Below are 72089 nucleotides of genomic sequence, written 5' to 3'. Positions count from 1 at the left end.
AATTATGGGAAAATTACTGTATGTCAATATTTTTTTTTTTCACTTCTGACATAAGAAGAGGGGCTTGTAGATCTAGGGGAGATTGACCCTGAAGAGATACAGTGCCTTGAAAAAGTATTCATAGCCCTTTAAATTTTCCACATTTTGTCATGTTACAACCAAAAACGTAAATGTATTTTATTGGGATTTTATGTGATAGACCAACAAAAGTGGCACATAATTGTGAAGTGGAAGGAAAATGATAAATGGTTTTCACTTTTTTTTACAAATAAATATGTGAAAAGTGTGGCGTGCATTTGTATTCAGCCCCTTTACTCTGATACCCCTAACTAAAATCTAGTGAAAACAATTGCTTTCAGAAGTCACCTAGTTAGTAGATAGAGTCCACCTGTGTGTAATTTAATCTCAGCTTAAACACAGCTGTTCTGTGAAGCCCTCAGAGGTTTGTTAGAGAACCTCAGTGAACAAACAACATCATGAAGGCCAAATAACACACCAGACAGGTCAGGGATAAAGCTGTGGAGAAGTTTAAAGCAAGGTTAGGTTATAAATAAATATCTCAAGTTTTGAGCATCTAACAGCGCACTGTTCTATCCATCAACAGAAAATGGAAAGCGTATGGCACAACTGCAAACCTACCAAGACATGGCTGTCCACCTAAACTGACAGGCCGCGCAAGGAGAGCATTAATCAGAGAAGCAGCCAAGAGGCCCATGGTAACTCTGGAGAAGCTGTAGAGATCCACAGCTCAGGTGGGAGAATCTGTCCACAGGACAACTATTAGTTGTGCACTACACAAATCTGGCCTTTATGGAAGAGTGGCAAGAAGAGCCATTGTGGAAAGAAAGCCATAAGAACAAAGCAAACATGTGAAAGAATGGGCTCTGGTTAGATGAGACCAAAATTAAACTTTTTGGCCTAAACGCAAAATGCTGTGTGTGACAGAAAACTAACACTGCATATCACCCTGAACACACCATCCCCACTGTGAAACATGGGGATGGTGGATGCATTGGGATGCTTTTCTTCAGCAGGGACAGGGAAGCTGGTCAGAGATGATGGGAAGATGAATGGAGCCAAATACAGGGCAATCTTAGAAGAAAACATGTTAGAGTCTGCAAAAGACTTGAGACAGGTGGTGGTTTATTTAAAGCATATTTATGTGTTAGAATGGCTCAGTCAAAGTTTAGACCTAAATCCATTTGAGAATCTGTGGCAAGACTTGAAAATTGCTGACACTTTCCGTCCAATCCTAGACACTTTCCATCCAATCTGACAGAGCTTGAGCTATTTTGCAAAGAAGGATGGGCAAAAATGTCACTCTCTAGATGTGCAAAGCTGGTAGACACATACCCAAAAAGATTTGCAGCTGTAATTGCGGTGAAAGGTGGTTCTACAAAGTATTGACTCAGGGGGGCTGAATACAAATGCACGCCACACCTTTCACATATTTATTTGTAAAAAAAAATTGAAAACCATTTATCATATTCCTTCCACTTCACAATTCTGTGCCACTTTGTGTTGGTCTATCACATAAAATCCAAATAAAATACATTTACGTTTTTGGTTGTAACATGACAAAATGTGGAAAATGTCAAAGGGTATGAATACTTTTTTAAGGCACTTGCCCATGATATTTCCCTATACGCTACGTGTATTTCATGTCTCCTGCGCTAATAAGCGCCCTTTCAGCCTTTTGGTATAATGCATCTTGTATAAACAAAAGTGTAACTTTGCTAACCCAAAGAAAACAGAGCTGCTACACAAAAATATGACAAATATTCAAAAATCAGATAGTATAAAAATGTAGCGCTAAAACAAAACAAAAACATATGTTAAAATGAATGTGATTCAATAACCTATGGGTAATGACACATCATAATGTGAGTATAAATGACATAAATAATAAAGTCCCACAGTGCAAATAAAAAGTGAAATCCAGTATAAGTGAAGAAATCTTCTGGTATGTGATTCATCTACATGGAAATCTTGAGGTAGAAAGAGGTTAAACACTCTTACCAGAATGGGTGGATTCGGATGCCAGTGACACCGAATCAAACAGGCTTAGAGATCAGGATGGATGGCTGTCCTGGAAAGAGGTGGAGGTGCTGGATCTCAAAGGACATCTCCCCTTGTCTGGAACAGCTGCAACGGTATCCACCGCTCGAGGGGAATCCTACATTTAGCAGGAGGATCCAGGTCTCACATCACATGAAAAATGTGGAAAGAAAGGAATGTAAATGCTCCAATTGTGTGGATCAAAAGGGTAGGTTTATTGAAACAAACCGATCACATAAGATATTAAATTTTTCTTAAAACAAAGTGTAGGGAATGTTGTGCCTCAAGGCACAACATTCCCTACACTTTGTTTTAAGAAAAATTTTATATCTTATGTGATCAAGTTTTTATACTTGTATATCGGTTTGTGACGTGATCACATAAGATGTAAATCACATAAGATATGAAATTTTTCTTAAAGCAAAGTGTAGGGAATGTTGTGCCTCAAGGCACAACATTCCCTACACTTTGTTTTAAGAAAAATTTTACATCTTATGTGATCAAGTTTTTATACTTGTATATCGGTTTGTTTCAATAAACCTACCCTTTTGATCCGCACGATTGGAGCATTTACATTCCTTTCTTTCCACATTTTTCATGTGATGTGAGACCTGGATCCCCCTGCTAAACGTAGGTTTTCTCTCAAGTGGCGGATACCGTTGCGGCTGTTCCAGACAAGGGGAGATGTCCTTCGAGATCCGGCACCTCCACCTCTTTCCAGGACAGCCATCCATCCTGATCTCTAAGCCTGTTTGATTCTGTGTCACTGGCATCCGAATCCACCCATTCTGGTAAGAGTGTTTAACCTCTTTCTACCTCAAGATTTCCATGTAGATGAATCACATACCAGAAGATTTCTTCACTCATACTGGATTTCACTTTTTATTTGCACTGTGGGACTTTATTATTTATGTCATTTATACTCACATTATGGTGTCATTACCCATAGGTTATTGAATAACATTCATTTTAACATATGTTTTTGTTTTGTCTTAGCGCTACATTTTTATACTATATAATGCATCTTAGTACGACCCTGTTTCCTGTATAGTCAACGTTAGGGATGAGCCGAACACCCCCCAGTTCAGTTCATGGCAGAACGTGCTAACAGACCGAAAGCTCGTGCAAACATTCGAACACCGTTAAAGTCTATGGGAAAATCAAAAGTGCAAATTTTAAAGGCTAATATGCAAGTTATTGTCCTAAAAAGTGTTTGGGGACCCGGGTCCTGCCCCAGGGGACATGTATCAATGCAAAAAAAAGTTTTAAAAAAGGACGTTTTTTCGGGAGCAGTGATTTTAATAATGCTTAAAGTGAAAAAATAAAAGTGAAATATTCCTTTGAATATCGTACCTAGGGGGTGACTATAGTATGTCTGTAAAGTGGCGTGTGTTTCCCGTGTTTAGAACAGTCCCTGCACAAAATGACATTTCTAAAGGAATAAAAGTCACTTAAAACTGCTCGCGGCTGTAATGTAATGTCGGGTCATGGCAAAATGGATGAAAATTACTGAGAAAACGGCATGGGTACCCCCCCTCCAGCCCATTACCAGGCCCTTTGGGTCTGTATGGATATTAAGGGGAACCGCGCACCCAAATTAAAAAAAGAAAAGGCGTGGGGCCCCCAGGCCCTATACTCTGAACAGCAGTATACAGGTGGTCCAAACAAGACAGGGACTGTAGGTTTGTTCTTAAGCTGAATCTGTTTGTAATTTGGAACAGGTACATTTTGTAAGTGTAGCTCCAGCCAAAAAATCAATTTTTAAGCTTTTTGGATAACATAGGGAAGGGTTATCACCCCTGTAACATTTGTTTTGCTGTCTGTGCCCCTGTTCAGAAGATTTCACCTCAGTTTCTGTCCCAATGACAATTGGATTTTGAAAATTTGGGGTTATTAGGGAAACAAGGATTGGTGATAAAGCATCAGCGGAAAAACCTTTTTCCCATATTAACTCTTACAGGAGAGAATTTCCCTTCCTAGGGGTAGATTTCCTCTCACTTCCTGTTGTCTTCCTCCGTTTGTAAGTAGTAGTCGTTTGTAAGTCAGATGTTTGAAAGTAGGGGACCGCCTGAATATACTATATGGCCTGCCCTATATACTCTGCAGAAAATTGGGCCTTAGGTGTTAGTGGTACCAGAAAACTGTAAGCCCTCACAGTTACTCTTGGTGGGCGCTGGAATGGGCCCTGCTGTGAAATATTATAGCAAGAATTGTAATTACGAGCCCCTGTTAAATAGGGGCAGAAAAATTGGGCCATTGGTGGTGGTGCCACAACACTGTAAGACCTTACAGTTACTCTTGGTGGGCACAGGAACGGGCCCTGCTGTGAAATATTATATCAACAATTGTAATTACATGTCGCTGTTAAACATGGGCAGAAAAATTGGGCCTTTAGTGGTGGTGGACTGGTGGTGGTGCCACAACACTGCAAGCCCTCACAGTTACTCTCGGTGGGCACAGGAATGGGACCTGCTGTGAAATATTATATCAAGAATTGTAATTACATGCCACTGTTAAACAGGGGCAGAAAAAATGTGGCCTTTAGTGGTGGTGGTGCCACAACACTGTAAGCCCTCACAGTTACTCTTGGTGGGTGCAGGAACGGGCCCTGCTGTGAAATATTAGATCAAAAATTGTAATTACACACCCCTGTTAAACAGGGGCAGAATAATTGGGTCTTAGGCAGTGGTGGTGGTGCCACAACACTGTAACCCCTAACATACAGTATTCTGTTGTTGAGCGCAGGAATGAGCCCTGCTGTGAAATATTAGAGCAAACATTGTAATTACATGCCCCAGGTAAACAGGGGCAGGAAATGGGCCTGTGGTGGTGGCACAACACTGTAAAGCTTCACAGATACTCTTGTTGAGCACAGGAACAGGCCCTGCTGTGAAATATTAGAGCAAATATTGTAATTAAATGCCCCTCTTAAACAGGGGCAAAAAAATTGGGCCTTAGGCACTGGTGGTGGTGCCACAACACTGCAACCCCTCACAGATACTCTAGTTGAGTGCAGGAAGGAGCCTTGCTGTGAAATATTACAGCAAAAATTGTAATTACATGCCCCTGTTAAACAGGGGCAGAAAAATTGGGCCTTAGGCACTGGTGGTGGTGCCACAACACTGCAACCCCTCACAGATACTCACAGATAGTTGAGCGCAAGAACAAGCTCTGCTGCTGTGTTCGGTTACAAAGCCTCCAGCAGCACTGAATATGCTTTCAGAAAGAACGCTGGATGTAGGACAGGCCAGTAGCTCAATTGCATATTGTGCAAGCTCTGGCCAGTGATCAATCCTCAAGACCCAGTAACCCAGTGGATTTTCGGTTGGAAAGGTCTCCAAGTCTGATCTTGCCCCTAGGTATTCCTGCACCGTGTACATCAGATGCTGGCGATGGTTGCTGGAACTGATCAGACCTTGGGGTTGCGGACTAAAGAACTGTCTGAACGCATCGGTCAGACAGCCACCTTCTCCACCGCTCCTTCTGTGACTGACCGAAGCCTCAGCAACACGTTGTCCAGGAGGACCAGGAAATTGTAACCTCCCAGGCTCTGGAAACGCATTGCATAAACCTTTCTGCAAGGCCTCCCAAAACGTTTCATCCTTTGCTCCCTCTGCGAAGGCTGGATAAGTTCCGCAACCTTACCCTTGTAACGTGGATCAAGAAGGCTTGCCAGCCAGTAATGATCCCTCTCCTTGATACCACAAATCCAAGGGTCATTTCGCAGGCTTTGCAGGATCAAGGAGGCCATGCAGCAAAGGTTTGCTGAGACATTCGATCCGGAGTCCTCTGGGTCAATAAGGATGACATGATCCACAGCCACCTCCTCCCAGCCAAGTCCATGAGTTTCTGGGGACTGAGAACGATCCCTTGAAGACAGCTGCTGATGCTGAGTGCTAGGCTCCACCTCCATGCTGACACAATCCTCCTCCTCCTCATCTTCCTGTGTGATCAGCAGGCTCGCAGGAATACTGTCTGGATAAAGGGTGCCTTGAGAGGTAAGGAAGTCCTCCTTTTCCTCCCTCTGTCTTGCCTCAAGTGCCCTGTCCATTATTCCACGAAGCGTGTGCTCCAACAAGACAAGAGGGACAGTATCACTGATGCATGCACTTTCACTGCTCACCATCCTCGTGGCCTCCTCAAATGGTGACAGGACAGTGCATGCATCCTTGATCATGAGCCACTGGCATGGTGAAAAAAAGCCAAGCTCCCCTGACCCTGTCCTGGTGCCATACTCACACAGGTACTCATTGATGGCCCTCTGCTGCATGTGCAGCCGCTGCAGAATTGCCAACATTGAGTTCCACCTGGTGGGCATGTCACAAATGAGGCGGTTCTTGGGCAGGTTGCATTCCTTTTGAAGGTCAGCCAACCAAGCACTGGCATTATATGACCGGCAGAAATGCCCACAGACTTTCCTGGCCTGCCTCAGGAGATCCTGTAATCCTGTGATCCTGTGAGGTACCTGCACAAGAACCGCTGCAACACCAAATTAAGGATGTGAGCTAAAGAGGAAACATGGGTCAAGTTTCCCTGTTGGAGGGCGGAGAGGAGGTTTGTGCCATTGTCGCAAACCACCATTCCTGGCTAAATCTGGTGTGGTGTCAACCACCTCTGAGTCTGCCCCTGCAGAGCTGACAGAATCTCTGCCCCAGTGTGGCTCATGTCCCCTAAGCAGACCAACTCAAGCACCGCATGGCATCTTTTTGCCTAAGTGCTTGCGTAGCCCCTTGAACGCCTATGGATAACCGCTGATTCCGAGGAGAAATCTGCAGAGGAAGAGGTGTGGCTGAATCACCACTACTAGCATTTTGGAGGCATGGTGGCGGAACAAGCTCCAACAATACTGCACCCTGTCCTGCATCCTTCCCAGCTGCCAGCAGAGTTACCCAGTGAGCCGTGAAAGAAAGGTAACGTCCCTGTCCATGCCTGCTGTACCATGAGTCAGTGATAATATGCACCTTACCGCTGATTGCCCTGTCCAACGAGGCCAAGACATTGCCTTCCACATGCCGGTAGAAAGCCGGAATGGCCTTCCGTGAAAAGAAATTGTGTTTCGGAACCTGCCACTGAGGTACCGCACATTCCACAAATTCACGAAAGGGGGCAGAGTCTACCAGCTGAAAAGGCAGCAGTTGGAGTGCTAGCAATTTAGCCAAGCTAGCATTCAGCTGCTGAGCATGTGGATGGCTGGGACTGAATTTCTTTCTATGGTTTAGCAACTGTGGTAGGGAGATTTGCCTTCTACAATCAGATGTTGGTGTAGTGATAGCAGATTGCCCGCAAGTACTTGGCACACCTAATTCTACACCTTCACTCCTCTCAGTGCAGGTTTCTGAGAAGACTGAAGGTATAGTGGGGTTGGAGATCCCAGCTGATGAGGAGCAAGGAGAGGTGCTTTGGTGTGTTTTAAGTACTGTTGCCAATGAACTGCATGGGAGGTCGACATATGTCTGGTCAAGCATGTGGTGCTCAAGCTGCTGCTGTTTGGCCACGCTTGAAACGCTTCAGACATATGTTGCAAACAGCAACGGTGCGATCTGCTGCACATGTATCAAAAAAGGCCCACACCAAAGAACTTTAAAAAATTTACGGTGAGTCAGCACCCTGCACATGCGGAGCTCTGCGGTGTGATGCAGTCGGGTGGCTGCCCTTAAGCTGGGCCCTGGAGGGCATCCAGCCTTGTTGGAGATGTGCCTCCTCCTCCTCCCCTCTTCTATCAGGCACCCATGTAGAGTCAGTGACCTCGTCATCCCCTCCCCCCTCATCACTGGAGCAAACCTGGGAGTATGCTGCAGCTGGGGGAACATGACTGTCAGTTTCTTGTCTTTCTTGGCACCCCCTCTCTCTGGGCTCACGTTACTGCCTTCCTCAACCCAGGTACCGTCATTGGAGCCTTCAAAATGCTGTGCATCCTCCTGCAGCATGTACCCGACACTGTAGTCGGACAGTTCGGGGACTCATCCGTGCATAATGGTGGGGCTAGGGAAGGAGTGACTGATGACATTAAGCTGATGGAATAGGCCGCTTTGGCAGCTGCATTGGCAGGCAAAGTACTCTGAGCTTGGGTGACAGAGGATGAAGAGGATGAGGACAGCTTAGTTATCCACTCTACCAACTCTTCTGCGTGTTGTGGATCAACACGGCCAGCTGCCGAAAAAAAGGACAAGCGTGCCCCACGACCACGTGCTGAAGATGCACCGTGTCCAAGACCAGCACTGTTGGCTGTAGACACAGAGCATGCTTGCCCTTTTTTAGTGGCCCGTGAGCATCTGCCTCTCCTTGGTGGCCTTCCAGACATGCTGTAAAATTTTTATTAGCAAAACACCGCCTGAAGTTTACTAGAAAAAGTACACCGGGAATGGCCTGCAGTCAGATATAGGCTTGGCTAGACTAGAATGCAGTGGATATATATATGTAGGAGACTGTATATATATATATATATATATATTTTATGCACTGCAGATCACTGAATCACCTGCCTGCCTGAAAGTGTATTACAAAATGTACACCAGGAATGGCCTGCAGTCAGATATAGGCTTGGCTAGACTAGAATGCAGTGGATATATATGTAGGAGACTGTGTGTGTGTGTGTGTATGTATGTATGTGTATATATATATATATATATATATATATATATATATATATATATATATATATATATATATATATATATATATATATATATTTAATGCGCTGCAGATCACTGAATCACCTGCCTGTCTGCCTGAAAGTGTATTTGAAAACGTACACCAGCAATGGCCTGCAGTCAGATATAGGCTTGGCTAGACTAGAATGCAGTGGATGTATATGTAGGAGACTGTATAAATATTTAATGCACTTCAGATCACTGAATCACCTGCCTGCCTGCAAGTGTATTTGAAAATGCACACTAGGAATGGCCTGCAGTCAGATACACTGGAATGCAGAATAGACTGGAATGTAGTGGATATACTGTATATATGTAGGAGACTGTATATATAAATATTGTATGCACTGCAGATCACTGAATCACTTGCCTGCCTGCCTGAAAGTGTATTTGAAAATGAACACCAGGAATGCAGGAATGGCCTGCAGTCAGATATAGGCTTGGCTAGACTAGAATGCAGTGGATATATATGTAGGAGACTGTATATATATTTAATGCACTGCAGATCACTGAATCACCTGCCTGCCTGAAAGTGTATTTGAAAATGTACACCAGCAATGGCCTGCAGTCATATATAGGCTTGGCTAGACTAGAATGCAGTGGATATATATGTAGGAGACTGTATATATATTTTATGCACTGCAGATCACTGAATCACCTGCCTGCCTGAAAGTATATTTGAAAACGTACACCAGCAATGGCCTGCAATCAGATATAGGCTTGGCTAGACTAGAATGCAGTGGATATATATGTAGGAGACTGTATATATATTTTAGGCACTGCAGATCCTGGGAGCAATCTTTATTCAAATAACAGTAGAGCCTGGTGGCTTCACAAATCAGCCAATCAAGCGCAGGCAAGCAGGAGGAGGTTATTATCAGGAACCATGAATCAGACTGAGACAGAAGTATAGTTAAATCACACTTGTTTAATAATAATAACGTAAACAGAGTAAGTGTAGTCAAAACAAGCCAGAGTTCAGTAACCAGATCGAGTAGTTAGCCAAGCAAATGTCAGAGCCAGGGTAAACGTAGTAGTACAGCAAGCAGGATCAGGAGCCAGAAGGAACGTCAGCCAAGCAAGTCTTCAACAGGAATGCAGGAGAAAAGTCTCTGTGATGTTGACAAAGGTGAAGGCAGAGATCAAGTGAGCTGCACGATTTTAAGTAGGCAGGACTGATGAGCAGTTAACAACAGCTGGGTAAGTGTGGAGAGAAATGGGAGCTGGCAATTAGCCGACAGCTGAGCGACCAGCTCAGAGAAGGAAGGGCCGAGCCCAGCCCTGACAGTTATACAACAACCAATGAACAATGACTAGGGGAGTGTTATGGGCGTGTCTGGGCAGGGACAGTGTGTATGATTTCCCGCCACCTGTCTCTGTAAGCCATCATCGTGGCTGACCTTGGAATCATGGACACTGTCTCCGGTCAACGCACCCAAGAGTCCCGTTTTTACCATTGGTGTGAATCCCTATTCTGCATTGTTCAGAGAACAATGCATACCCAGATTATTCTATCATTCCTGTGGATGGGAGATTATCTGCAGGGGCACGCCCGGGTCCCCACAAATGTGTTGATCAGGCACACAGGGGTGACACTAGCGTACAGCCGCTCATAACAGATAATGTCTTTGCAGAGTGAACACATTCCCCCCAGACGATCGTCTGTGCATCGCACAGGGGCCCTTCGCCGGCGGACATATCCCCACTCTGCAAACACTTCTCGAATCCTCAAAAAGCTTTTCACAATTCTGGGCGCGATTCCAAATTGTGGAAAAACACGGGACACATTTGCAGCTCCAAAGTGGTGCGATTTTGCTGAGGTTGTCGAGTGACAAACTGCTAAAATCGTGGCAAAAATCGCAACACGAAACGTGTCTGGCTTTGTTCCAAAATTTGGTACATAAGCTTCTTTGCTGTGTTTTTGGAGCAGAGGGAGGCCCATTCAAATGAATTGTGCCGCTCCAAAAACGCACCACAAAAAAACACCACAAAACACCACAAAACCACAACCACCACAAAACACCACAAAAAAACACAAAAAAGCTTGAAAAAACATGGTGCAGCAGGTGTCGCTGCAGTATGTTTAGGTGTGAATGGAGCCTAACCAGGACAAACAGAGAGGGTAAATCTCCTTAACAGGTGCACAGACAGCAATAAAACCCAAATAGGGGGTCTAACTACTCTGCACTCTATCCAAAACTAAAAAAAAAAAAAGTTTTGCCTTTAGTTATAATTAAAGGTGAACTAATTAAACCAGACCCACACGACATTTCAAAAACTGCATAAATATGTATCACCCTTCATGCCTTAGCACTTTCTCCATAGAATAATTTTGTAGCAACAACAATATCCTATTTACTTTTCTAATGAAAAAATAATACCCACAGCAAGATTTTCCTTCCCTGGAGAGTTTTTGGGGATTTCCATGAAAGTAGTAATGAAATTATACCAAACCATGATAGTGCCATAGATATCCATAAACAATAGTCTAGGTAGGATGACTGCTCATATACAGGCTGCTGGTTGGAGTTGCTATTCTGAGGTTGAAAGAAGAATAATGCAACACTCTTAGGACCCCAGGATGTAGCATGATGGCAAAGGACATGTGACCTATGCCATGGTGCAGGTCACATGATGTAAGCAAGTAACAAGATGATAGAGAAAATATTCATTTTGACAAAATATAATGGATCAGTTTTCTTTTCCCCGGTAAAAGTGCATAATGTAAAGCTATGTGTAGGCTGCATTATCTTTTCTCATTGTGAATTGTATCTGCACTGGAGGTTACAGCCAGTTCTTGAACACATGTGACATTTGTAATTAGAGCACTGTGTGGGCTAAGAGAAGGGGCCTCTTTGGATAAAATTTTAGTGTGCATAATGGCTACTTTGTGTATTGAAAAGACAGAAACAGCAAGCTATTGGAGAGCGGTATAATTTCCTGGTAAGCACTCAAAATTTTATAGGGCATTGTTTTTAAGCAAGCAAAAAAAAAAAAAAAACCCCAAACATTTCAATAGCTTTTCACTTTAGATAATCAAACAAAATGTTGTATTTGTTAGTTTGCTGTAGTTAAAAAAGGGGATTATTCTTCCTAAATTATATTAATTGATCTTCGATAAAAAAAAAAAAAAAAAATTTTTTGTATAGTACAACTTGACAGTATTAAAATAACAACAATGAACCTTTTATGTTTTGTCTCATTTGGAAAAAAAATGCAAGGCAAAACAGTGTGTGTGTATATACACGGTATATTATATATATATATATATATATATACATACAGTGGGGAAATTTTTCACTCTTTGTTATATTGCAGCCATTTGCTAAAATCATTTAAGTTCATTTTTTTTCCTCATTAATGTACATACAGCACCCCCCCCCCATATTGACAGAAAAACACAGAATTGTTGAAATTTTTGCAGATTTATTAACCACTTACCAACCGGCCCATAGCCGAATGACGGCTGCAGGGCAGTTGGATAACTCTGGGAGGACGTCATATGACGTCCTCCCGGAATTCCCCTCTCCCGCGCCCCCTGGGGCACGCACCCGAACACATCCGTGACCGCCGCATCATGGATCCCGGTAAATGGCCGCTGATCGCGGCCGTTTACCATGTGATCGCGCCGTCAAATGACGGCGCGATCACATGTAAACAGACCGGCGTCATCTGATGACGCCGGTTCCTCTCCTCCCCTCCTGTGTACCGATCGGTACACAGTGAGCGGGGAGGGGGATGGATGGATGTCTGCAGCGCTGTGGGCTGGATGTGTAGTGCCCACAGCGCTGCACAGAGACATCCAGCCATCCATCCATCCATGCTCAGCCATCCCTCACTACTCTGCAATGCTGTGCAATACTCTGCAATACCCCCACAATACTCTGCAATGCTGTGCAATACTCTGCAATACCCCCACAATACTCTGCAATGCTGTGCAATACTCTGCAATACCCCCACAATACTCTGCAATGCTGTACAATACTCTGCAATACCCCCACAATACTCTGCAATGCTGTGCAATACTCTGCAATACCCCCACAATACTCTGCAATGCTGTGCAATACTCTGCAATGCCCCCACAATACTCTGCAATGCTGTGCAATACTCTGCAATGCTGTGCAATACTCTGCAATGCCCCCACAATACTCTCCAATGCTGTGCAATACTCTGCAATGCCCCCACAATACTCTGCAATGCCCCCGCCATACTCTGCCATGCCCCCGCCATACTCTGCCATGCCCCCGCCATACTCTGCCATGCCCCCGCCATACTCTGCCATGCCCCCGCCATACTCTGCCATGCCCCCGCCATACTCCGCAATACCCCGCCATACTCCGCCATACTCCGCCATACTCCGCCATACCCCACAATACCCCGCTATACTCCGCCATACCCCGCCATACCCTGCCATACCCCGCCATACTCCGCAATACCCCACCATACTCCGCAATACCCCGCCATACCCTGCCATGCTGAGCCATGCTCAGCTGTACTCGCCCTCTGTATGTGGCCAGGCTGTGGAAGTCTCACACATGTGGTATCGCCGTACTCAGGAGGAGCAGGAGAATCTATTTTGGGGTGTCATTTTTGGTATGTACATGTTATGTGGTAGAAATATTGTATAAATGGACAACTTTGTGTTAAAAAAAAAAAAAGCGTTTTAACCACTTCCCGCCCGCCGGCCGTCATACAATGTCCTTGACTTTGTGCGGGGATATCTGAATGATGGGTGCAGCTACAGGCATCATTCAGATATCAGCTTTTTCAGCCTGGCGATTCCCTACACCATAGGAATGATCATAGCGGCTGTTCCACTGCTTGATCGTTCTTATGGGAGGCGAGAGGGGATGTCCCCCCCTCCCACGCTTCTACCGACTCACCGCTACGATCGAAGCCAGGATCATTTTTTTTTTTTTTTATTTCAGGCTTCCCAGCCTAGAGGTGAGATGTGGGGTCTTATTGACCCCATATCTCACTGTAAAGAGGACCTGTCATGCCATATTCCTATTACAAGGATGTTTATATTCCTTGTAATAGGAATAAAAGTGGTCAAAAAATTTTTTTTTGGGAAAAAAGCATCAAACTAAAATAAATAAAGTAAAATGAACAAGCGCCCCTGTCCCTGTGTGCTCGCATGCAGAAGCGAACGCATACGTAAGTCCCGCCCACATATGAAAACGGTATTCAAACCACACATGTGAGGTATCGCTGCGATCGGTAGAGCGAGAGCAATAATTTTGGCCCTAGACCTCCTCTGTAACTCAAAACATGTAACCAGTAAAAAATTTTAAATCGTCGCCTATGGGGATTTTTGAGTAGCAAAGTTTGGCGCCATTCCACAAGCGCGTGCAATTTTGAAAGGTGACATGTTGGGTATCTATTTACTCGGCGTAACTTCATCTTTCACATTATGCGAAAACATTAGGCTAACTTTACTGTTTTGGTTTTTGTAAAGCACAAAACAGTTTTTTTTCCAAAAAAAACGCGTTTAAAAAATTGCTGCGCAAATACCATGCAAGATAAAAAGTTGCAACGACCGCCATTGTATTCTCTAGGGTCTTTGCTAAAAAAACATATATAATGTTTTGGGGTTCTGTGTAATTTTCTAGCTAATAAATGATGATTTTTACATGTAGGAGAGAAATGTCAGAATTGGCCTGGGTGCTCCAGAACGCCTGAAGGTGCTCCCCTGCATGTTGGGCCTCTGTATGTGGCCACGCTGTGTAAAAGTCTCACACATGTGGTATCGCCGTACTCGGGAGTAATAGCAAAATGTGTTTTGGGGTGTAATTTGTGCTATGCATATGCGGTGTGTGAGAAATAACCTGCTAATATGACAATTTTGTGGGAAAAAAAAAAAACCTTGATTTTGCAAAGAATTGTGGGAAAAAATGACAACTTCAAAAAACTCACCATGCATCTTTCTAAATACCTTGGAATGTCTTCTTTCCAAAAAGGGGTCATTTGGGGGGTATTTGTACTTTTCTGGAATGTTAGGGTCTCAAGAAATTAGATAGGCCGTCAGTACTTCAGGTGTGATCAATTTTCAGATATTCGCACCATAGCTTTTGGACTCTATAACTTTCACAAAGACCAAATAATATCCACCGATTTGGGTTAATTTTACCAAAGATATGTAGCGGTATAAATTTTGGCCAAAATATATGAAGAAAAATTACTAATTTGCAAAATATTATAACAGAAATAAAGAAAAATGTATTTTTTTACAGATTTTTCGGTCTTTTTTCTTTTACGGCGCAAAAAATAAAGAACCCAGCGGTGATTAAATACCACCAAAAGAAAGCTCCATTTGTGTGAAAAAAAGGACAAAAATTTCATATAGATACAGTGTTGCATGACTGAGTAATTGTCATTCAAAATGTGAGAGCACCAAAAGCTGAAAATTGGTCTGGTTAGGAAGGGGGTTTAAGTGCCCAGTGGTCAAGTGGTTAAAAAAGAAAAACTGAAATATCACATGGTCCTAAGTATTCAGATCCCTTTGCTGTGACACTCATATATTTAACTCAGGTGCTGTCCATTTCCTCTGATCATTCTTGAGATGGTTCTACACCTTCATTTGAGTCCAGCTGTGTTTGATTATACTGATTGGACTTGATTAGGAAAGCCACACACCTGTCTATATAAGACCTTACAGCTAACAGTGCATGTCAGAGCAAATGAGAATCATGAGGTTAATGGAACTGCCTGAAGAGCTCAAAGACAGAATTGTGGCAAGGCACAGATCTGGCCAAGGTTACAAAAAATTTCTGCTGCACTCAAGGTTCCTAAGAGCACAGTGGCCTCCATAATCCTTAAATAGAAGACGTTTGGAACGACCAGAACCCTTCCTAGAGCTGGCCTTCTGGCCAAACTGAGCTATCGGGGGAGAAGAGCCTTGGTGAGAGAGGTAAAGAAGAACCCAAAGATCACTGTGGCTGAGCTCCAGAGATGCAGTCGGGAGATTGGAGAAAGTTGTAGAAAGTCAACCATCACTGCAGCCCTCCACCAGTCGGGGCTTTATGGCAGAGTGGCCCGACGGAAGCCTCTCCTCAGTGCAAGACACATGAAAGCCTGCATGGAGTTTGCTAAAAAAACATCTGAAGGACTCCAAGATGGTGAGAAATAAGATTCTCTGGTCTGATGAGACCAAGATAGATCTTTTTGGCCTTAATTCTAAGCGTTATGTGTGGAGAAAACCAGGCACTGCTCATCACCTGTCCAATACAGTCCCAACAGTGAAGCATGGTGGTGGCAGCATCATGCTGAGGGGGTTTTTTTCAGCTGCAGGGACAGGACGACTGGTTGCAATTGAGGGAAAGATGAATGCAGCCAAGTACAGGGATATCCTGGATGAAAACCTTCTCCAGAGTGCTCAGGACCTCAGACTGGGCTGAAGGTTTACCTTCCAGCAAGACAATGACCCTAAGCACACAGCTAAAGAAGTGGCTTCACAACAACTCCGTGACTGTTCTTGAATGGCCCAGCCAGAGCCCTGACTTAAACCCAATTGAGCATCTCTGGAGAGACCAAAAAATGGCTGTCCACCAACGTTTACCATCCAACCTGACAGAACTGGAGAGGATCTGCAAGGAGGAATGGCAGAGGATCTCCAAATCCAGGTGTGAAAAACTTGTTGCATCTTTCCCAAAAAGACTCATGGCTGTATTAGATCAAAAGGGTGCTTCTACTAAATACCGAGCAAAGGGCCTGAATACTTAGGACCATGTGATATTTCAGTTTTTCTTTTTTAATAAATCTGCAAAAATGTCAACAATTCTGTGTTTTTCTGTCAATATGGGGTGCTGTGTGTACATTAATGAGGAAAAAAAATGAACTTAAATGATTTTAGCAAATGGCTGCAATATAACAAAGAGTGAAAAATTTAGGGAGGTCTGAATACTTTCCGTCCCCACTGTATATATATATATATATATATATATATATATATATATATATATATATATATATATATATATATATACACACATTTTGTCATATATACATTTTGTCATGTTACAACCACAAACATAAATGTATTTTATTGATATTTTATGTAGATCAACACAAAGTGGCATATAACTGAAGTGGAAGGAAAATGATAAATGGTTTTCAAAAACTCTGACCCGCTTCCCTGTCCCTGCTGAAGAAAAACATCCTCACACCATGATGCTGTCACCACCATGTTTCACGGTGGAGATGGTATGTTCAGGGTATTATGCAGTGTTAGTTTTCCACCACACATAGCATTTTGCTTTTAGGCCAAAAAGTTCTGACAAGAACACCTTCTTCCACATGTTTGCTGTGTCCCCCACATGGCTTCTCGCAAAATGCAAATGGGAATTCTTATGGCTTTCTTTCAACAATGTCTTTATTCTTGCCACTCTTCCATAAAGGCCAGATTTGTGGAGTGCACGACTAATAGTTGTCTTGTGGACAGATTCTCCCACCTGAGCTGTGGATCTCTGCAGCTCCTCCAGAGTTATCATGGATCTCTTGGCTGCTTCTCTGACTAATGCTCTGTCCTAGGTGGATAGTCATGTCTTGGTAGGTTTGCAGTTGTTTCATACTCTTTCCATTTTCAGATGATGGATTGAACAGTGCTCTGTGAGATGTTCAAATCTTGGGAGATGTTTTTTTTATAACCTAACTCTGCTTTAAACTTCTCCACAACTTTATCCCAAACTGTCGGGTGTGTTCCTTGGCCTTCATGATTCTGTTTGTTCACTAAGGCTCTCTAACAAACTTCTGAGGGCTTCACAGAACAGCTGTATTTATACTGAGATTAAATTACACAGGTGTAATTAGGTGACTTATGAGGCACTTGGTTCCACTACATTTTAGTTAGGGGTATCAGAGTATAGGGGGCTGAATACAAATGCACGCCACACTTTCCAGATATTTATTTGTAAACACAATTTAACAAACCATTTAACTTTTTCCTTCCACTTCACAAGTATGTGCCACTTTGCATTGATCTATCACATAAAATCCCAATAGAATACAGTTACATTTTGGTTGTAACATGACAAAATGTGGAACATTTCAAGGAGAATGGATACTTTTTCAAGGCACTAATAAAATAACTCAACTCAGAGCCATTATTGTCTAAACCACTTGCAACAAAAGTGAGTACACCTCTAAGTGAAAATGTCTAAATTGGGCCTAAAGTGTCAATATTTGTGTGACACCATTATTTTCCAGCACTGCCTTAACCTTCTTTGGCATGGAGTTCATCAGAGCTTCACAGGTTGCCACTGGAGTCCTCTTCCACTCCTCCATGATGACATCAGAGAGCTGGTGGATGCTGGAGACCTTGCGCTCCTCCACCTTGCGTTTGAGGATGTCCCACAGATGCTCAGTGGGGTTTAGATCTGAAGACATGCTTGGCCAGTCCATCACCTTTACCCTCAGCTTCTTTAGCAAGGCAGTGGTCGTCTTGGAAGTGTGTTTGTGGTCGTTATGTTGGAATACTGCCCTGCGGCCCAGTCTCCGAAGGGAGGGGTGCATGCTCTGCTTCATGATATCGCAGTACATGTTGGCATTCATGGTTCCCTCAATAAACTGTAGCTACCCAGTGCCGGCAGCACTCATGCAGCCCCAGACCATAATTTGATTTGATGCAGTGTGCGGCGTATGGTTTGAGCACTGACAGGCTGACCCCCCACCCCTTCAACCTCTGCAGCAATGCTGGCAGCACTCATATGTCTATTTCCCAAAGACAACCTCTGGATATGATGCTGAACACGTGCACTCCACTTCTTTGGTCCACCATGGCGAGGCCTGTTCTGAGTGGAACCTGTCCTGTTAAACCGCTGTATGGTCTTGGCAACCATGCTGCAGCTCAGTTTCAGGGTCTTGGCAATCTTCTTAAAGCCTAGACCATCTTTATGTAGAGCAACAATTATTTTTTTCAGATCCTCAGAGAGTTCTTTGCCATGAGGTGCCACATTGAACTTCCAGTGACCAGTATGAGAGAGTGAGAGCAATAAAACCAAATTTAACACACCTGCTCCCCATTCACACCTGAGACCTTGTAACACTAATGAGTCACATGACACTGGGGAGGGAAAATGGCTAATTGGGCCCAATCTGTACATTTTCACTTAGGGGTGTACTCACTTTTTTTGCCAGCGGTTTAGATATTAATGGCTGTGTGTTGATTTATTTTGAGGAGACAGCAAATTGACACTGTTATACAAGCTGTACACTCATTACATTGCAGCAAAGTGCCATTGCTTCAGTTGTTGTCACATGAAAAGATATAATAAAATATTTACAAAAATGTGAGGGGTGTACTCACTTTTGTGAGATACTGTACATATACCTTTTCTCTTTTTTTTTTAAGTGAAAACTGACCACGCTTGGATGGATGTGCTTCCATGCCTGGTATGGTCAGTTTCAAACATGAAAGCAGGAGAACTTCACACAAAGAAAGCAATGCAAATTGAACAGGGTACTTTTTAATACAAGTACACGATACAACAGGCAGGATTTAGAAATATGAAATGTTAGGGTAACATACACTTTAAATTTACAATTAAATGCTTTTGTTATATCTGATCAATAAGTGCCAAAAGATGCCTGTTGATTTTGTCAGGAATCTTGTCAGCTGATAATTTCCTGTGCTCTTTGCCTATGCTGGTGTAGTATGGGTCTATATTCATATATAACTTTAGTTATTGAATTACAAGAAACTTAGTAATAGTTTTAAGGTGATTACACACACATATATCTCACAGATGGTAACTCACAGATGGTCACATTGTCTTGGGCTAGTCTTTTGTTAGTACCAGGCAAAACCAGCTTTTTCGCGCCTTCCATCTAGCCTTTAAAACAGTGGTTCTCAACTCCGGTCCTCAGGACCCACCAACAGGCCAGGTTTGCAAGATAGTTGAAATACATCACAGGTGATATCACTTGCTGCTCAGTGATTGCAGTATTCTAGTCTGCATCTCCCCAAGGTAATACTTAAAATCTGGCCTGTTGGTGGGTCCCGAGGACTGGAGTTGAGAACCACTGCTTTAAAAGGTCAGACAATAGAGAAGGCCAGTGGATTTCTTCTAAGGACATGATGAATGTGCCTAGGCCATCGCCTTCCAGAACTTTCAGTAGTTATGGGGTCCCCTGGAATCGAATATGCTCTATTTATCCTGTATCGTATCATCTGTAATACATCTTTAATCGAAGCTAAGTAAAACTTTTTATTACATTCTTTGTGTTTTAATCCTTGCATTTACTGACCACATATCTGAAAGGGTAAATATATGAATGAACCTATGAATAAATGTAACACAGAATTTAACCGCTTGTTACATAATGGCGCTGCGAGCAGGATATTTAATGCTTTCAGTGCTGGTTTGAAGTGCAGTGATTAATCCTAGTACTGCTGTTGTGAATTGTAATGTTTTTTGACAATTGGGAAACTGTATTGTTAGTGTGCACTGTGATGGGAGGTTTGTTGCTAGCTTTGCTTTGGTGGCAGTTAGTGGCAGATATGTTTGATTTACATTGGATAAATTTAGCAAAGGGGGTAGATGGTTGAATGTTTCCACTCATTGTGTGCTTAGCGAACCCCCGGAAAGCTTTAGATTTTTTGAGATATAGAACAGATGAGCTGATGACCGCGTTAGGTGGACGAGTGGCCCTTTCACTGGTGCTCAAATGATTGTTCTTTGAGGTTTGAAAACGATGAGCAGAAAACAGGTAGGAAAAGGAAAAATATGACCTGTGTTGATGCTTAGATTGTGATTACTGCAGTAATATATGTGTTGAGTTTAAATGTTGAGCTTTTTTGTTGGTTGTTTAGCTAGCTATTGGTGAGGAAAAGTTGCTTGTATGGATGATATGTAAAAATGCATTTGGCTACTGATGTTTAAGTGAGTTTTTGTACGTTTAACTGAAAAAATCAGTAGTTAGCAGGAATGGCTGCAGCTTGCAGCATCCCCCCCCCCCCCGGACAATGGACAATAGTCCTGCATGTTGTGAAAGGAAGAGCTGCAGCTGTAGACTGTATTTGTAAGAGCCTGCTTGGATGGAGACGATCCCTTAAGAGAGGGAGATTTCCCCTTAACCCATTTCCCCTTAACCCCCCCCCCCCCTTAAAAAAGCTTGTGCCTGTAAAGCAGGACAGTGCTGAACATCTAAGAAGTGCTTAATTATGTTGAAAAAATAACATCCTAGTTGAAATTGTTAGTTTTTGTTAAAATCTAGGATTAGTTGAAACAAAGAAAGTAAATGGCTGATTGATGTTAACACCCTTTAAAATCCTGAATAGCAGTCATGATTATCATAATTTTATTGGTGAATGTAATAGTGTCATGTTCTAGGATACAACACTAATGTTTTTTTTCGTTAATACAGAAGGAACCAGATCTATTCCTAGAAGTTTCGTAGATCTGTATGGTATTGAACAAGAGGTTGCAATAGAAACATCAATATGAGTTTGGTGATGTATAATGTTTGTGCACAAATGTAATAAACACCATATAATGTTCTTGTGAATTATTTCAACCATGGTTAATGACAACTTTGAATGGACGTCCTTTAATGAAAATCCACGTGGTGATAATTAATTAAGTAAAATGAGCTCAATTATTAAGGGTAATAAAAAGTGCACTTATGAATAACAGAAATAATGGCCATATATTTTGTAGTTTGTGGAAAGTGTTGGTTAAATGTGTTTGTTGCTAACTATTTGTTACTTTCTAGGAAGGAACTGTAAAAATATCACACTAAATACCTTTTATTTTGTTTAGTTCCTAGACAATATTAAACAGCATTAATCTACCTGTCTGATATGGTTTGATGTCCAAGAACTAAAGAGGAAGATTACAGTCAAACTGAATAATTTATGTTCTTTTTGTTGTTATTTTTATGCAATATGCAAATGTACTGAAAGTTTTCATTGGAACTGATTGTAAACCAGAGCAGCTAATACTCTCAATGCTGCATGATAGATTTATAAGGGTTTTCTCTGATTGAGTTGCATATAAAATGATATAGAACAAATAATGTTTGAGTACTGACAGCAAGATTGTTTTGATATCTGGAATTATATAATACTTGAAATGGTTTGAAGGGTGTAAGAATACCCAAACATTTACATATTGTTCTTTTCTGTGTATATGTAAGCTAAATTATGGCAGCATCTACTTCTGTATATTCTGCCATAATTATCTTGGTGGAACTGTAAGGCATTACCACTGTGGGAGTGTGCCTGGGGTTTTACATATAAAGTACATTTTCCAGCATGATTGACAGTTTAAATTTAAAGTAATCATTTTGTTTATCAAGGAAAAAAAGTACTTATGTCTACTTATAATTGTGCATTTAGGTTATTATTGCAATGAACACAATTTTTAAGTCTTTCAACATGAGGTGTTCTAGTGGTATATATATGGTCAGTTATATCTGACACTCAGTGATTCTTTGACCACCCCGTTCTATACACCTGATTGAGTTTTCATAAAATTTTCTTGGTAAAGAAAAAGAGTTATAAAATAGGTTCTCAGGTTTTGTTTTCCTCAATTCTCCTTGATTGCTTGGGGTGGGACTGGCATGTAGAGTACAGTGATACATATGCATGGACATATTATATGCACATATTGGGATCAGTGTAGACAAGAGCCGGTTAGCCTGCCAGAATGTCTTTAGAGTGTGGAAGGAGATCAAAGTGCATAGAGGAAACACACATGAAGTAGTTTAATGTTGGACCTATAAATTGCGACAGAGTAGTGTATAGTTCAGGTGGGGGATAAGTAATATACCTGTAATAATATTTCACCTTTAATGTAGAAAGCTGAGTTTTTCAGTGTTAAGACAGGTCACTAATGATTATCGATTTGCCTGTTCAGAGATCTATAATGGGCTATATGGGCATTGTTGTTAATTAAGGAATGTTGGACAGATATATTTGGTAACGCACCTGCCATGATGTCAACTAGAAGCATATTGGAGAAAGGAGACAAACACTTTTGACAGCAGCAATGGTCTATAAAGTCTTTACCAATGATCAGCAGCTGAACTGTTGGTGCAAGTTCCACCTGTTCTGAGGGCCGAGTACCTGAACTGTTCCATCCGCTATCATGGTTAAGTACCTGAATCTGATGGTGAAGTACTTGAACTGTTTTATCTGCTCTGATGGTCATGTGCCTGAACTGTCTGTAAAAGTTCCAGCTACTATGTGGTTATGTGCCTGCACGTCTATGACTTGTGAGCTGCAATAGTCCGAAGGATATGGACTTTGTATTCTACAGTTCTTTCAGTTCTACAGTGTTGCAAGTGTTATGCTGCAGCTGCAATCTGATAACCGGATGTCTAAGACTCTGCTGTCCATCACCAGATATGGAGGACTTTGACAAGTATCTATGCGTTTAAACTCTTGGAAAGGAAAGTTTGATGCTCATGCCTGTACTTTCAAAAGGAAGTTTGGTGTTATTCTGTTAGTCCAACATATAGTTGTTTTTATAAGCCTGGACATTTTTTTTATTTTTTGCCCTAACATAGCAGAATTAGATTTCCTGGACAGGTAAATCAGACAAACAAAGTGGGTCAAGAGAACTTTAGATAAATAAGACGAGGTGGAAGGATGTAAAACTGTTATACGTTGATTTACATGTGGAAAATACCCAAGGGGTGGGATATATGGGAGATGGACCATATTTAATAATGAGGAGTGTTTCGCATACATATTCATAATACTGGAAATGTGAAGGATGAAATTAATGAAGTCAGAAATGTTTATATTGGAGTACAAGCGAAAAGACTACCTTGAGTAAAACATCTTGATATATCTATAAGTAATCTTGAGTATTATAAACTAAACTAAGAATCTTGTAAGTGGGGTGGAATGTAGTATGGGTCTATATTCATATATAACTTTAGTTATTGAATTACAAGAAAATTAGTAATAGTTTTAAGGTGATTATATATATATATATATCTCACAGATGGTAACTCACAGATGGTCACATTGTCTCGGGCTAGTCTTTTGTTAGTACCAGATAAAACCAGCTTTTTCGCGCCTTCCATCTAACCTTTAAAAGGTCAGACAATAGAGAAGGCCAGTGGATTTCTTCTAAGGACATGATGAATGTGCCTAGACATTGAACAGACCATCGCCTTCCAGAACTTTCAGTAGTTATGGCGTCCCCTGGAATTGAATATGCTATATTTATCCTGTATCGTATCATCTGTAATACATCTTTAATCGAAGCTAAGTAAAACTTTTTATTACATTCTTTGTGTTGTGAGTTTTAATCCTTGCATTTACTGACCACATATCTGAAAGGGTAAATATATGAATAAATGTAACACAGAATTTAACCCCTTGTTACAGCTGGTTACCAACTACACTCTTCCCAGCTATCTCCAAGGACTACTGAATCATGTCCCTTTATGTTAAGAGAGGAAAGGTGTTTGTAGTCCTGTCCTAAGGGGACAACATTGCATCACCTCAGCACAGTATAGTGACTGAGCATTATCACCCTAGGACAGGAAGTGTATTACCAGTAAAAATGAAGAGCAAAAAGAAAAAAGAAAAGAAAACAGTACAGTCACCACATCTAAGGACAGGTAAGCTGCAATACATTGCATTATATGTTTGGATTCAGATACACTTTAACCGCTTGTCGACCAGCTGCCGCACTTGTATGGCGGCAACATTGCTCGGCTGTGCGAATCGCCGTCATGTTACGTCGGTAACATAGACGGCCACTAGGGGGCGCGTGCGCGCCCACTGCTCACCCATGGAGCCGATGCGAGTGTCCGGCAGTCGCAATTACCACCGGGCTCCCGCGATCGCTCGGGGCACACCGAGAACCGGGATCTGTGTGTGTGTAAACACACACTTTCCGGTTCTCTGAGGGGAGAACAGACAGATCGTTTGAACAGCGATCTGTCATCTGCCCTGCACAGTCCCCTCCCCCTTCTGTTAGAACACACACTAGGACATACTTAACCCCTTCACTGCCCTCTAGTGGTTAACCCCTTCACTGCCAGTGACATTTTTACAGTAATCAATGTAATTTTATAGCATTGATCGCTGTAAAAATGCCAGTGGTCCCAAAAATTTGTCAAAATTGTCTGCCATAATGTAGCAGTCCCGATAAAAATCGCAGATTGCCACCATTACTAGTAAAAAAAAAATTAATAATAAAAAAGCCATAAAACTATCCCCTATTTTGTAGACGCTATAACTTTTGCACAAATCAATCAATATATGCTTATTGCGATTTTTTTACCAAAAAATATGTAGAAGAATACATATTGGCCTAAACTGAGGAAAAAAAATGTTTTTTTATATATTTTTGGAGGATATTTATTATAGCAAAAAGTAAAAAATATTGCGTTTTTTTCAAAATCGTTGCTCTTTTTTTGTTCATAGCGCAAAAAATAAAAAACGCAGAGGCGATCAAATACCACCAAAAGAAAGCTCTATTTGTGGGATAAAAAGGACGTCAATTTTGTTTGGGTGCAACGTTGCACGGCCTCGCAATTGTCAGTTAAAGCAATGCAATGCTGAATTGCAAAAAGTGTTCTGGTCAGGAAGGGGGTAAAATCTTCCGGGGCTGAAGTGGTTAAGAGGTAAATCAGGAACATGAGACAATTATATTTTATGTACTACAGTAAAGATATTTTTTTCTAAAACAAGTCAAAGCATAATAAAAGACTCAAGATTTACACATTATAAGCAAAGGTTAGTTCATTTAATTGTTCAATATGTGTTTGGCTAGATACACCAGTTGATAAGTTAAAAGACCTTTCATCTACAACTCCCTTATCTGTCTTCATTAATGTTTTAAACTGTTATCTAACTGAATGGCATCATTAGCAAATGCAATTAAGTAAGGACAATCCATCAATGTTTCCTCAACACACATTTGGAATCCATACAAGACCAAAAAAATTTCAGAAATCTTCAAGGCCATTGCATTCAGCATCACAGGCAACCATCAGGAAGGGAAGGTATGATAAGAAATGAGAAGGCTTAGAGACAGTTTAAAATATTATTTAAAATGCCCTGGCCTGGAAATAATAAGAGTGTGCAAGAAAAACTGGAAAAGAGGCTACATTAAGTAGTATATACACTTGCTCCAAAGGTTTTACTGGTACCGCATCTTTGATTGCAAGACATCAAATCCCTAAAGGAAAAAACAAATAGGTCTTTCAAGGTACCATACCAAAAAAAAATTATATTAAAACATTTTTTTTTATTTTATGAAGATTAAAAAGGTTTAAAATGCAAACCCTAACACATAGGTATACATTGTATACAATAGTAAACATTGCAGTTACATATTTGCCAGTGATTGATAATCATGCCCCTGATGGTCATAGGGGGCTTCTCACAGGACAATGCCCCTTCTTTAGGGAGAACTGACATAGGTTTCTAATATTACAGAGTAATGAGCATCATGCAGGATCATACATATTTAATAGATAGCATAATCGTATACATGTACAGACTCTACTTGCTGTGAATGCTCAGATTGCATGTATCTTGACCCCAAATTGCAGGGAGGGAGCCGGAGCAGTCGGCCCCTCTCTCCGGCGACAAGCTGATGTAGTATAGCTGCTACTCCCAGCTGAATCACTGGCAACAGGACAGAGCGCTGCTGGCCTCTGCCTAGCACCTACAGTTTCTTCTCAGCTTCAGGGAACTGGGGCAGTGGGCCCCTCTGCCCAGCAACAGGCCAAGCCATGGAATGGTAAACACCACCCAGCTGAAGCGCTGACAGCCAGACAGAGAGGCAATGACCTCTGCCCCACACCTATTGAGGTCAACTATTCCTTGCAGCCAAGAAAGGAGATCATGCGGACAGACTTTGTGAGCTCACACCAGGTGGAGGTCTGGGACCTTGTTAGTCAACTTCTGATTGGGGAGAAATGTGACAGACTCACCCGGGACAGAGGCTTTTGGAGGGGACTGAATGCCAGCCTCTTGCCTACAGATTATGGGCCCTGGCATTTGGGGGACCCTTGAGGTGTTGTTACTTTGGATTCAGGTCCTTGTCCCCCAGGACACACAGACTCTGGGGACCCTGTATTTGCCATATTAGAAATAGTGACCGATTCATACTGTTGGGACACATACTGTGAGGAGATGCTAATATCATTAACTCCAACTACCTGTCTTGTCTGCTATAATGTGTTTATTGTAAATAAGTCTAGTCTGGCTTACCACAGCTTCTAAGAGTATTCAACTCGTTGTTTGTATTGTTAATTGTAATTAGCTCCTGCTATTGTGTTTATACTACTGGGTGAAGCTCGGTGACCACAAGTCTGTGTCCTAAAGGTCATATCTCTGAGTCATCTAGTCTGGGTAAGTGATTTAGTAAACTAGCTCATGTTAATTAGGTTAATTAGATTACAGGTGTATTGTTAGAGTAATATGAGCAGGAGGGGGGACCTCCTCTTCTACTGTATAAAAAGACTTGTATTCTGGTTCTAATAAATGAGTCCATGTTAGCAGCTAAGCAAGTCTCCTCTTATTTTGTGCTTGGGAGCGGTTGGAATATCTGATATCTGTATCCAGACTGGGAGGAAGTGGTATACTGATGGAAGCACTCAAGCGGAGTGTGGGATGTTCCGTTATGCTGTGTATGAGAGGGTCCCTGCCGTGCAGGAAATTGTGGACACTGGTGTATTGTACAGGAAGCATATATAGATCCTATAGAGATTCAATGAAATGGGGGCCCTAAGGTCAAAAACTTCCAACACTCTTAACATAGGCTAATAAATATTGGCCAAATATTATAGGCAAGCATCTCTATATATCTAGTAATAGCCATGGTGGCCCAAAGTTACATATGATGGCTAGTGTATGGTTGACATGATGTGTCTCAGCCCCTGTAAATATAAAAATATGTATACAACATTGTCCAAGAGACTTTGAGAGACATTCAAAATAGGTAAAAAAAATTATACAATTTTATTCAATAGCATATTTTTCAAAGGGCTCTGAACTACACCCCTACTCCCCATACCACCATGATTATGATTAGATATGTCCAGCATGGTTATGATTAGATATGTAGAGATGATGATACCTTGAAAGTTCTATTAGTTTTTTCCTTTTAGAGATTTGCTATATTTTTCAAATGCTAAGGGGTCATACACATTTAAGCAGAACTAGTCAATAAAAATGATGACGTCACTGGTTTTCCATCGTCCCTATTAAAAAGCTAATTTCATTTCATACTCAAGTTGTATTGTTTTTAATATGCACCATCAGGGTTTTTTTAATGTCAGAGACTAGGTGCAGTTACTTATCCCGCACCCTCTCTTCTGGGTCCTGGAGGAGAGTAATGCCGCGTACACACGAACAGACTTGTGAACAGGCTAAACTCCATCGGCATTTCTGACAGAAAGATTTAGAACATGTTCTATATCTGAGTCCATCAGAAATGCCGACAGAAAAAGTCCAATGGGGCATACACACGGTCGGAATGTCCGACCAAAAGCTCCCATCAGACTTTTCTGTCGGAAAGTCCAGCCACGTGTACGCGGCATAATAGAATGTTGGATGTGACCATATTGCACAGTGGCATAGTTAAGTCTATTTGCTGTATACATGGTACACATATGCCACAGTCCTTGTACTCCCATAAGGGTGTAGATAAGGGTGGATATCAGGGGGTCCAAACACCCTTAAAGAAAACCCCCATAAAGAGTTGAATCCTGGGAATGGTTTTTTAATTGGTGCCTACACCCAGGGCCACTGATAGGGCAGTAGAACTGGTCCTTCTGTACTCAGCCCAGCCCCATCAGCTCCACGGGGGGGGCAGCATTACAGTTCATTACCACATTAAAACAATAGAGCTTGCTAAAGCTTCTCCCCCACTTCTACTTGTTTATGGGGGGGTGTAATTACAGCGCGGTGGAGAGACTATTTCTTCATTTTTGGGAAGCATGTACAGTACATCATGCCACTCCACTACTCAATTAGTCCTGGCCAGCGGGGTGATACTATGATTCTTAGCCCGGCTCCTGCCTCCCTCCTCAGGTGCTGAGATGTGAGGTGGCTGAGCGGCTCACAGGGAACAGCAGGAGGAGAGCGTGGCTGCAATGGACACAGTGAGTGGAGGATAGGGAATAGAATCCTCACTGTGTTCTGTTATATATTACACAGCACAGTAGGTTAGTTATCATCGGCAATATGATAATCACACAGGCAGCACATTAATCAGGTGTTCTATCAGGACTCTGTGTCACATGGCTGTTGGGTGTTGACTTTGTTATGGTTGTACTGTGCTACAGTCTATAACACTCAGTACAGCCATAAGTTAACAAAGTTCACACCCAACAGCCATGTGACACAGAGCAATGATAGAGCACCTGCTTACTGTGCTGCCTGTGTGATTATCATCCACACTGATGATCATAAGACACGGTGAGATGCTACTTTACTTGCAGCAGAGCATTTGCATTTTTTACCGCTCCCCAAACCAAGCTCCTTTAACCGCTTCCTGTCCAGCGACATACCAGTACGTCACTGGATTGGAAGGGTGATATCTCGGTCATCCCTGCAGCAATGATCGAGATATCATTTTTTAGCCCCAGTGTCAGGGCTGGCTCAGCCCTTCCTTCTCTGAGCTGGCCGCTCAGCTGTCGGCTAATTGTCAGCTCTCATCTCTCTCCACAGTTAACCAGCTGTTGTGGATCTGCTCATCAGTCCCGCCTACTTAGAGATCTCCAGCTCACTTCATTCCTGCCTTCGCCTTGGTCACATCACAAGAAACCATCTCCTGCGTTCCTGTTTAAAGACTGGCTTTGCTGACATCCTATTTGGCTCCTTATCCTGCTTGCTGTTCCTCTACTTGAATCCCTGACTTCTGGCCTGGCTGATTACTCTATCTGGTTACTGGACTCTGGCTATGCTTTGACTACGCTTACTCTATTTACCTTTTTACTTTTATTAATAAACAAGTGTGATTTTACTGTACTTCTGTCTCGGTCTGGTTCATGGTTTCTGACACCCAGTGATTCTGCACAAAGTAAAAGTAATCATACTGGACTACTTGTACAGGAAGTGTAAGGGGGTCCCACCCTCACCTCCCACCACCGCCTTTAAGATGCAACCAATAACATCTGGTTCCTGAAACACAGTAGGAGGGATAGATGTTGTTCCTCCCACTATGTGAAGTCAGAAACCTCAAGTGACAAGGGTTTAATCACTTCTGGTTTGGGTCTCATGCAAACAAGCCATTACAGGCTTGAACAAGCATCTGGTTAAACTAGTCTTGGTTTAATCAGATGCTTGGGAGGTCATAGGAGACAGATATGGTGGTTAAAAGATCCCAGATCTCTCCATAAAGAAGACCTGTTATGGCCCATACTATCACAAGGGATGTTGTTCATCCCATGTGATAGCAAAAAAGAAAAAAAATTAAAGCTACAGTTTATGAAATGTTTTTAAATAAAATAAATGATAAAATAACATTTTAAAGAAGTTTAAACTGCCCCCGCTCCTTCATGCTTATGCACAATTGCGAATCCACACGGTGGTCCTGCACGCATATGTAAACGGCAACAAACCTGCATTTTGTTTCAAGGCGGGGTGGGGCCTGGGATGGGGTCAAGGGCATGGTTGAAGGGGGCATTGAATTTTTTGGACATTCACATTATAAGAAGAATGTAGCATAGTCAAAACACCCCACTATTTGGGGTGCTACCCAACTGTCCAAATCGCCCCAGTATATAAAGATACAAACCTTTATATTTGTGCTCCATTAGTTTGCCCATAGTCCCAAGTATTGTCTACTTATTATATAAAAAGCATTTTTATTTATTTTTTTATTAAAACACCCGTGCCTAGGTATACAACTATTGTGTTAATTGTATTATGGGATGCAACGGAAACTTCCTGGGGACAGAGCACAAAGCACTTTATTGCACAGAAAGACTTTTTTTGCACTATGTTTCTATACTTGTCACTATATAGCATTTTGGAACATTGGCTACACTTTTATAGTGTTATTTCACGGTATTCACTATAGCAGTTGTGGTGCAATCCATCAGTTTATGGTTGAGCAAGCGCTGTCTGAATATTCATTCATATTGTCTACTAACTAACTGTTGATCCTGCCAGCAAAATCAGTACTCTCCCACTTCCTTCAGTAGAATGACAACACTGTACAAATTCTTTTAAAATCAGGGTGGTGTTGTTGCTTTTGTGTATGCTGCACCCATTTGGACAACAGTGGGTTATTATGACATTACATATTAGGGGGGTGACTACGAGTGTTGTCTCTTCTGATTCAGGGGTCTCTAGCTTGTCAATCAGTGGTTGGCACTATCTAGCTTCGCCTGAGCTTCTATGATTGACAGCACTTGGTTTGCACATAAGCTAGAGAAGGAATGTCATGGGAGTTTTCATCTCTGCAGACGCTTGCATGTCACAGGAAAATGAAGTAAAAGTATTGCTGAAACCCTCTCACCATGACGTGCTTTCTCTTGGAGCTGGAATCAGTTTCAGTGAATCATCTGAAAGGTAAAAGGCAGTGGCAATGGCAGTGGCAGCACAGCTAGCTACGTTTACTAAATGTCATGCTACAGTGGAAAACACCCTCTGGGAATGATCTGCATTGGTTGCTTCCCAAGGCTAGGTGGACATTGTAAATCCCAGTCAAGTGTCACTCCATCATAGTATGGGGTATGTCAAAATACTAGAGAGGTCTTTTTTCCTGCATTTATCATTACTCTCCTTCCTTAACCACTTGACGTCCGCGCTATAGCCGAATGATGGCCACAGCGCGAAGCTGAATTTCCAGGAGGCCGTCATATGACGGCCTCCCCTGTGCACGCTCCCTGCGTGCGCCCTGTGATCACGAGTCACTGAGACTCGGGTGATCACCGATCCAAGTAAGGGGCCGGTCCCGGCCTCTTACCATGTGATCAGCTGTCAGCCAATGACAGCTGATCACATGATGTAAACAAAAGCCTGGTAATTGTTTTTTTCTCCTCACACTGAGAGCGTGAGGAGAAAAAAAAGCCAATCACCGGCTCATCTGCAAGGGACATCAGTCCGCAAGAGGAAGAGGCAATTATGTGGCCACCTGCCATTGCCACCTGACAGTGCCCACAGTGCCCACCAGTGCCACCTATCAATGCCCATGAGTGCCACCTATCAATGCCCACAAGTGCCACCTATCAATGCCCACCAGTGGTGCCAATCAGTGCCACCTAGCAGTGCTGCTTATCAGTGTAACCGATCAGTGCCCATTATTGCCTCCCATCAGTGACCATCAATGCCACCCATCAGTGCCCATCACTGCCACCTATTGGTGCTCATCACTGCTGCCTCATCAGCGTACATCAATGAAGGAGAAAAATGTACCCATTTTAACATTTTTATAACAAAATATATTAAAAAAAAAAAAAAATTAAATTTGGTCTTTTTACATTTTTTTAACAAAAAATAAAAACTGCAGAGGTGATCAAATACCACCAAAAGAAAGCTCTATTTGTGGGAAAAAAATGATAAAAATTTAATTTGGGTACTGTGTTGTATGACCGCGCAATTGTCATTCAAAGTGCATCAGCACTGAAAGCTGAAAATTGGTCTGAACAGTCTGAACAGTAAGCAAGTGGTTAAAAATCTTTTGTTTCCTCCGGGCCTCGATTTTCTCAGTGCTTTCAGCTGTTGGTTGCTGCTAACATTACTTAATTTTGTCATTTACTTACAAGGAGCAAAGTGACATATTTTTCCACTCTGCAGCATCATTTCCAAACTCTGAAATCTTTACACACCTCTACACCAAACACTTTGTTACCTGAATGGTCTAGATACCCACATCGGAATTAACCCTCACCTCTCTCAAGCTGAGGTGTAATGGAGATCCCCATTATAAGGCTGCAATCAATTTGCTTCTGCACAGCTCTTCAGCAACCACCCATAGATATACGTCAAAGTGGGAAACTTAAGACTGGGACATATGAAAATAATTCTGGACTGCACTTCCAATAATCCTTTTTATTGCAGTTTCATATGACAAGATGGAACAGGGGACAAAGAGGTAGAGGCGTTTTGCGTAAAAGTTAGCGCTTAGTCATTATCTCATCCCTGATCTTTTGTTATGAGAAGAGTTGTGCCAACGATAAGCATATCCTTTTATGAAGGCCTTCTTATCCTTGTGCATTTTGGTCTGTTTCGTAAAAATAATACCTTTTTAATGAAAAATTAAAAAAAAAATTTTTTTTTGTTATAATACATATAAACAAAAAATATCAAATTAATCCATGAAGTATTTTTGTTGTGATACATATAAACAAATAATATGTCAAATTAATCCATAAGGTATCATAAAGTAAGAAAGCACACAAAACAAACAAACCTTGCACCTCTCTGACTAAATTAACTTAACATCTGATAAAGGAAACATAATAGAAGCATAAAAACATTCTGCACGGCAACTTTGACTCTTCCAGTATCAGTCATCAGTCTATGGCAACTTCCTTCAAGTGGCTTAAAATTATCTTTTCCCAGCGTTCTTCTACTCCTCACCCTTATACCTCAGCTCTTTGCTCCCATCTATCTCCTCTATCTTCACTCCTGTCCACTAGGTAAACCATCATATAGTTCATTACTAGAGTCTATCCAGTGTGACCATATTTTACCAAACCTGTGGGGTGTACCTCTATGCTTATATGTTATTTTTTCTCTTTTAAGTATATCATTAAGTTTCTCAACCCATTGTTTATGGGTCGGAGGGAGCGGCGGATGTGCATTTTTGTAGAATAACTTTACCTGCTAAATATAGGGATCTTATCCACATAGTATGCATATCTGCTGGTAGTGCTCCATCAGGTAGTATACCCAGTAGTGCAAGTTTAGGTGTCCCTATTATCCCAGTGGAGCATAATGAATTAGGGGTTGTAATTATTTTATCCCAATAATGATGAAGCTTTGGACGTCGCCAGAGCATGTAAATAAGAGAACCATTATATAAAGAGCATCTCGGGCATAGCGGTGTTACATATTTTCCCCAAGCATAGAGTTTTTGTGGCGTGTAATGAGCCCTATGTATGATAAAAAGCTGAGATAGCCTTTGGGAGGGCGAGAGAGATGTCCTAGGAAGTGTTTCCAGGGCACATGTCTAGTCCTCCTCATCTAAACCCTCAATGTCTCCTTGCCACCGGGCGAAACAATTTTTATGTTTTTCAATGCTCTCTATTATTTGTAGATTAGAATAAAGGTCTTCTATTAATCTTTGTTTCATACGGGCAACCGAAGTTGCCATTGTTAATACTTTAGAGTGTTCATACTGTAATTGAATTTTTCAGCTTTGGATTTGTAGTGCATGACCTATTTGAAGGTATTGGTAAAAGTTTTTGTTCGTTAACTGATAGCGATCTTTTAATATATTGAAAGGGAGTGGAACATCCCCTTCATATAACTGGTATATAAATATTATACCCGCTTTTTTCCATTCTGAAAATCCCGAAAGTTTATTTAATTCATATAGGCAATAATTATCCCATATGGGCATCTGATTCTTATATCCCTTGTGTTGAGTAATATTTTGTACTGCTTCCCATACTCTGAATCAAGTGGAACATAGGGAACCTTTTTTATTATAGAAATGGTGAGCTACTATTAGTTGGACTAAAGGATATTTTTTTAAATTGAACTGCTATTATCTTTTGTATAGGGTCCTCCACATTCACTACCTCCCAACCGGGCCAATGTTGTAATTGTAATGCAATAAAGTACAATCTTGCTTTAGGTATCGCAATTCCAACCTCATCAATAGGCTGTTGTAGTATTTCAAATCTAATTCTAGGTTTTCCTCCCCTCCACACAAAATCCCTAAAAACTGAATCAATGGTTCTAAATAGTCGTAACCTCAGCCACATGGGGCAATTATGTATCACATATGACATCTGGGGCATCTATACCATCTTCACCAGATTCACCCTCCCTACCATAGATAATTTTATATACATGTGACCTCGGTGGTATGGATGTGTCATTGCCATCATCCCATATCAATTTGTAGAAAATTATATAAACTTCTAAAGGGATTTTTAAGGCAATGAAAATTTTGATTTAAGTAAAACACATTTTATTGTTATCAATCAGAGTAAAAGAAGTACGAAAATTACAAAAAAAGAAAATGATCAAGTGAACTGCAAAATTCAAGAAAAATTATATATACACCAAAATATTAATAAATCACATTGCAAATATTGCATTGACTGGTAAAAAGAGAATTTTTGGAAAGAAGTGATACATCACACTACCCGATACAATCACCACAGATGACAGCCATCTTCTTCTTCAGGGAAATGCATCACAGTCTAAAAAAACCCAAAATAATAATATTACAATTTGTGAATATGTATATGTACATTTCCTGCACTGTGAGACTATTACATTACTCACATCCACCACAGCAAGTCCCTCCCCCCCAACCACACACACAGATTTTTCCACCTTAGGGGGTTTACTAGAACTTTAATTAATAGATTAAATAAATGAATATATACTTAGACATTAGTCTGAATGCGATTACATTTTGCGATTTGTGTTTATGCCACCAAAACCACCTAGTCTTGGCCAGTATTTCTAAGCCCTCTCCGGGTTGAATTGTATGATCTAATACCCTCTTTTTTCATTATTATTACCATTATTACTTATGTTTCTCTCTTGCCCGTTTCCTGCACCCTACCATCCCCTTCTGCATCTCGGGGTTGAACCATGCGGGGGTGGACAGTCCCTTAAAGACCCCTTGGGTGGGTTTTCACCCCATATGTCTTTGTGAGGATGTGAGTAATGTAATAGTCTCACAGTGCAGGAAATGTACATATACATATTCACAAATTGTAATATTATTATTTGGGGTTTTTTTAGACTGTGATGCATTTCCCTGAAGAAGACTTTTCTTTGAAATATACATGTTGAAACGCGTTGGAATCCCACTACTCGACGCCACAGCTGTCATCTGTGGTGATTGTATCGGGTAGTGTGATGTATCACTTCTTTCCAAAAATTCTCTTTTTACCAGTCAATGCAATATTTGCAATGTGATTTATTAATATTTTGGTGTATATATAATTTTTCTTGAATTTTGCAGTTCACTTGATCATTTTCTTTTTTTGTAATTTTTGTACTTCTTTTACTCTGATAACAATAAAATTTGTTTTACTTAAATTAAAATTTTCATTGCCTTAAAAATCCCTTTAGAAATTCCCTACCATAGATAATGGAAATTTACCCCATGTTTTACTCAATTGTCTAAATTTAACAATAAGAGGGAGTATATTCCTATCTGTATATTCTAAAACATTTGGTGTGATTACCACTCCCAAGTATTTAAATGATGTGACCAGGGCCATCTGACGAATCTGGCCCGAGTGTCCCCCATGCTCAGGGTCCACAAGCAGCACTACAGATTAGTCCCAGTTAATATTAAATCCCAAAAAGGATCCATACAAGTCTATCAAGGACATAACTGCTGACATGAATGGACCCGTGTCCCCTAAAAACACTAGAGCATCATCCGCAGAGAGTGCTATCTTATCTTCAACTGTAGATCTACGAAATCCCACAATATTTGTAGACGAAAGAATAGCCTCCGCCAATGGTTCGATGGCCAGAGCAAAAAGAAGCAGGGATAAAGGACATCCCTGCCTTGTCCCCCTGGTCATCGAAAAAGGGGCCGATACACATCCATTCACCTGTACCCTCGCACTTGGGGAATCATATAAAAGTTGTATCCATCTAATAAATTCTGTCCCAACCCATATAGTTTGAAACAATTCCACAAATAGGCCCACTCTATACTGTCAAATGGCTCTAAATTATAGCTCTATTTCCCATATTATCTGTTGGGAGTTGTAAATTTAAAAATAGCCGTCTAATATTATTTGCTGTAGATCTATTAAGAATAATGCCTGATTGATCACAATGAATTAGTTTGGAGATGTATCTTGTTAATCTGGTCGCCAATACCTTTGCCAGTAGCTTAATATCTGATGTTAGCAGAGATATTGGGTGGTATGAGTCAGGTATGAGTCAGGGTTACTTGGGTCCTTATCATGTTTTAATAGAACAATGATTACTGCTTCATTCATAGAGGGGGGTAATGTACCCACCTCCATGGCATAATTCAAAACATTGAGCAATTTAGGTAATAACACATCCCCATATTTTTTATTTATTTACCCTGGAAGACCATCTTGTCTTAATGCTTTATTATTAGGTACATTAACTGTTGCTTTTCTTAACTCATCCAATGTTAATGGGCCCTCCAAAGCCTCCCTTTCATCCATTGAGATGTTTGGTAATTCAATAGTATCAAAGAATCTATTCAAGGACTCCTCCGAGTAGGATACCCTGCTCTTATATAATGCCTGATAATATTCCCTAAATACTCCTAATATCACTGGGGTAGTATCAACCCTCTTGTTTGAAGATGATTGTATTTCAGTTATATATGATGCCAGCCGCTGAGCTTTTACAATAGTTGCCAATAGGTGTCCTGTCCCCAATTCCCTCCTCAAAATATGGTTGTTGTAGAAAAAATCTTTTGTTTTCTACCTTCTTCTTAAAATAATATCTTTATTGAGTTTGTTGAGATATTCCTTAACTCACTGCCATTTTTAGTCAAAGTGAACATGGTTTTTAACCGCTTCATGCTTGGTTTGTAAGGCAATGAGCTCTTGGTCTAAGATTTGTAGGTCTGCTCTATATTGAACTACCAATAAATTGATTAGTTCTATACTACAGTTAGTAAGAATTTTCACCCAACTGTTTTTAAAATCGGGAGTCACATTCTTAAGAGGGATATATCTGAATCCTAAGGCCCATCGGGCATATATTATCTTGTATATACTGGTACTACAGTTAGTGTGTATTTCATTCATATATCCAGACCAGGCTTCACCTACAAAGTCCATGTTTCTGCCAATTTGATATGACAAATCAATAATATATACAAACAAAGAAGAAGGAGGGATTTATGGGCCGGCAGACACGTCCTATTACTGCCCCCGCATGCGCTAGCGGGTTACAGGGCGCACGCACTCATACCTGGCCGGGTCAGGTGAAGCAGATGCCATTAATTGGCGCCATTTCCCTGATTGGCACACATATATAGGTCTCATTTTGAGCCTTACTCTGTGGCATACACCTCCACCATTGCTCCTGTGACTGGGTTTAGGTCTTTCATGGTATGTTCAAGGTTTGTACCATCCCTATACAGTATCTACTCTCTTATTATGATGGTATATGACCTAGTATATGGGGGGTATATTTAAATATGGCACCTTCCTTTTTACCCTATTTACAGATTGCCTATGTGAGAGCTTGTCTATTAGATCTGTTGTGGCATGCATTGTGGGGATCCCATGGTGACTATAAGATTTTTTTAGTCTACTCTTTGGTATACTGACTGATTCATTTTGTAATCATCAGTACCACTGTATACAATTATACAATACAAAGCCACTAAGTAAGGTGAGATTAACCCCTTCTCCTTAATAGTTAATATAAAATTTGTGTTATCACCTCTGTGGACATGTTTGTTACTAATAACTTTCCACATATATATTCATACTTTATACATTTTTAGATGCTTTTTCAAGCCCATGAGTCTCCTGACAACCGATAAAAATGAATTTTTTACCTATATGCCATTACCTACTCTGAGAAGTTACCATCTGTATTTTTTTTGAATGATATATTGATTATAGATAGGTCAATCCTCCCTCCTTTATTGGTGCACCCCTTGACAGTTTGGTCAATGATAAGTTCCGGTGCATCTTGCTGTAGCACTATGGTTGGTGGTTGTTTTTGTCCTATCCTATATATTTTCTAGGAAAGTTACCCTTGGTTTGGGGTCTCATTTCGTTTTCTTTTCTTACCTATCGGGTACCTGGTGTGTCCCCACATCTGTCCTCGGCCCCTTATGCATGCAGACTTCTGGTCTTTGGATCCTATACACAGCTCTGATGTATTGTTTCTTATAATCAATGTAAAATAAATGTACATGTTTTATATCTGTTTACATGCATATTTTCCTTGATGTCTTTTTGTTCACCTAGAAAAAATTCAAATAAGCTCCTGAAGAAGCGTACATCGTGTTACATGTAGAGCTTACATATCACTACATTAATTTACTCCAGCTTCGCTGAGAGTTATCATCAGGGTCACCAGATGGTTCTGATTCAAAGGCTAGAGAATAGCACATATGGTACTTGGACGCTCCCCTGATTATTTTAGTGGTGGTTTAGGCACCTTTTTCATATGTGGTGGTCATGACCAATTGCCAAATCTTATGGAAACAAGTTCCCATAGTCATGAATCCTGCCAAGGCACTCATTAATTTGAACCCAGAAGGCTTACAAAGTATCAATTCATCCCAATGACTCATGTTTTGTCATCTGCAAAACAAACTACAGTGATACCTCGGTTCACAAATTTAATTTGTGAAATGACTCTGGTCGTGAACCAAACTGGTTGTGAACCGAGGCAAATTTTCCCATAGGGTTCAATGTAAATCAAGTTAATCCGTTCTGAACTTTGTTTTTGTTTATATACAAAATTATGTAATATATGTTTAAAAATCCTTTTTTTGTACATTACATACAGTCTTTTACATTAAGCTGACCTCTTTCATGTGTACATCTAAAAAGAAAAAAAGAAAGCTCCTCTTTAATCCTTGTTTGAAACAATCCCAAACACCAATTTAAATGACTAATCTAGGGGCCAGAAAACATTACTTTGCATCCAGGAAAAGATCATCTGAGGGCATAAAAGTTTTACAATTCATATGAACTGTTTTTCCATGATTCCCAATCAAGGGAGCCCACCCTCATGATAGTCAGGGGGCAGAAACCCCTATCTGAGTGGACTGGTTCACCTAAGACTCTCATCTTGCACTGCTCTTCCCAATATGAACGTGTCAGAGCAGGGAAGATGGCTGCGGCTCGTGTTCGTGAACCGTAGTGGAGTTCGCATACCGAAGAAAATTTTGTTTGTCAGAAGCGTTTGTGAACCAAGGTATCACTGTATACTGAAAGTGTGGCTCTCTAGCTTACTTAATATAGCTGAAGTTCAGACTTTATTGGACATTTTTGGAATGGAAACCGCTTGGCTGAATTATTAATATACAATATATACCTAGGTTTAAAAATTTTTTGGAGCCTTGGGTGAACCCATACTTGCCAAGCAATTTTTACTGGTAGTTACTGGAACTTTAGGCACACTGGATGCTGCTGGATTATTTCAATTTAGGCCCAACCCACAGCCCTGGGGAACTTGCCTGTCCTGACCCTTTTCCCCTTCCTTCGTCTTCTCCTTTGTTTTTCCGAATATCATTGTTCCTTGTTAGGCAATGCTCCATGGACCTTAAATTACCAAACTAACCAATGTGTACATTTGTAATGCATTGACCCACTGTCATAAGAAGTCACCCTTGTCAAGAGTCTGTAATAGTTTGTAGATCCCTAACTCAGGGTTCCCCAAGGTGCGCCATCTAAGCCCCAGCCTGCTTCTTTACCAGAGCCCCTGATGGTGGGGATGGACTTGCAGCAAGCTAGAACCAGGTCACAGCCACCAGGTACGCCCAGCTGAGGATGCGGAGACCAAACGTGTGTGCAGAGTACAAGCGGCAGGACTCAGAGACAACCAGAAATCCAGGAGACAAGCCGAGGTCAGTTCGGGTAGCAAACAAACATAGATGGTAAACGAAGCCAGGGTCAGTACACGGGTAGTCTGATACGGGTAGTCTGATACAGGATACACAAGAGGCAAGTGAACAGGAGCTTAGAGAACTGTGAAGTTGCTCAGGCAAGAAGCATTGCACTGAGCATGTGTGTGTGTGTTTGTGTGTGTATGTGTGTGTATATATATATATATATATATATATATATATATATATATATATATATATACACACATATATATATACACACACATATATATATATATATAAGCAAACAAGGAGGTGACCCAGGAAGTAATAGGCGGGAGAAGGATATAAACCCACAGTGGAGCAAGCAATGCCCAAAGTTGAACAGATAGCCTTTTGATGTAATTTAACTGAATGTTACATTTGTTTTTATACCAAAGCTACCACATCCTTAACCGCTTGCCGACCAGCGCACACCGATGTACGTTGGCAGAATGGCGCTGGTAGGCAAAAGGGCGTAAGGTACGTCCCCTTTAAGAAGCGGTGTCGTGGGTGTGCGCCCGCTGCGGTCTCCGTGACCGCGGTCCCGTGGACTCGATGTCCGCCGGGTGCCCGCGAACGTGTCACAGAGAGGAAGAACAGGGAGATGCTTTTGTAAACAAAGCATTTCCCCATTCTGCCTAGTGACAGGACAGTGATCACAGCTCTCTCTCATCGAGAGCTGTGATCACTGTCCAGTGTGTTGAAGTCCAGCCCCCTAACAGATAGAATCACTCAAATATCATATTAAAATAGGATAATATGTGGCGCTATTCTACCCTCCTGTACCACACTGCAGAGAGCAAATACACTACTGTTGTATCAATCAGTATGTCTATAGTCCTTCTACAGATAGCAGGTGTGTGGCAATACACCTTCCAACCATTCAAAAAGGGATCTGGAAAAAACTCCAGTTTCTATCTGAATGATAGTGACAAAAACTTCCTTAATAATAAATACACTGTGTAATAATCTTAAATGAGTCTTACGTACCAAATATATAAATAAAGTAGCTATGTGCACAATGTAATCCCTGATGCAAAGACCAAATCAAATAAATGACATATGTATCAAAAAATAAATAAAATAAAAAGTGCCATCAATATGTGGCTGCAAATACAGCCCAAACTGCTTAATTAAAGTGCAAGAATACTATATATGTGTACAAAATATTCAGATACTCTGTGTTATATCATAAGAAAAGTGAACTCATCTCCTCAAAATATAGCAATTAAAAATAACCCAAATGTGCAAAAGAATGTCATAAGTAGTAAAATGGCAACTCAAGATGCGGAAAAACTTCCCGCAGCAACACATAAATAATTTTAAGCAAAAAGTGACACTGCCTTACTCGGCCCACTTGGGGGCCGCTACTGGAGGTGAGAGGCTGGGGGGAACAATTGGTGTGTGCACCAGAAGTAAATTAGAAGAACAGCACAAGTCACTGCTATCTGCACTTCTTATATAGACTTTTTTGTGTGAACACCAGAAGTCACGCTTTGCATGACAATAGCATCGGTGTGGACTATATTGCACTATTGTCACTTTTTGGACTATATTATTTTAATTATTACAGCATTGTTGCACTTATGTCACTTTTTGCTTAAAATTATTTATGTGTTGCTGCAGGAAGTTTTTCCGCATCTTGAGTTGCCATTTTACTACTTATGACATTCTTTTGCACATTTGGGTTATTTTTAATTGCTATATTTTGAGGAGATGAGTTCACTTTTCTTATGATATAACACGGAGTATCTGAATATTTTGTACACATATATAGTATTCTTGCACTTTAATTAAGCAGTTTGGGCTGTATTTGCAGCCACGTATTGATGACACTTTTTATTTTATTTATTTTTTGATACATATGTCATTTATTTGATTTGGTTTTTGCATCAGGGTTTACATTGTGCACATAGCCACTTTATTTATATATTTGGTAGGTAAGACTCATTTAAGATTATTACACAGTGTATTTATTATTAAGGAAGTTTTTGTCACTATCATTCAGATAGAAATTGGAGTTTTTTCCAGATCCCATTTTGAATGGTTGGAAGGTGTATTGCCACACACCTGCTATCTGTAGTAGGAGGACTATAGACATACTGATTGATACAACAGTAGTGTATTTGCTCTCTGCAGTGTGGTACAGGAGGGTAGAATAGCACCACATATTATCCTATTTTATTATTTACGCACTGGGGTGTTGAGTGCACCCATTTATGTTGGCAGCTTTTTTATCTGGTACCGTATTTTAGTAGTTAGGTTGATTTTTTACATATGAGGTTGTGGTTTTGCGCATTAGTTCTTGTACCTTCAAATATCATATTGCCCCCTGAGGAAGATACGTAATACCCCTTGTATCGACATGCGTTGGGGAAGGGGACAGGACGGAACGCTGGGCAGAGGACCCGCTGTGCATGATCAGCATACCAGCCCGAAATCGGCCAGCTTATTACACTTGATTGTGTCTTTTTTAGAGTGGCGCCCTGAAGCGCTATGCAAATGTGAGTACCCTGTATGGAATTTTACTGTGTTTAATAAAAGTGTTTTCATACTACACCATGAAGCCCTCTCTCTATTGATATACCGAGGTTAAAAGTCACATTCCTTTGAGGCACAGTGACATATGATCAACTCAGGATCCTGGATGCACCATAGAACCCTTTAGTGGTTCAAAGGTGTATTTTGACCAAGCCTAGCGGCAAGGTTATACGCCCTAAGGTGAGCATATATCACCTAGGGGGGAGCACTTGTGTGTGGACACAGCATCTTACTTTTGGCATTTCACTGAATCGCATGGATTTTTGGAACACTTATGGACTATTTTAATTATTGCACAATATTACATAGTATTGCATATTTATATATATTTTATTGACCTTGTGCATGATTTATGAGACATGTGTAACGCTAGCGGCTTATTCAATATAGAGGCATTGGTTTTGAGACCTGTATGGTCTATTAATTGGTGGCTCACAGGACGTAGTATTTACTTTTAGTTAGAATCACTCCCCAGGACACACTTAACCCCTTCACTGCCCCCTAGTGGTTAACCCCTTCACTGCCAGTGTCATTTACCCAGTAATAAATGCAATTTTATAGCATCGATTTCTGTATAAATAACAATGATCCCAAAATAGTGTCAAAAATGTCCGATGTGTCCGCCATAATGTCGCAGTTCTGAAAAATAAATAAATCGCGGATCGCCGCCATTACTAATAAAAAAAAAATTAAAAATAAAAATGCCATAAAACTTACCCCTATTTTGTAGACACTATAAATTTTGCGCAAACCAATCAATATTCGCTCAATGCGATTTTTTTTTACCAAAAATATGTAGAAGAATACATATCGGCCTAAACTGAGGGAAAAAAAATATTTTTTTTTATATATTTTTGTGGGATATTTTTTATAGCCAAAAATAAAAAATATTGCGTTTTTTTTCAAAATTGTTGCTCTTTTTTTGTTTATAGCACAAAAAATAAAAACCGCAGAGGCAATCAAATACCACCAAAAGGAAGCTCTATTTGTGGGAAAAAAATGACGCCAATTTTGTTCAGATACACGACCGCGCAATTGTCAGTTAAAGCGACGCAGTGCCGAATCGCAAAAAGTGCTCTGGTCAGGAAGGGGGTAAAATCCTCCGGGGCTGAAGTGGTTAAAACAGAACTCCGGGTTTTTCAAAAAAATCCTACATTAGTACACTCCCTCCCCCACAAAACACTAAACAGTTAATACATTCGTGAAATTTCTTACCGTTTAAGAGATAAGACCGATTTAATTTCCAGGAAGTCAGTTTTGTGATTCAAAAAATGCAGCATCTTTTCTGGCCGGTAGGAGGTGTTAGAACAGTGATCACATTCTCTTCTCTCTCTCTCTAACTGTAATCAGCCTACATTTCCCACAAATCCTTGGGATGGGAGTGAATGTGGGAGGTACAATAGGCTTGTACATGTAAATGTAAACTCACCCACTTCAACATAAATCACACCCCTCATTCTGCAGGCAGCAAGCCATACATAACACACGGTATGATAGGTTACAGGCTTATAAATGCAAACCAGTGCAACGTGTCAGTGTCCACCAGAGCCATATGTCAGGGACCACCAGAGCCGAATGTCAGAAACCACCAGAGCCAAATGTCAGGGACCACCACCATTGCCGAATGTCAAGGACCACCAAAGCCAAATGTCAGGGACCCCCACGAGTGCCGAATGTCAGGGACCACCAGAGTCAAATGTCAGGGACCACCAGAGCCAAATGTCAGGGACCACCAGAGTCAAATGTCAGGGACCACTAGAGCCAAATGTCAGGGACCGACACCAGTGCCGAATGTCAGGGACCACCAGAGCCAAATGTCAGGGACCACCACCAGTGCCGAATGTCAGGGACCACCAGAGCCGAACCAGAGCCAAATCTCAGGGACCACCAGAGCCAAATGTCAGGGACAACCAGAGCCAAATGTCAGGGACCACCAGAGCCAAATGTCAGGAACCACCAGAGCCAAATGTCAGGAACCACCAGAGCCAAATGTCAGGGACCACCACCAGTGCCGAATGTCAGGGACCACCAGAGCCAAATGTCAGACACCACCAGAGCCAAAATGTCAAGGACCACCAGAGCCAAATGTCAGGGACCACCACCAGTGCTGAATGTCAGGCATCACCAGAGCCTGAATGTCAGCGACCACCAGTGCCGAATGTCAGGGACCACCAGTGCCACATGTCAATGTGGCGGAGGGGAGGGGCGGATTGCTGGCAGGGAGGAGGAGGAGGGAGGAGAGAGGAGAAGGAGGACACCTCCTCCATGGGTGGCACAGACAGGGATAGCAGCCAGCGGTCTTACAAACAGGATGTCAGCAGGCAATAACGGTTTTTCAGCAAGTTCAGCAGCAGATTACAAAGGAACTACAGAGCTCAGAAGAACATGGATGGCAAACTTGGTGAAGGTAAGAGATCAGCAACAAGGACACAAAATTTTGGCCAGAGGTCTGCTTTAAGCAAAGTATTCTGCCTAACAAAATCTGTTAAAATAAAATGTTTTCTGGAGTATTACAAGATAAAATCTCTCATATAATTTACGTCTTTCCTCAGAGTAGTTCTAATGCAGGATAACGATAGCATAGACTATGCATTTAAACAATTTTGTTAACCATTTTGAATGTGAAAGCTAGGTATAAATGGGCTTCCATGCTGTAAATGGAACTCTTATGTTAGTGAGTCAGACATTGCCATCTTCTCTAACTTTAATGTTTTGTGTTCCAGTGTTTTGATGGAAAAGCTAAGCATTTTTTTCGAGACCTTACTGCAGAAGATATAAGTCAAGGAAAAAAATACAATGGCCACATTTATCAAAATGTCTCAGGTAAGAAGAACTGACTTGGATGGTTTTGCTTGGCCTTATCCAAAATGAGATTCTCTATTTTACTTTTCCAGTGCAGTGTGAAAAAAAGAAAGAAAGGAAAAGTATGATCATTTGTTAACACTGACCTATATCTGTTCCCCTCAGATCTCTCTCCATTGCTGCCTCTCTAATTTCCTGTTAATGCAGACATAAAAGAGTGAGTCCATCCAAAACTTAACATTCAGTTTATGGTGGAAAAAAGCAGGATATGACCCCTTTTCTGTTCACCCATTTAAATGATGTAGTAAGCAGCTTTAATTGTCTGTATTTTTTTTTTTTTTTTTTTTTTTCAATTTTAAAGAAGTTTTATTGAAGAGCAGTATATTACACTTCATAGACAGGCAATGCTGTGGGACGCAGCCCACTTCTGTGAACAAGCTCGATTAATGAACAATAACAGAGAAGTTGATCAAAAACGTATGGTTATACGTAAGGATAGGGAGAAAAGAACCCTCAGGAATGACAAGGTAAGACCTAGTGCTGCATGTGGGCTCGACACCCCTAACGGGAACATACTGTGTCGAGCACCGAAGAGTGGCCTTCGATAACCATAAGGTGAGTGGCTATTCTGTTAGGGCCCATCGCACCTTCCGGGAGATTAATTGTCCCAGACTGCGTGAGGGAACCTTCCCAGGCTCTCTCTAGCCAGAAGGCCAGAGGGGCTAGGGGAGCCGTAAAGAAATCCTGAGGGTTCCAGCTTAGAAGATCGACCCATGTGGGATGGATCGAGGTACCATCTGAGTACACACTAGTGCAAATAAAACTGGAAGGAACCGTGTGAAACCGTATACTTACAGTAAATATTTAATAACAACTTCCTGAGATTTAAGAAGAGAGAGAGAGAGGAAAAGTGGGAAGGAAGACAGAGGAGAAGAGAGGAAGGGGGTGGGGTGTGTTGACAGACTGCAAAATCACAATAGCACCAGGTCAAGCTTCAACTCCCGGTATAAGAGAGATGCCTACATGCCGCGCCCAGGGTTCCCAAACCGCCAAAAATGCTTTATTTGAGTCTGCTATGGTACTAACTAACTTTTCCTGAGACGTGATCCATGAGATCTTTCTCTTGGCTGATGCTAGGGAGACCCCCGGTTGTTTCCAAGCCTTTGCTATGGAAATCTTGGCGCCTGTCAGAATAAAAGCGATAAGTTTAGCAGTTGTTTTGGAAGTTTTGGGGATATTACCATTTAAGAGAGCTATTTGGGGGGATTTTGGAATGGGAGTGTCCGTAATTTTCCTGATCAGGTGAAAGATCCCGTTCCAGAACCCCCTGATTTTAGGACATTCCCACCAAATGTGTAACATGGAACCCTGGGCTTGACAGTTTCTAAAACATAAAGGAGACGAGGAAGGGAACATCAGTGCAAGTTTGGAAGGAACCAGATACCATCTCGTAAGGACTTTCATGTTAGCTTCTATTAATGCAATATTAACTATACCTTTGTAGGCTCTTGTGCTCATTCTGTTCCAGCTCTCCAGGTCCCAAGACTCGCCCAAGTCCCTCTCCCAGTCTGTCATGTATGTGAGTTTGGATGTGGGAGTTGACAGGGCTTCATAAATCAGGGATATGCCTCCTTTTTGCTCTGTTGCTTGTCCACACCATTGTTCATAAGGTGTGCACTCTGGTGGGATTGATTTGACTTTCCAAATGGTGTGAAGGAAATGGGATATTTGAAGAAATCTAAATTTCTCGGAATCTGGGAGTTCTAGTTTATCAACGCAGTATTTCTTGGAGATTGGACCGGAGGCGACGAGGTAATGTCCGATACGGTACATTCCCTTGTCAAGCCACCATTGAAAGGATTTGATGTCTAATCCTGGCTTGAAAAGGGGGTTGCGGAAAATGTGTGAGAGAGGGCGGAGCTGTGAGGTCAGAGCTGGGTTTTGAATCAGGGTGTCCCAAAGTTTGAAGGAGTGTGAAAGTGTGGGTGCCATGATGGGCGGTCTAGATTTGCTGGGGGTCCAGAGTAGATAGTCTAGTGTGTGGGAAGGAACCGCTTGGCGTTCTATTTGTATCCAGTCGGGTTTTTCGCCTCTGAAATATAAGGTGGAGAGTTGGGCCAGTCTGGCTGCTTGGTAGTATTTGAATAGTTCGGGGAGACCCAGTCCTCCCTTAGACTTTGGGGCATAAAGGGTGTTTCTCGAGAATCTATAACCTTTCCCCCCCCAGATAAATTTTATGATCTTCCCCTGGAAGTGTTTGAGGTGATTTCTGTTAATCGCGATTGGGAGAGCTCTAAATAAGTACAAAATTCTGGGGAACAGGGTCATTTTGATGGCATGGATTCTCCCCAGCCATGATAATTTGTGGAAAGACCAGGCTCGTATGTCTTCCTCCAATCTACGAAACATAGGAGGGAAGTTAGCTTGGTAGAGGGAGTCTATGCTGGGTGTGAGGTTTATACCTAGGTATCGGATTGAAGAGTCACTCCAGTTAAAATTAAAGGACAGTTTTAACCTCTCAACTAGAGCTGGATTAAGGGAGATGTTTAAAGCTTGTGATTTGGTCATGTTGACCCGCAGGCCTGAGACTTCGCCAAATGTCTGGAGTAGTCTGTTAATGTTAGGGAGGGTGGTAATTGGAGATGTGACGAATAGAAGAAGGTCGTCTGCGAAGAGGGCGCATTTATGGGTGTTCAAGCCGCAGTTGACACCTTTGATGTTTGGGTCTGACCTGATCGCAATGGCTAGTATTTCTATTATTAGAGCGAAAACGAGTGGGGAAAGGGGACAGCCCTGTCTTGTGCCCCTGGCAATTTTGATTGGGGATGAGAGGAAGCCCTGTAGTTTGACTTTCGCTTCCGGTTCTGAATAAAGAGATTTGAGGATTCCGATGAAATGTTCTCCGAATCCCCAGAATTTAAGGGAAGCGAATATGAAGGGCCAGGACACAGAATCGAAGGCCTTTTGAAGATCTAGGGAGAGGAAGAGACCCTCCTGCTTTGGGCCTCCGTCCCATCCCGAGTGCAAAATTGAAGCTATGTCTATGGCCCTTCTGACCTGGTCCGGACCCTGTCTGCCGGGGATAAAGCCCACCTGATCCTTGTGGATATAAGTGTTGATGAATGTATTTAATCTATTGGCGTAAATTTTCGTTAGGATTTTTAGATCGTTATTTATTAGTGATATTGGTCTGTAATTTTCTACCTGATCCGGATTTTTGTCGGGTTTAGGGATGACTGTAATGAAGGCAGCATTCATCTGGGGGTCTATGGGGTCTCCCTTTCGTTTGGAATTGAACATTTTAGTTAAATGTGGCGCTAGAGTCACGGCAAAAGTCTTGTAGTAAAGATTGGAAAGACCATCTGGACCTGGAGCCGAGCCCCCTTTCAGATTTTTTATGACCTCCAAGGTTTCCTCCACTGAGATCTGAGCCTCCATAATATCTTTGTGGGATTTTTGTATAGTGGGGATAGGGAGGTGCTCTAAAAATGCTTCTATAGCTCGTGAATCTTTGGAATCATTTGCTCTGTATAGTTGTGAGTAGAATGCTTGGAAAGAATCCAGGATTCTATGTGGATTTTGGGAAGACGTCCCATCCTGTAGTTTTATTTTGGGGAGGGCGAAGAGACGGGTCCTAGGGGATAACTTGGAGGCCAGCATCGTGCTCATTTTGTCCTGATTCAGGTAGAATTTCACCCCATTCCAACGCAGAGAATCCTCAGCTTTAACCGTGAGCGCCAGGTTTAGTTTAATCCGAGCAGCATCAAGCTGGTCGGATTGAACCAGGGATGGGTTAGCTTTATGGTTTTTACGTAAGAGGAGGAAATCTCTCTCCAATTTTGCAATGTCCATGGTTCTCTCCTTTTTGAGTTTGGAGGATATTTGGATCAGTTTGCCTCGTATCACGGCTTTGTGGGCTGCCCAGAGGGTCTCAGCTGAGATGTCGTCTACGTTATTCAGGAGAAAATATTCTTTTAGTGTCTTGGTGAGTTCCGAAATCTGAATGGGGTCTTTAATGATGTGTTCTTTAATACGCCAGATGGGGGAAGAGGGTCTGAGAAGCGAGCCTTGGATAGATAGGGAGATCATAGAGTGGTCGGAGAGGGGAGTATCCTTAATTTTAGCTGAGATAGCGGCTGGAATATGCATGGAGGAGATCAGGATATGGTCAATTCTGGAGTATACTTGGTGGGGTATTGAAAAGTGGGTATAGTCCCTAGAAGTGGGGTTGAGTTCTCTCCAGATGTCTGTGAGGCCCTGTTGGTGAATCAGTTTAGCAATTTTGGAGCTGGTTTTTGTTGGCCTAGAGAGCTGTTTAGCCGGGGGTTTAGATTTATCGAGGCTCTGATCAAAGGCGACATTCGAGTCTCCTCCAAAGATTACTGTTCCTTCCAGAAGGGGACCTAGTGTTTGGAAAAGCGAAGTGAAGAATACAGTCTGTCCCTTGTTTGGGGCATAATAGGAGATCAGAGAGAGAGTTTGGTCTGCGATCTGACCTTTTACTAGTATGTACCTGCCTTCGGGGTCACAAAGAGTCTGGCTTACTTTGAATTGGCAATCCTTAGCAAATAGGATCGCGACTCCCCTGGTCTTATCCTCAGCATTCGCCAAATAAAACGAGGGGAAGCGCGCATGTAGGAATGAGGGGGAGAATCGAGAAGGGAAATGCGTTTCCTGGAGCATTACTATCGAAGCCCTTTGTTTATGATATGATTGGAAGGTTTTCCTTCTTTTAATTGGGGAATTGAAGCCTTGGACGTTGTGGGAAATAATTTTTATCTGGGGGCGAGATGGAGTGGTGTTAGGCATGTTTTTTGAGTGATGTGTGTGCTAATGAAAGAGGAACACTTACCCTGACCCAGTTGAAGAGGGGTGGGCAGGAGGCGAATGAGGAGCGAGGTCTGGAACCCGGAGATGCTGGACAAGAAGGAGCTGCAGACAATCCGTCAACCCTGGCAGGAGGGGGTAAGGGAGAAAGAAGCACAGATGGGTTAAAACATAGAGACAGAAGGAGAAAGAGAATATGTACAAAATGACCTGAAATAGGCCGGAGGCGGAGAGGGGGGAAGGTATTCCCCTTTCCGAACTCCAACAACAGGAGAAGGTGGTCCATGGATCGAACCACCAATCCATCGAACGAGAATGGGAATTCCATTTTCGTAGGATGGAAGAAGTCGCAGGGCAGCTACCGCAGCCCAAACCACCCTTGAGACCTTGCATAGAGAAATAAGCTTTGTAACAACATAGATAAAAAAAAGGCATACAGAGAACAATAAGGAGTATCAAAATCTGAAAAAAACTGAAGTGTTTTTAACTTGGGGCCGCTCTGGTCTGGAGTACAGATAGAGTCTTCCTGGTAGACATAATGGGTTCCTCTGTGGGGATGGAGAAGGAAGGTGGTGTGGGGAATCCAAGTCCCACTGTGGGCTTAGCCAGACCGTTGTGAGGGAATGAGGTTGTGGAGATGGGCCATAACATCCTGCTGGCGCTGGGGGAGCCCAGAGGGACGATGAGGGAGTGATGTTCAAGAGCCGATGAGGCCATTCTTGTGGAGATCAATGGGCTAAATCTTTAAACCTCCTTGAGGCGTAGGTGAGGGATAGGGGCAATAGTAGATCTTGGGGATCTGGATGCGTAGCCCCGCTGGGGTGTTGGGATGCAAACTTGAGAGTTAGGGGCGAATGGAAAAATTTCCCCTCGCGGGGACAATGCCTCTTTGTGAAGGATCCGAGAAAGGTGGAGAACATCTGGTATGAGATGGATTGGGGACAGTGGAACACAAAGAGGAAGAAGGGTGTCGCCGGGGTCTTGTGTAAGACCTCCTCAGGTTGGTAATTGTTCTTTCAGTCGCCTGCTTTTATTAGCTTTCCAGGCTGGAGAGATGGGGCTGTTGGGAGTTTGGCGTTTAGATGAACCCACTTGAGTGTTGGTTATGTCCATTTCTGAGTCTAGGGATATGAGCTTGAGAGAGAGGAGGATTCGTTCGCCTTCAGTGAACGTGGTGAATGAGTGGGTTCTGCCTTTAAGGGAAAATTTTAGGGCGAAAGGGAATGCCCACCAATATTTAATCTCCTTCTGGGAGAGGACGAGCAGAAGGGGCTTGAGGGCTCTGCGTTTCTGGATGGTCGTGGGGGAAATGTCCGCGAAAATTTGCACTTCCTGTCCTTGAAAAAGGATGCGGGATTGCTGGCGTGAAATTTTCATTATTTCTTCCTTTACACTATAGAAGTGTGGTTTCACGACCACATCTCTGGGGGATCCGTCTTTTCTGGGTGGGCCCAGGGATCTGTGTGCCCTGTCCAGCTCCAACTTGATGGGGGGCAGCTCAGGGATGAGGGATTTGATTAAATCCTGGATAGCTTTGGGGACGTCTGTGATTGATTCGGGGATACCTCTTACTCTGAAATTGTCCCTTCTCGACCTGTTCTCCAGGTCATCGATTCTGTTCAGTGCCACCTCTAGTTGCTCTTGAACAGTATGAATGTGCTCAGTGTTCTGGTTAGCTCTGGACACTGTAATGTCTAATTTGTGTTCTATGGCTTCCATCCTTGCTCCCAAGTTTTGAAAGTCTGCTCTTATCTCGTTTGTGATTCTTGTGGCTGTGTTTGCTAAGCCTCTGTCTAGTAGATCTGACAGTTTGAGGAATAAATCTCCTGTGTTTATGGGTATGGCAGCCTCCGGATCTCCTATGGAGGTTCCAGCTCCCTGATGTGGTGGTGTAGCGATCAGTGGGGACAGGGAGTAGTTCTCATAGGTGCGCTCTAGGAGGGATACTGTGGAGGCTGGGGATGGGGTCCCCATAGGCTGGTTATGCAGAGCAGGTAAGGGTGTGTAGGCCAGAGTGGCAGGAGCGATCACTTGCCTGGTTTCCACGTGTCCCCCTGCATACTGCTCCTTGTGCTGTGCTGCGGCCGCCATCTTGGATAAGGCCCGGGAATCCTCTGCTGAAAACCGCGGTCCCAGGTCCCTACGGACCGTGCTGTTTGGCATGGGTTGATACAGCGGGTTTTCCCAGGTCCGGTTCCGCTAGTGGTGGGCGAAAAGGCGGCCTTAATCCAGCTCTAGGGTGGCTTGCTGGGCTGGGTAGAGCGGAGCTCCCGGCTTACGCGGCCATCTTGGGAGTCCCGCGCCTGCGCACTGTGTAATTGTCTGTATTTTAAGACATGTCATGACTAGGGTATAAAAGATGCTTTGTTCTCCTGGTTGCTGGACCACCACCCCACCACTTTTCTGGCCGTATCAGCCTTTTATTAACAACATTAAAAATAACATGTCACCATATAAACATATGAACCTATAAACATATGCAATATATGAACATCCAGAACAGTCTGACAAATAGGAGTAACAAGGTCCTTATGGGCATCTACTTCTAGTACCTGCGTAACCACCGTAAATGTTTAGGCCTCCAGCCGCAACAAACACCGCCACATGGAATCTATGCACGTCCTTGACGCCCTCCTCACCCTTCACATCAGATGTTGCACCGCCCCTAAACTACGGGCAGGGAAGACAAGGCAGCGAGCGTCAACTTGGCACCACCGGATGGGGGCGCCACCCTGTCCACCCCTAAAACAGGGGTTTTTTGGCGCAGCCCACCTGCCTATGCTGGATGAAGTGCAGATAGACACTCCTATCAACCCTGTGGTCCCAGATTTGCTATTGCCCCATGCCACCGCAGGGGCCTCCACATCTGGAGATGCCGCAACAGCACATCCCTTAAACCCGCTGACACTGCCCGCAAATCTGACCCTCCTGCTGCCAGCACTAAGCCAGATGTTCACCCCCTGAGGGTGCCGCCGACAGTGGAGATTCCTCCCAGGCCGCCTAACTGCTGTGACTGATCAGGGTTATGGAGAAGAGCCTTTGCAGAGCTCCCCAGTCAGTGCTGGAAACGGGGTGCCATAGCAGGACCCAAGCGCTCCAGAATACATGATCTCCAAGCACGTGTCAAGGCAGGAGGGAGAGAAGCAGCACCCCCCTGCCGTGCGAAGTTGTCTCTAGCATGCTCTCCTCCAACTGAAGACCTCACCCCTTCCTACAGATCTCCCCTTTCTGCAGCCCCGCTTGCTACCTTCCACTGCACCAATCATATAAGGGCTATTTTAATAATGCTAAACTGCCCAGAAACACCTTCCCCATACCAAACCCCTTTTTAACCCTGTCATGTCGGCCCTGCGTTCATTCTTTTTCTTCTCTGACTCCGGGCATTTCTTTCTGGTCTTCTCAGCTGGATTTCTTTGTTGCTTTGCAAAAAATACTGGGTATAGTATTATACTATAGCCATAGTGGAAGGCAAGAATCTTGGTTGAAATATTCTTTCATAAAGGATTTTGCTAAAATCTAAATAGCAGCTGTGTAATTTAAATCATAATGTATACCTAGGCAATGTCTTGCAAAATCTACCTTTTGTCTCAAATTCTTATTGAAAAACAGCAGCTACTTTCTGTGCAAGCCTCATGGCTGTATATCTGTGGTGTGAGAGCTAGGGCACTGTGCCTGTGATTGCTAGTCTCGAAAGATTTGAAGTGAGTTTTAGTAATGTTGCTACTATGCTGCTCACAATTCTTGGTGGAAAGGGAGCTGAAACTTAGGATCTACAGGCTAGCATCTCCCTGCTTCTGCTTTATTCATTCTGCTACTTCGTAATGATTGCTCCATCAGTCATAAAAAGGGCAGTTCTGATAGGTGGAAGCAAAGCCCTACTTCTACTAAGGTGACCACCCTCACAGAGATCATAGGCAATACTGGTGGCCAGTTCTTTGCTTTCTATTTTTTTTTTTTTTTTTTTAGGGCACATCATCCACTGTACATACTGTCTTTAACCACTTGCTGTCCACTGGCCATTTATAAACTGCCTGGAGCTCAAGTGGTTCAAACTGCTGCGGCTATGATGATTGGTACTGTTTTTTTTTATTTATTTTTTTTTTTTTAGCAGGCTGTGGATTAGATCCCCCTGATGATGACACGTGATCCCTGTGTCGAAGACGCGTAGGGAAGGGGCCAGGACAGAGAGACTGACACGGACTTTACACCAGCGCTGTCCCAGCATAGCATACCGCACCAAACATCCAGTGATTTTACATAGGAAGCTGTTATAGCAGGGTGCACTGACGCACCAGTGCCATGTGAGTACCCCGGTGTGCGGAGCGTTTTCTCTTAATAAAAGTATTTTGACTATATTACACTGTATAGTTTCCTTTTCATTTATATGTATGGAGCCACATTGTTTCCAGCTGGAGGAGTGCAGCAGACACTGAGACTGAGCCCAGGGGTGGCTCCAAAGCTTATTTGGACTCAGGGTAGCAGCTGAGTCACACGCTCTGAGGTGAGCACATTAGCTTAAGGGGGTCACGAAGGTGCACCGGAGCATGTTTTGTAGCACTCAAGATATCTTCGGCATGATGTTGTATTGATCTCACAGCTGGACACCACCTGGTACGCATTGTTTATTATCACTGTTGGACATTACCTGCACGCACTATTTAGAGTGCTATATAGAACTTTTTCATTATTTATTATTTATTAATTCATTCATTCAGATAGGCAGGACACTTTATATTGAACACTAAGCACTTTTGATGTTTATCAAGACACTATGTATGGTGTAACAAGCACTAATAAGCACTAACTTATGGTGTAACAAGCACTTGTTTTCTCATACCTTGTATATTTATTCAACATTTATAGTATTTGTATTTAATAATATCGCATTAATATGCACAGAGTTGGTTAATATAAAAAATGTTTTGGGTCACCCAAGCGCAGCGCATAGCTTGTAAATTAATCCTTTGCACGTTATATGAATCGTGATTAGCACATGCAGCTGGAGGTAGTGCAAGCAAGGCATAAGATCATTGTGGCTCACAGAATTTTCTCAATTTGGCTGTGGATTATCCAGGCAGCTGTAGAGCCGCCTGATCATTTTTACAGTACTGCAAAGGTGCTCCATCTTCCAATGCACCTCCCTGCTGTAGTTCCTATACTCTCCTGCTCATTCAGAGAGCCCAGCACCACACCATGATGTTAGGATGCAATCAATGAACGTGGAAGTGCTCAACTCTGAACATTTTCAGGTTCAGGGCTGTCAGAATCCCAGTTGAACTACCAGGTAAATAGCTGATGAAGCACAGTCCTGTGTCTGAGCAGCTGGAGTGAAGGGCAGGGGAGAAATTAAGGGTTATAAACAGTACCTGTCACCTGCCAGTGCTATCAAATAGCAGGCTTATTAGCCCCCTTGTAATACCAATAAAATGAAATTTAAAAAATATTGTTAAAACAGTTATTTATAACATAAAAAATTTAAAAGCATCCCCGTCACCCTGCACACACACACAAATGCAAACACAGTTGTATGTAAACAGCATTTTCACTACACGTTAGGTATCACCATAGGAATTGGACTGAAAGCAATAATCCTAGGGCCCTCATTCATGGTTAACTCTAAATTGAGGAATTGTAAAGGATTTTAAAGCATGGCCTATGGACATTTTTGGGCACCGTTTCACAGGTGCATGCAATTTTAAGGCTTAAAAATGTTGCCATTTTATTCTATGGGGCCTCTGATTTCAGAAAATATATAATCGTTTGGTAGTTTAAGTCATTTTATAGCATTTTCTAGATGTTAACATGTGGGCAAAAAATTGGTGGCTAAATACATTTTGACTGAAACTCCAATTTAGCCCAGTTATCAGAACAGAAGTATAACTGCATTACATTTAAATAAGCAAGATGTAGTCAACTTATAGTCTTCAAAAAGTTACTGTACATGCAGGCTCCTCTAGGTACCTGTACTTGCTGTGGTCAGATGACAGGTGTACTTTAAACCAGTACTAAAGTCCTTTGTTACTGTACATAGCCCCTCCAGCAATGTGACGTCCTGGAGCTCCCTCACCGCTGCCATTCTTTGCCTGGTCTTATCTTGAGTTTGGTGTATTTGACCATCTTGATTGGCCAGCCAGGATGATGCAACTCTTGTGCATGTACACAGGAGTTAATTCCTCCCAGTGGATAAAGGCAGGCGAAGATTTTACTCCATGCTGCTCATGCAGAGTCTCTGCAATAAAATCCTACTTGCCAGCAATGTTTCATTCAAAGGCTACAGTTACTGTAGCTACTTGAATGCAGCTTGCCCTGTGATAGGGCTTCTATTGAAAGCAGTTAGCAAGCTGCAGTCATTTTAGATTAGGATTGCACACTTCTAAAGAGGTTTGGAGAGAAGTGGGGCACAAAATGATTTTGTTATGGGGCCCTCTGTATATAGATAGGCCTCTATGCAAGTCATATTATTATTTTTTTACCATATATACTTTGAACAGTTACAGATTACTAAGATTTTCGCAAATGTTTTAGGAAATGTGCTCTATCATAAAACTCCAAGCTGGACCAATGTAACTACGTAAAAATATCTATACCTGGAATTCTTTTTTAAAATAATGAAAAAATGAAATTGAAGACATTTCAAAGAAAATGATCATCCCTGAAGAACTAAGGTAGTGTTTAACATCCACCTTTCAGCAGGGCAGTGTGCCTAAAAGTCAAACATTGAAGCAGCTTAGCAAAAGAAAAGTGAATGTCCTTGAATAGCCCAGTCACAAATCCACTTTGCCTCTGTATGTGATGGTTGCTTTTCTCAATTTTCAAAAAGCACAAAAGAATCTGAACAAATCCTCAAAGAATAACTCAGAAGATAGGTTTATTAAATTGAATTTGAACATATCATATCAACTACCGTCTTTATATTCTGAAGTATTTTTGTGTCTGGCCCAAGTAATATGAAGATAGATAACATTATTAAAGCATAACTAAGGAAGGCTCAATGAATTATTTGTTCTTGTCTTTAACCCCATGCAGATTTGCGCTTACTTTTGGTCAATGTTGTCTTACGAAGTGTAGGAAGCATCTTCTAAATAACATTTTTGATGGTAATAAAAGCATACAGAGATTATAACCCTTCCTTGCTCTACGTAAAATTAGAAAATGTTTTGGTTGCAGTTTAGCCACGGGCTGAATATCGGGTGGCATCCGCCGGTTCAATAGAAACCAGCTGACATTTGGCCTATGTGTACGGCAGCTTGTCTGGCAGAAGCTGGCCGAAAGTCCGGCTTCTGTCGAAGGGGAATGACTGAAAAAGGTCTGCCAATCAACATCCGATCTGTGCTCTCAGCCAATGTCTGGAAGCGCTGACCATTGTGTTCTGGCTTGGGGGCCACCCCCCTGTCAGAACACAATAGCTCAGTGGGGAGATTGCTGTACTAACATCGGATTGTTAGTACAAGACCTCCTCCCGAGCGCTTCAGTTTTAAGTCACTGTCTGCTCCTATCATAAATATGACTGCATTATAATACCAAGAAATGCTCAAAGAAGAATTTCAATCTTCATCTGGTGCTGAAAGTGCAGCATCCTGGCACCAAATGTGCACATGCAAGATGGATGCCTCTGAAATGCAAATATGTCAGCTGCACAGGCACCCTCTTCCTACAAGAGAGTTTTTTTTGCCAGTTATTCAGATAGATGGCACCCTAAAAAAAGAGATGAGTTGGCTATTTGCAAACAGGATTGCAAAAAGGTACATAAGCAGATGGCTGGCAGATCCAAACCTGCCAAACTATATTGCAGGTTTGAAACAGGTGACAAGGTTTATTTATTTGCTCATCTCTATGAACTGGTACATTTATCACGAGGAATATCAACGTGATAGCACAAAATAGTCTTATTGACCTCCACCTTTAGGCTGGGTTCACACCTATGCGAATTGGATGCGGGTTTCTCCGCATCCAATTCGCATAGCAGGAGAATATGACCGGCTCTCTATGGAGCCGATTCACATGTCTCCAGGGCGGCTGTGGAGCGCACTGCACAGAAACGCTGCGCGTCTTTGCCTCCGTTTCAGGGCCGAATTTAGGCAAAGATTCTGCCCTGATTTGTCCCTGAAACGGAGAACAGGGATGGACAGCGTTGCTTTAATGCTATAAAATGCTCTTAAAAACCTTTATTCTGTCTTAAATGCTGGTCTTAAAAAACAGTAAATGGAGTTTAACATATGCCCTGATTGATCTCTGTAGCTCAAGGCAATGTGGAGCAATTCATCTTCAAAATTTACAGCAGAAGCACTAAAGCCATCTAAGTCATTTTCACAGCAGTTCAGTTCAACATGGCCCCTTCTAGGAGAAACTATTCTGTATTTATTTTAGAGATAAGAGGACTGCAAGACTTCTGATTTACTACCGGGAGGCAAGGGGGGCATTTTTGGACAACTTTAGGAATTCTGCTGTAAACTTTGAGTTGAGTTGATTATAGGGGTGTAAAGCTTCTGCTCATTCTCTCATATAGGCTCATTTAATTTTATTATTTTGTTCACAGATTGTTGTACCACCTTGAACAAGTAAGGGGTCCAGTAGATAACTTTTTATTGGTTTACCATGGAAAGATGTAGTAAAAATTACCTGCCAGTAAATTGTGCATAAAGCCCAAAAATTTGTTCCTCAGTCTAGACACTGAAAAGTTATAAAAGCCATATGTTTATATCAGCACTCAACTGATATCCTGGCGGGGGAAAGGGGAGCTAACTTTTTGTGACCCCATGTTGAAGCAACCACCAAGGATCTTCAGACTTGCATGAAAAGACTATTTTAGTTATAGGTGGAACCTGATTTGTTGATTCAGTACTGGCTTCTTATACAGTATCATAGAACTATAAAAAAGAGCGTCAGACTAAAAATAGATAAGAGAGGCCAAAAAAGTTTTAATTGAAGGGCCTGGTATGGAATTTAGAGGGACCCCCACGCCATTTTTAAAAAAAATTTTGGTTTGAGGTTCCCCTGTGGGGAATTCTTATGCCGTTTTTATCAATGAACTTTTATGTGTATTGTCGGACCGACAATTCATTAATAACCGCGAGTAGTTTTAAATGACTTTTTTTCCTTTGAAATGTCATTTTGCTGTCAGACTATTCTAAACACGAGAAACATGCGCCCCTTTACAGGCATACTATAGACACCCCCCAGGTATGAAATTTAAAGGAATATTACACTTTTATTGTTTCACCTTAAGCATTATTAAAATCACTGCTCCCGAAAAAACGGCCGTTTTTAAAACTTTTTTTTGCATTGATCCTTGTCCCCTGGGGCAGGACCCAGGTCCCCAAACACTTTTTATGACAATAACTTGCATATAAGCCTTTAAAATTAGCACTTTTGATTATTCATGTTCAAGTCCCATAGACTTTAACGGTGTTCGCGTGTTTGAACGCATTTTTTGCCTGTTCGCATGTTCTGGTGCGAACCGAACAGGGGGGTGTTCGGCTCATCCCTACTTTCTATTGGCCAAATTCATAATTTTCCATTTTAACCACTTGCCGCCTACAGTACATTTACTGCGAGTGAACAGCAGCTACAGACATACAGGTACGTCGCTGTTTACTTCCTGGTTTTCAGGCATGCTGGGCATGCCCCCTGCTAATCTGTGCTGTGATTAGCCACAGCATGAGTCTGTCAGCAGGTTAGAACCAATTATTTTGGCTGTATACCTGCTGATCGGCTGTGGCCAATCACTGCACATACCTCTGTGTTTGTAAACAGAACACACAGGATCTGGCCGGTTTCTTCCTCTCTGAACTCTTTTTCGAGTACAAGCAGCACATATACACTTTCATACACTTGTTAGACACATTTAACTCCTTGATTGCCCTCCACAGGTAACCCTTTGATTGCCCTGTCACCCAGTCGGTATCATTAGTACGGTGACAGTGTACAGTATTATCACTAGTCACCGTATTAGTGTCACTAGCGACGTCGGTGTCAGTTAATCAGTTAGTGTCCCTCCCAGCCATTGTCAGTTAGTGTCAGATTGTCCGCCACACTATCACAGTCACACGGATCAGTATCCTGATCACGATCAGAACTATACTATTGTCCTCAATAGTATAGTGTCCCCAAAAATGCAGTTTGGTTTTTACCAAAGACATGAAGCAGAATACATTTGAACTAAATTTATGAAGAAATTAGATTTTATTGGATATGTTTTAAAAAAGAAAGTAGAAAATATTGTTATTTTTTTAAATGTTCGGTATTTTTTTCATTTATATAATGAAAAAATAAAAATATCCAGTGGTGATTAAATACCATCAAGAAAAGCTATTTGTGTGAAAAAAAAATTAAATAAATTTCAGTGTTGCATGACTGAGCAATTGCCAGTTAAAGTAGCGCAGTGCTGAATAGCAACAAATGCCCAGGTCATGAAAGGGGGTAAAACCATCCAGAAGTCAATTGGATAAATTAATTAATAATTTCTTACCCTCACAGAGTGAATATACATACATGTTCCCTGAGCTAACTGCTATGTACATTTTTAATACATACACCAAACTACTTAAATAAGACTAATTAGCTACTGAAATAGTACTAAAGAACACTACCAGCATCTGCCAAAAACTGAAATATCAGTTTTGGGTGGACTGACTCTTTAACGTACTGTAGAATGAAGACCTTATACTCATGATCCTTTACAATAGAGGTGGCAGCCTGCATGAGCGGTGTGTCAGTTTGGTATTCTTAGGTGGGGAATTACATGTATTTATATATTTTATTACTTAATGGGTAACTCCACTTTCATTGGAAACAAATAGCATATAAATAAAAAATAATATAGCATATACAATTGCTACACAAGTCATATTGTAATGATCTTTCCTTTACAATCTGCAGCTCTGTAATTTTCTGTAAATGCAATGCAATATGGCAACCTGGAGGAAGTGTTCTGTACACAAAATGTGTACAGAACGCCCCCCAGAAACATAATTTCTGCTTGTGTGATTGGCTCACTGATTTTCTCAGAAGTCTACACTACGATACAAGTCAGATTTTTGGCATCCCCTGCATCAAAAATGTCATTTTTGGTGAGATACTCCCAATAGGAAATCACGTCCAAAGGAATGCAGGCCCAGCAGCTTTCCCCATTAGAGCCCTGTAGCTACAGCAGATGGTTGATAATTATGAAACCAGTCCCATATGGATTCACTTAGCACATGGGCACAGGGAACAAAGTGATTTCTTTAGAATAACAAAAGGTAGGAATTTGCAACAAAGTTTGTTAAAATTCCCTGCAATGTACATAGATCACCCAGAGGGGAATGATTTTTTCTCAACAAAAGTGGAGTTACGTTTTAAAGTGTTACTAAACCCACAACAGTGGAGCGCCGAGTTCGTCATTCAGGTGATCTGAGTCGGTCACACACGTAGACCCGCGTCCATCTATCCATTCCTATAGTGCTATTAACCTTAACACAGGGGAGGATATCCGATTGATCTGGATCTCTGGCTTTGCATATTGCAAACAAAGTGCATTAGACCACTCTTATTAGGGGGTCACATATTTCATGGTCAGCGTAGTGTGAAATTAATGTTGGTGACACTTCTGCTATTTTTTCCCTTGTCAAAAGAAGTTTATTGAGTATACAATGTTATAAAGATACATAAAGTAAGTTTACAAGGATCTATAAAGTAAGCTCATTGTTTTACAGTAGGGTTTATATAGGTAAATATCATGAAATTTCAAATATTAAACATTGGGTTCACGTAAACCTAAATTAAAGATATATATCATTTCCTTAGTTACTTTTGTAGGTATTTAAATGATTTATACCTACTATACATATTGTTTACAAGTAGAGTGTATATAGGTCAAATAAATTCTGATAATGAGCTTTAATCGTAAGGTGGAGAAAAGGAAAGAGAAAGAAGAAAAAGGGTTGAAAGGTAGAGGTATGGTCCACAAGGTTGTCCCGCTCGTCAGATTATTATTCTTTTTAGTTCTCTTTGAAGCCTTAGAATGGGTGTCTCTGTAAGTCATTTAATCTGTTACCATGGCAACAGGACAGAGTCATTGAAGGTTGACAGGAACTGTTGTTTTATCCAAGGATGCCAAAGTTTTTAAAATTTTGGAATTTGATTTTGATCGATGGCTACCATCTTAGCATGGGACATTGTATTATTCATTCTGTGAATTGTTTCTGCTAGTACCAATGTAGGAGATTTCCATGCCTTGGCCACTGTTTGTTTTGCAGCCGTTATTAGTTGGATCATAAGTTTGAATTGAGAGAGTGTTAACCATTCCGGTTTTAGATTAAGTAAAGTTAAATATGGATCTGGTTGTATTATTTTTTTAAATATTTTAGATGCAATCACGAAGACTTCCTTCCAGAAGGTTTGGATTACTGGGCACGTCCACCATATGTGTAAATATGTGCCTATTTCTGGGCATCCTCGAAAACAAAGAGCTGAGGTATTAGGTGAATATTTTGCCACTCTAGCGGGTACAAGGTACCAGCGAGTTAGGACTTTATAATTTGTCTCCAGTGCTAAGATGTTGGGTGAAGATGACTTAGATGTGAGCCATATGTTAGACCAGTCCGTGTCTTCTAAAGTTCGTCCCAGGTCCTCCTCCCACCTCTGAACGTAAGAGGGTCTATTAAGATTTGCTACTCCATATAATTGATTATAAAGTGATGAAATTGTACCTTTAGCAAATGGATCTTTTGTACAGATTGATTCAAAAATGGATAATTGGGATAATGGTGTATCCCCCTTTAGGAATGGTGTATAGAAATTTTTGATTTGGAGATATCTAAATATCTCAGAGTTTGGTAGATCATATTTTTCTCTAAGCGATGGGAATGAAAGGAATGATTTAGATGCTATGAAGTCATTTAGTGTCTGAATGCCTGATGTTGTCCAAGCTTTAAAAGAATTTGGGTAGATCCATGCCGGATAAAAGGCCGGATTTCTGATAAAAGAAAGGAGAGGATTGTGTGGAGATTGTAACTGATATTTGGTTTTTAGTTTATCCCAGAGAGATAAGAAGTGTTTAGTTATGGGATTATGAATTTTAAAGCGGTCTTTAGGATCAAGCCATAATAAATTTGATATTAATAGAGGGTCATTTTCTGAAGCCTCTATAAATACCCATAATGGGATTTCCTGTTTTGCATGGTATTTGGACAGACTGGCCAAATGTGCTGCTCTGTAGTAGTTAGTAAAATTAGGGTATCCCAGGCCTCCTTTATTTTTGGGAAGATGTAGTGTGTGTATAGGTATACGTGGTTTAGAAGAGCCCCATATAAACGAAGTTGCTCTTTTTTGTACTATTCTCAAAAAATAGGAAGGAATTGAAATAGGGAGGACTCTGAATAGATAAAGCAATTTGGGTAGAATAGTCATTTTGATTGCATTAATCTTCCCTATTCAGGATAAAGGAAGTTGCGACCATTGTTTTATTAGATTTGTGATCTGTCTTAATACAGGAGGATAATTGGTTGAGAATAAGTCAGAACGAGATGCTGTTAAATGAATTCCAAGATATGGGATTGATTTTTCTGCCCATGTGAATGGGAGTGCAGCCCTAGCCGGGATCAATTCCATGTTTGTGAGTGAAATATTAAGCACTAGGCATTTCTTAGGATTAATCATAAGGCCGGATAGGGCTGCAAATCCATCAAGAGCTGGTATTAAGTTAGGACCAGAGACCTGTGGTGATGATAGAAAAAGTAATATATCGTCTGCAAATATACATAATTTGTGTGTAATACCTCCTACTTCAATGCCAGTTATAGTTTGGTTTGTTCTGATGTATTGGGCCATGGGTTCGAATATAAGGGCAAATAATAAGGGAGATAATGGGCAACCCTGTCGGGTACCTCTTTCGATATTAAAGGCTTCAGATTTGTATCCAGCATATTTTATATAGGCTTTGGGTTTATTATATAATGCTTTGATCCATGTTAAAAAGTGGGGTCCAAAACCCCATTTTTGTAATGAATATTGCATATATTGCCAGGATACTGTGTTAAATGCCCTCTTAATATCGAGAGATAGAAAACATAAAGGGATTTTCCGTTTTTTAGCAATATGTGCCAATAACACTGCCCTGCGTATATTATCGCCTGCCTATCTATTTGGCATGAAGCCTACTTGATCTCTATGTATTAATTTTCCTATAATGCTATTGAGGCGTTTTGCTATTATTTTTGCTAATAATTTAATATCGAGGTTTAACAGAGAGATAGGCCGATAATTCACACAGGAAGTATCATCAGAAAGGGGTTTTGGGATCATACAAACAATTGCCATTAGTGTTTCTTGCCGAAAAGAATGTCCATCTAGAAGTTTGTTAAAAGTTTCAGTGAGAATGGAAGAGAGTATTTCTGAGAATGTTTTATAGTATAAAGCCGAGTAGCCGTCTGGGCCTGGTCTTTTGTTAAGTTTTAGGTCTTTTATGGCATTAGCAACTTCATCTATAGTTATAGGCTCATCCAAACTGCTTTTTTGATTCTGAGATAACTCAGGTAAGGTTATTTTTGAGAAGAAGGATTCAGCTTCTGTAGGATTAAATTCATTGTTTGTCTTGTATAAAGTTGCGAGATGTGAGTGAAATTTATGGACTATTTTAACTGGATTACAAGTGTAAACATTTTTTGATAATTTGCAGGCTCCGCTTTGTCCTTCTCTTCTCTCCTCAGCGGTGTGGAGCTCTAACAATGCATGTCTGCTCCGCTAGGCTCCGCCTCCTGCCCTCTCCCTCTGCTATTTTTTCAACACTTTCACTGCATGTAGGACTTCTCAACTTATTTGCTCTGAAGTACCGATTTGGAATACAGTTTATATGGACTTTCATTGGTTCAATTAATAACCCCTTATTTTTAGTGCTGCACTATTCATTTCATAGAAAATCAGTCTGTATATGCAGTAAAGCATGTTTGTTGTACTCACTGTGGAACCTAGGGGGTTAATCTTCTGCATTGTGTAAAAAAATGTTGGTCCTGTCTTCTCTGATACTTCCCTTCTTTCACTGTCCCCAATCTATCTCCTGATAGAACAGAGCCTTGGGGGCAAGCTGCACATGCTCAGTTTGGTGTGTATTGCTAGAGTTTTTTTTCTTGGGAGCGTGCATGTGATCAGCATATGGCCAATCAGCACTGTCCAGACAGAGGGTCAGGGGTCTCATAGGACAATCAGGGAAGAATGGAAATTCCTCCTACAAGCTTTAACCACACTAATGATAGAAGTCACAAGACTGTTCTAACTGCTGATGAGAAAAGGTATTTAGCAGTTTATATTTACTAAAATGATTGCATTTCAATGCTCTGTGTACTGTGGGAGAACATATATAGTAACTGCAGAGTCCTGGGTTTAAAACAACTGTAAAAAAAGAAATGCTACTGTACCAGTGAGTAAACCCAGTTATTTTAATTAGATTTTCTTCTCTGTTGTTAGAGGAGTCATTTTTTTTGTAAACTCTTTTTATTAAAAAGTAAAAAAAGAAAGACATGTTGGTACAATGACCAAGGTGCTCAACATGAGCACAATGAAAATACAGTTCAGTACACAATTACGTATCATATTTACAGCTGTATATAGAGATCAATGATACATTTTTCACATAAACGGATAACATCCAGTCACTTATTAGCTAAGTAATTGCGAGTTGGGCATCAGACAACATTCTATCAGGCATGGAGGTATGAGCACGCCCAGATCTATAGACCAAGTATAGGCTCTAAGCTCTCAGGTAGTTGTGATAGTGAGAGCAGTAGCGGCTGGTGCTCAAAATTTTTTTTTTTGGGGGGGGGGGATCGCGAACAAACTGAAAAATTCAGAAAAATACTGGCTATTCAATATCCCTAAAGGCCAGATAATGCGATTAAGACGCAACTGCACCCTAGATGAAGATTTTCAAGCGCAGGCTAAGTCAATTGGAATGAGGTTCATAGACAAAGGATATGACCAGGAGTTTATAAACGACCAAATAATGGAGGTCGGACGGATGCAAAGACAAGAATTACTTGAGGATAAAACATCCACCTGCCAATTGGATCAAGTTCCTTTAGTCTTAGACTATAACCTTCAATATAAAAAGATTGAAAACATCATATCCCGCCACTGGCATATCCTCAAATCAGACAAAGGCCTGGGAGAACTACTACCAGAGAAACCTAAATTTATTTACAAAAGAGCATCCACCCTGAGAGATCGACTGGTTAAAAGCGTGATTGATCCCCCAAAAAACGTTTTTCTTTTTTCACCGGCAAAGGGTTTTATCCTTGCAAACGCTGCTACGCCTGTATTCGAACCAAACATCCGAATCAAAAAGTATTTTCATTTCAATCTAATAGCAATGGTACCAAATTTAACATTAACGAGTTCATTGGATGCAACACTGAAGGGGCTGTTTATGTATTGGAGTGCAGTTGTGGCCTCCAGTACGTGGGCCGCACCAAAAGATTATTGAGAATCCGCATTAAGGAGCATGTTCAAAATATAAAAAATGGTTTCGACAAGCACAATGTCTCTAGGCATTTCGATAAATATCACAATAGAGATCCTAGGCATTTGAAATTTTGGGGTATCGAACCTTATACCAAACCATGGCGAGGGGGGCACAAAGTGAGGATTCTAAGTAAATTAGAGTCTAAGTGGATATTCTCCATGGACACCTTGGTGCCAAAGGGACTCAATATTGAGTTCGACTTAAATTGCTTCATAAGCGATTTTTAGCAATATCTCCTCCGCCCCCCTTACGTTCTTTCTTTCCCCCTGCCCACGATCTGATCCTACTCTCCTATATCGTTTTTAGAATCATAGTCCATTGAGTTTAATTATTTACCTGTTCCGTATCTTTGTTCTTTGCCTATAAATTGCCCATAAGCAATTTCCAGTAAACCCCCCCCCCCCCTTATGTCCCTTTTCCTGTCTATGACTTGGTTCTATTTTCTCATATCTCAGTTTGGAGTCTGTCTTTTTGCACAAGTGCTTTTTACCTGTACATTAAACGATTATTGGCACAGTTGGTGTGTGACACCTCCTGAGCTCCTGTTGTTCCAAACCAGTTCCTCCCTTTTTTTGTATACTTTCTGTATACTTTTTAATACTTCATGCGATTTTTTATAAACATTTATCTTAACATCTGTGTGGGATTGATGAATTTTTATACCCATACACAATATATACTATTTTTTTGTCTCGTTTTTCACCTTTTTATTTAAATTGATATCTTTATTATGATTATGTATTTTTTAATATTTTTCATTATGATTATAAATATTAATAAATGGTTTCTTATGTCTCTTAATGGCCAGCTTATCACTCTCTATCTCTATGAGAGTTGTTCCCTGTTTTATATATTGGAGCAATTTTTATATATAATTAACTCTTATAATACTGTACCTTTACTATTAGTCTCTGCTTCCTGCAGACTGGTGATGACTGTTGCCTTTTTTAGCATTATCATATTTATTTATATATTGGCTGCGTTTTTTGAAAAAATACTTTGTTACATTTCCCTTTATCATACTATATGTATAGGAAGCCCTGGGAAAATGGCCGCCAGGCGCCTACTCTATTACTTACTATAGCGTCTTTCGGGAAAATGGCCGCCGTGCGTCTATCACACGGGGACCATTTAAAAGCATTGGCTTTCTATCCCGTGCTATCCTCTGAAGAAGTCACGTGACGACACGCGTAAGGAGTACGGGACGTTTGTCATACAACAGCTGATGTGACGAGCACGGCGCTCGCGGAGATATTACCCCAGCTGTCGTTGTATGTAAGTGCATTATATTCTGGCTCATACATTAAAGTTTATACGATACGGGATCACGCTATGTGCGGTTCTTTGTTTTTACTGCACTGTGTAACGCTGCATGATGGGTGGTGAGGAGCAGGAGGCGAGATACGGTGGAGGGTCCTTGGCCAGCAGCTGGGATTATACGAGCTTGGCGCTCGTGGGTTGAGGTTTGCGCTCATTGGTCACAAGTGAGTGCAACCCCCCCTCTCTCCCCCTCTTCCTGCTTTCCCTCCCCCCCCTGTGTTCTCCATACCATACGGTATCACACTATATGCTGTTTATCTTGTCTTTTCTGCATATTATACATCACATCTTTGAGCAACGCCATCAGCTGCATTGTTGGATTTTACTATCTGCTGGGCTTCAAACATATATGCTGTATACCTTACAGCTGTAAGGTAAGGGGCCTGTGGACACGGAGGTGCCCCCACTGAAGATCACCCCCTCCCCTTTTCATTTACATCATTGTGTTTTGGATTGTCATTCAGAAGTGTCACATCCGGTGGCGGGACTGTTGTCACATTTTTTTTTTATTTCATTTATTATATACTGTTTTATCTCTTGTATGTGAATTTTTTCATGTTTTGGACCATACTCGTTAGCTGCCAAGTATTTGTTTTTTACAACACGCACCACCGGGACTATTATATATATTATATTCACTTTTGACTATTTCATTTATTGGTTCATTCATGCATTTAGTGTGTTGATAATTTTTAGTATATTTTACACGTTTTACAGGTATTGTTTATGATCACCTTTGTTATTTTTGCACTTGTCTGGCTGCTTCTCTTACTCATGTGCACTGTTCATTTGATATGTATTGTGATATATTTTTTCTGTTGCTTTACATTAGCACTTATCTCCATACACCTTTAAGTGGTATTTCCATTTATTTTTTTTCCATTTGCACATGCCAGTTTTCTTCCCCATTCTCTTTCCACCTATCTTTGATTGATGTTTTTAGGCCATCTGGTATGTTTGTCATATGCTCTTTAGTTTAGCCCCTTCCTCCTCCTTTGATTCCCTTCCTATCACAGCGCGACTACCACCCTCCTACTTGTACTATTGTTTTGTCTGTTTGGAGCAGTCTTTTAGGTGTTGCAGCAGTGTCCCTTTTAGTATAGGAGTCCGCTAACAGCGCAGGAGTTCTTTCCACTGTTTCACTGCATGTAGGACTTCTCAACTTATTTGCTCTGAAGTACCGATTTGAAATACAGTTTATATGGACTTTCATTGGTTCAATTAATAACCCCTTATTTTTAGCGCTGCACTATTCGTTTCATAGACCCACAACAGTAAAATCAGTCTGTATATGCAGTAAAGCATGTTTGTTATACTCACTGTGGAACCTAGGGGGTTAATCTTCTGCATTGTGTAAAAAGGCTGATCCTGTCTTCTCTGATACTTCCCTTCTTTCACTGTCCCCAATCTATCTCCTGATAGAACAGAGCCTTGGGGGCAAGCTGCACATGCTCAGTTTGGTGTGTATTGCTAGAGTTTTTTTTCTTGGGAGCGTGCATGTGATCAGCATATGGCCAATCAGCACTGTCCAGACAGAGGGTCAGGGGTCTCATAGGACAATCAGGGAAGAATGGAAATTCCTCCTACAAGCTTTAACCACACTAATGATAGAAGTCACAAGACTGTTCTAACTGCTGATGAGAAAAGGTATTTATCAGTTTATATTTACTAAAATGATTGCATTTCAATGCTCTGTGTACTGTGGGAGAACAGATATAGTAACTGCAGAGTCCTGGGTTTAAAACAACTGTAAAAAAAGAAATGCTACTGTACCAGTGAGTAAACCCAGTTATTTTAATTAGATTTTCTTCTCTGCTGTTAGAGGAGTCAGTTTTTTTAAACTCTTTTTATTAACAAGGTGTAGAAAAAGAAAGACATGTTGGTACAATGACCAAGGTGCTCAACATGAGCACAATGAAAATACAGTTCAGTACACAATTACGTATCATATTTACAGCTGTATATAGAGATCAATGATACATTTTTCACATAAACGGATAACATCCAGTCGCTTATTAGCTAAGTAATGACGAGTCGGGCATCAGACAACATTCTATCAGGCATGGAGGTATGAGCACGCCCAGATCTATAAACCAAGTATAAGCTCTAAGCTCTCAGGTAGTTGTGATAGTGAGAGCAGTAGTGGCTGGTGCTCAAAATTTTTTTTTGGGGGGGGGGGGCGCGAACAAACTGAAAAACTCAGAAAAATACTTGACCAGTGTAGTTCAGAGGTACCCAACCTTCCTCTTACTGCTATACCACTTGTACTCCAACATTCCCATTTCTTACTCTTCTAAAATGATGAGACCACACCTTAATTTGGAGTATAAATGGCCATAGCAGCCTATTTATTGTTTACACTATATAAATAACTCCAATATAAAATGTATACCAAAATATAACATCCGTAAAAACTTGTTTAACTCCAGTCTGTTGGTCTTTGATGACTCCCCCGAACTCCAACACATATTCCACCAATACACTGCGGGACCTTTTTCCACATGATAGGCCTCCAGCCGTATAATCAGCTCAGAGACAATCCCCTTCCCGCAGTGCAACCATTACAGTATTCCAGCTAACCTTTCACTGGAATACACTGGAGGGGCACATACTACCGATGAGCCCCCCACCCCTTTCCATCACATATGTTTACTGCCACCGTCAAAGACCAACAAAACACCGCCAATCCACAGTTGCCATGACGACCATCTGCCATGCTCCTGAAAGAAAGAAAAACACATAAACCAACAAACACAGACAACATATAAGGAGGGCGGATGGGAAAACTGCCTCCTCCTTTCTTTCTCCACAACTTTCTGTTCCCCAGCCCAGTCCCGCCTCCTCCTTAAATAGTACCACTCCCCTTTGGACTTTACTCACTGTCCCCTCCCCTTTTAGCTCTTCATATTAAGCCATATGTTGTCTCCCCTTAACACACTGTCATGCCCGGCCCTGCACTACTTTTCTTTTCTTTCTTTTCCATTCCGGGCCTCACTTTAAAAAAAACATCAATTGCAGCCTCACTGTGCCTATCAAATTCAGCCACTTTGCCCATCAAATGCAGCCACTGTGCCATCAATTGCAGCCACTGTGCCCATCAAATGCAGTGACTGTGCCCATCAAATGCAGCACTGTGCCCATCAAATAAGCCACTGTGCCCATCAATTGCAGCCACTGTGCCCAGCAAATGCAGCCACTGTGCCATCATATGCAGCCACTGTGCCCATCATATGAAGCCTCTGTGCCCATCATATGCAGCCACTGTGCCCATCATATGAAGCCTCTGTGCCCATCATATGCAGCCACTGTGCCCATCATATGAAGCCTCTGTGCCCATCATATGCAGCCACTGTGTCCAGCAATTACAAGCACTGTGCCCATCATATGCAGTCACTGTGCCCACCAAATGAAGCCACTGTGCCCATCATGTGCAGCCACTGTGACCACCAAATACAGCCACTGTGCCCATCATATGCAGCCAGGAGCATCCCCTGGCTGTCACTTTAACCAACCCCCCCGCGGCCGGTCCAGCGGCACTTACCGCTCATGTGGCACGGCTCTGCTCCTCTCCTGGAGTGACAGGTCCCTCCTCCTCTTCTTCTGCAGTAGCAGGAAGCGGCGACTCCTGTGTCCGCTTAGCTCCTCAGGCTTCCTCCGCCGCATCTCCTCTTCCGCCAAAGCGTTAGGCATCCAATACGATCACCTAATGCTTTG

The sequence above is a fragment of the Aquarana catesbeiana genome, linkage group LG06, assembly GCF_042186555.1.
Source record: "Aquarana catesbeiana isolate 2022-GZ linkage group LG06, ASM4218655v1, whole genome shotgun sequence".
In the NCBI taxonomy this organism is placed as follows: domain Eukaryota; kingdom Metazoa; phylum Chordata; class Amphibia; order Anura; family Ranidae; genus Aquarana; species Aquarana catesbeiana.
The sequence above is the reverse complement of the archived record's forward strand: the minus strand, read 5'-3'. Positions refer to the sequence as shown.